At 38.1% G+C, this 57,980-nt stretch overlaps 1 protein-coding gene across 2 annotated transcripts; it reads right to left on the bottom strand.

The window, feature by feature from the left end:
* Positions 1 to 5,993: 5,993 nt before the first annotated feature.
* Positions 5,994 to 56,277, bottom strand: LOC113512314 (proline and serine-rich protein 2). 2 transcript variants are annotated; one of them, XM_052899128.1, is made up of 6 exons: positions 55,687 to 56,267; positions 55,349 to 55,403; positions 24,817 to 24,867; positions 13,422 to 13,528; positions 6,402 to 6,635; positions 5,995 to 6,230 (listed from the first exon to the last, which is right to left on the bottom strand). In XM_052899128.1, the coding sequence occupies exons 1-6, from the start codon at positions 55,750 to 55,752 to the stop codon at positions 6,012 to 6,014; spliced, it is 732 nt and encodes a 243-aa protein (XP_052755088.1). In that variant the 5' UTR covers positions 55,753 to 56,267; the 3' UTR covers positions 5,995 to 6,011. The 2 variants fall into 2 exon arrangements, with proteins under 2 accessions (XP_052755089.1, XP_052755088.1); XM_052899129.1 differs by lacking the exon at positions 24,817 to 24,867 and having other exon boundaries at positions 5,994 to 6,230; positions 55,687 to 56,277.
* Between the last annotated feature and the right edge of the window lie 1,703 nt (positions 56,278 to 57,980).

Genomic DNA, 57,980 nt, shown 5'->3' with positions numbered 1-57,980 from the left:
GGCTGGGTACTTAGGTAAATAATCATATGGCCATAACAATAACATATCTATTTACTAAGAAAAGATAAAAGCTCGCAGGTACTCAGCAACAATCGGGGACATACGGTACCGATTGTCAAGTGAATGTTCTTTAATTGTAGCCGCGACGTACCTACACTAGGCAGCGCTGCGGCGGCGTGAGAAACCGCCGGCCGCAGCATGTGCACCGCTAATTATGCGCTAACATGCTCCACCAAACGGTGTACGAGTAATGCTAATTGCATTATATTATATTATTTTTGCCCGCGTGCAAGAGATTTTAATAATTACATTTTAGTCATTTGTGTTGTGTTGTGTTGTGTTGCAATGCGTGAACCGGTGGAATTGTTTTTTAAGGGGTGATAATTTAGTTATTTATTTATAAAAGACACACCAACAATATGCTCACACTAATTAAGTAGACAATACACAATGTTATTAGTAAGTAAAAGAGAACAACTACTATTACAAAATGCTTAAATCTAAGTTTGAACAAAAAATCTTACTCCTCACTACCAAGCTTTAAGGCCATATGAACATATCAATTAAAGGTGTATACAGCTCTCACAGATAAGCGTCAATGTAATAATAGAATGGAGACCCCGCCCGCGCTATCGATATACACCGACGAGGCACCAGTGGAAGATGATAGGTGAGAATGGATGCAGGTCAGTTGGCCCACCATGATGAATTCGACAGGAATTAAACATGACGGTTTCCAGGGAGAACCGCGTGGAAGTCGCCCTGAAAGGGTGTATTGCTAGCAATGGGACTATTAGACCTTATTACTAACAATCCCTTTCTCCCCTAAGGGGGGGGGGGGATTGTTGGTAATGCGCACTACCAGTCCCATTGCTAGCAATATATCCGGTCAGGTTGATCTCCTCCTCCTCTTCATTGCTAGGAATAGGGTAGTTAAAACCCAATACTAAAAATGCCTTCCCCCCCCCCTCCGACAATTTTAATTACGTTTGTGAAAGGTTTAACAGTTTTTTCGTGTATATGTTACCCGATATCGTCGATAATTTTATACGCTCTATCAAATATAAGTGGTAACCGTCGCCTATAGACATGAGCAATACCATGGACATAACAGAGTATACTGTTTCGCCCATGATACCCCCCATGCGTTGCCATTCCTGAGGACTCAGGTGTTATTCCTCCGTACCCAGTAAATTCACGCCATATCCCACCCTTCAAACCGAAACACAGTCATGCAATCACAATTGCTTCACGATAGAAACACGAATGGGACAGAATTATTGTCTGGTAAAAAAAAAATAGTGGCCCGTCCCGGAATCGCACGGGTGGACATTTTTACAACTTTTTCAAAAGTGGTCATTGTGATGTAACGATAATAGTTGGGCATATAGTATCGCGAAGTTTATTGTAGTTATTGATATTTCCTTCAATATTGTAGAGCATACTTTTGTTCTATCACCAATAGTTTCCGCAGCGCACGCGACTAAAGATATTTTATAGCATTTTTTTTACACCTTGAGTTACGTTACTAAAGTTTTAGTAAGGATCCCTAATCTTTTCTAGATTAGATATTTCTTTTCTAAATATAGCCTATGTTACTCAGGGTGTATGTAGCTTTCTAACGGTGAAAGAATTTTTGAAATCGACAAAGTATTTTTCGAGTTTATTCATTACAAACATACATACACATAAAAAATACAAATCTTTCCTCTTTATAATATTAGTGTAGAAGTGTAGATAAATAATGGCCACATTTAAAAACTGGTTCCGATATCGAATACCTATGACACGCACTTATAGGTATGTACATTTTTAAGGTTCCGTACCTACAAAAGAACAACGGAATCCTTATAGGATCACTTTGTTATCCGTTCGTTCGTCTGTCGAGATCCTTTTTCTTAAGAACGCGTGGAGATATCAAGTTGGAATTAATATCATATATTCAAGTCTCTACAGTCTCTTAAAGCAAGGAGAAAGGGATTGTTAGTAATAGGATCTAATTTCCTTATTACTAGCAATACACTCTATCAGGTCGACCTCCACCTGGTTCCCCTTGGAAACTATCGTAGTTAATTCTAGTGAAATTCGTCACGATGGGCTAACGGACCTGCTTTCATCCTCACTGCTGCCCCGCCATTAGACTGGCGATAGCGCAGGCGGGGTTACCTTTTCATTATCATCCATTAAAAAAAATACGACCGTTTATGTTCCATATATATATTTTGACATTCGCAAAGTGAATCAAAACCTATAGGGTACTTCTCGTTGACCTAGAATCATGAAATTTGGCAACAAGCAATATCATGCAGCACAAGTAAAGGAAAAAATCCTAAAACTGTAAATTTGAAGTTATTTCTCAAAAAATAACTTGATGATTTTGTACGGAACCCTTGTTGTGTGAGTCCGACTCGCACTTGACCGGTTTTTTATGGATAAAGCTGGTATGGCACTCCTGCCTGTGCTAATGACATGTAGTGACACGCTAATACCAAGATCACGTAGTCCGGTTTCAGTGAAGTTTCCGCCGCGACATCTCAAGCTGTAGAAAGAGCTCTCCGCAGAGATTTTCTCTGCAGACTACAATTTGGGATTCTTTTAAAAGGACGTATTAAAGTTTCTTCAGGAGCGTCTGTCTTTCAAGCGTCTATAGGCTACAATAACCGTTTACTGTGAGACGGGATATATGCTCGTTTGGAACATTTGTAGTATAAAAAATAACGGAGCATCAGTAGAGAATGAAACAATAAGAACTATGGTGGCGAATTCCCCAGAACCGTGATATTTTCCATGAGTCCCAGAGAGAACTGCGTAAACGCAGTTCCATGGTGCACACGTACTATATGGAATAGAGCAGGGGTTCCCAAACTTATTTTGTCTACTGCCCACTTTGAGAATAAATTATTTTTTAGAGCCCTCATTTTGTGAGCTATATTAAAGTCAAGTCAAGTCAAATATTGTGAGCTATATTAGCGGAGATTAAACATTAATTCTAAACGATCCACTACACAACGTCCCCATTTTTTTTTGGGTCTCTTACCGCCCCCATTTAGGCCTGCAGTGCCCACAAGGGGGTGTTATCGTCCACTTTGGGAAAGGCTGGAATATAGGATATAGGTTATTTTTTATCCCGCAGCAATGCGGACGAAATTGCGGATTAAAGCTAGTATACTTGTATCAAGGAATCCTTCGCGTAGTCTGCAAACGAACGTGGTAATTCCTGGGTAATTCTCCTACTGGTACCCAGTATATACCGACAGCGCAGGCGGGGTTAATATTCCATTATCACTCATTAAAAAAAAAAAAACCATTGGCAGATGATGTGGAAACCGTTACTAAAGGCTGTCGTTTCTTCTATTAGTATTATTTTATAGTAGTATAATAATCTACAAAATAATTATACCAGAGGGAGACTTTGATAAAAGTCGTTTGCTTGAACACCTCTGTCCCATTTGTGTCTCAACCGTGAAGCAATTGTGGTTGCATGGCTGTGTTTCGGTTTGAAGGGTGGAATGTGGCAGTGATTTTACAGGGTACAGAGGAATAGCACCAGAGTCCTCAGGAATGGAAACGCATGAGGTCATCATGGACGGAACCGTAAACTCTATTATGGCCATGGTACTGTTCATGTTTATAGGCGACGGTTACCACTTTCCATCATGTGGCCCGTCACCTTGTTTGCCATTCTGAATTGTATAAAAAAAAAAGCTCATACTGCGTCTTCAATATTATTAAAACGTATATTTGCATCTTTAGAGCTACGCGCTACCTGACATCGAGGATACAAACAGAAAGGTACGTGTACTTGAATTCCGAGCTCCCAAAGGTGGCATACGTGAGCTCATTATAATTTCAATATTGCGACCACTCTTACACGGCTTATTATATTTTTTACATCAATATCTCGTGTTTGACACCAATATATGAAAACAGGCATCCACATAGAGTAAAGAGTAAATAAGAAAAATATATACGTAATAAAGTTCGTACGAAAATAACTCGTGTAACTGATAGCCCATATTTTGAGATGAAATATCATATACCGTCACTTGTTTACGTGAAATACTATACATGCTTGTATTTTTCTAGGAAGGTCGAATTGTGTTGAGTCTTTCTCACTGGGCTGTCATTGGGACTGTTCGTTTGTTCACAACACTTTATTGTACACTAAAGTTTTAAATATAAAAATTTTGTAATTCTTAAAAAAAGAATGAGAACAATGCCGGACTTATCCCACAAAAGGGATTTCTTCCAGACAACCTTTGAATGTCTGATAGAGACTGTCATATAAAAGTTTATAATTTTGATTGCATTACTTAGTTTTTTCATATTTAAAACCAAGGACAATATTCAAGCATTGCTTGTTTATTCTTATGACTTTATTTAAAGACTGAATTAACGACCGCAAATCAGTTCTATGCAGTACTTTTGATTACTGCTAAATATACAACATTATTACAATTAGATAGGTATTATATATATTTATTCTCCGTTCAACACTTTCTCGTAAAGATAAGGTGAATCTATGAGTGACGTTGGAACGATGGCCACTATCTGATGTTATCGCGACTCATTTTGTGGCTCGTGGAGTCGTGATAAAGTTTTTATTGTGGACGCAGCGTCGATATTATTTTATTTCTCACAACACAAACTATCAATTACTGTAATAAAACAACTTGCGAGAATAAATAGTGGAACATTAAAAAGGGTTCTGCGAGTTTTATTCGTCTAATAAATGGACGATCGCGGATATTCTGGATAGTATGTATCGGAAATAAGTTCGTCTTTTTAGATACAGTTTTTGAATATTTAAATTTTCTTTACATTATTTCCTTTCCAGATTTTTGGAGACTTAGAAAGTATTCTTAGTCTCCAGAAATCTGGAAAGGAGAACGCGAAGAGAGAAGAGAAATACTAAACTAATTTCGGTAATTCTTTTAGCGGATCATAATCTTTAACAATCTCACACTTCTGGTGTCATTGCCAAGACATAAATATATTCTGACCTTGTCCTTATGCAATTGCAAAGTAATTTTTTTTATACTATTGAAGGGTCTCGCGATTTATCACAATCACACCTAATGGGAAGTGACAACGAGATCAAAGATGGAGCTCGCCAGCCAATTATCAGTCTGTAACTGATATTGAAATATAGATAGATAGATAGATAATTTATTTGCATTACTTACAGCACACAAATTACAACATATACATAAAAATTGCTCGCTGCTCAAAGATTTTGACATTTGGGGACACAACCCAGAACACTCATATAATAAACTATAAATATATATAAAATAAAATATAAACTATTCAGAAAAGTTTGTTTCTTAAGTTAGCCTGGCCAGTAATCGAACCTGGGGCCTGATTTATACAAAACCACAACTGCGCCACGAAGATCATCAAAACAACTGTAATAGCCAAATACGAATTAGTATTCGTTCACAGAAAGGTCCAGCAATTAGCCGCAATTTAAGAACAGATTGGTAATGATTCGATTGTTACTGCGGACGAATTGAAATCGAACGAGGACGCCTCGAGATTCGCTTGATTAATCGCAAGATTGGACTTAAATTAAATGGTCTGGAGCTGTGAAGTCGAACTCGTTAAACCATTTATTATAATTTTGCTTTTATGTACGACATCCTGTTCTTGGAAGACGGATTTGGTGTGTAACAAATGAATGCATAGCTCAGCGGGTGAGGTCAATTAGTGATTACTAAACTGAAACACACAATCCGGGTGTTTGGACGAATAATGCTCTACAGTGACTGAGCCGTACCTACTTTTGAATTTTTCTGTTATGAGTAGAACATACGAGTAATGGTCCTAGACGTGCTTTTGCAATAGTAAATATGTATATATACTTGGTAGATAATTGGTGATTTTAATACCTCGTGTGCGTTATGCGGAGCAGTTCTGAGACAAAAGCATTTCAGTGGACTGCTCTTCGTTTGTGTAAACTGTAATACTGATGTAATAATTTAAAGGCATGCATTACAACAAGATGTAGATCATACCTGCTGCATCTTATCAAAATCAAGAGCAGGCCGATGCCGGCGCGGTGGTGGGAGGGGCATCCGGCGACGTCGCGGCGAAGCCGGTGCTCGCTCGCGCTCGCGCTCGGCGCGCTCGCCGCGGCTACTCGAGCACGCGCACACCGTGCCGCCCGCCCGCCGCGGCTTCAGTGCCTCCAGGGGAGGTGACGTCCGGAACCGCACCGGAGTCTCTACCTGTAACGTCGATGAGGAGCTCGTTTAAATATGGAAAGAAGCCGGAAAAGACGGATCGGAAGGACAAGCTTCTTAACGTAATTCGAAAGGTAAACGAAGCAAAAACATCGGATTAGAGCACACTCAGTACGGATGGCGATGTGTATGCGGGATGTGGATTAGATGGCATACCTTGGTGTCGTCGTCGTCGGAGGAGGGCGCCCTGGCGGCGAGGTCGTCCGCGTCGGCGTCGAGGTAGGGCTGCGCGGGCCACTTGCGCTTCTCGGGCGCGGCGGGCGGCGGCGACGACGCGCCGCGCCGCCGCGACTCGCTCGCGCCCGCGCCCGCGCCCGCGCCCGCCGCCGCGCCCGCGCCCGCTTCCGCGCCCGCGCCCGCGCCCGCGCCGCTCGGCGCGCCGTTGATCACCTGCACCAGCCGCACGCTCAGCTCGCGCTCAGCTACACTCGCGCATTATGAACGTTCTACTTGGACGCTACTGATGCGCGTGGCACTCGTGACGTAACAAAGTCTTTTAGTTTGTTACTCAGTTTCTGTCACTGCGTACGTGATAGAGGACTTCCAGTACGCAGACGAAACTTGACGATAGTGATGATTAAATGCAGAGATGCAATAGAACAGCTGATCTAATAAGTGGTGTATTCATTTGTAAAATAATAGATATAGTATGGTATACATATAATAAATCTTTTAAACTCTGTAGGACTAGATGAGACAGAAGTCTACACTAACTATACAAAGTTTCCCCACAGTTATATTATTCTTAAGAAAGGATACATTATTCCTAAGAAAGGACAAACAGAACATTGTGGTTTCCCTATGGTAACAGGCAAGTAATGTTATTTACACACGATGACTACGTGGGAGAAAACGCGACGGTGCGCGAGTTACAGTCCTCCTGCGGGAAATTATTGTTTGGAGTAGTAGTACCCACTATGTCACCGTCATAATATGGACGCGAGACACACGGGTCGCCGATGGGAGACAAATTTGCCATCTCACCGCACCACAAAGAGTTCATCCAACTACATAAAATGTATTGTTCACTAAATTATAAGCACCGAGCACGTATCATGCAACGCCAGTCTCAACTATCAAAATATTACGAGCGGATAGGCTATTTGCGGTATTAAATAAGCCTAATAATAGAGCGGTGACAAATATAATACTCAGCTCGTAGGAAGCTACATATTACCCGCTAGGGAATTACGCCACGAAAATTACGCTTCCACTTATGGTATTAGTTCGAAAGTGGTTACTATTACCCGTTTGTCTCTTTAATCATTTGCATAATGCGTAGTTGGAAATTATAATATTGTATTCTGAGACTTGGATTTTTAGTACCTTTCATGAGTTTCACAAATTTTTCCTATGTCCAAAAAGACTGGTAAAGTTTTATGGTAAAACTATATAAGTGCTTTTTGACCACTGTGACTAATCGAGCATAAGAAACGGGAAATGTTAATAGTAGTTATTAATTTGTAGTTAATATTCCCTCGTGTATTAGTTTCTTACACGCACTTACCATCATATTTTTAATTTTAAACGAAAACAAAGCAACATAGAAGCTTGAGACGGTCGACATCTATCTAGCTAGAGACTATCTCTGCAACCATAATAGTCGTTTTTCTCAGCTGAAAAGTATTATTCGTTTCCTTTTTGCAATTAAAAAAGAGCGGAGACAAAAGAATTTCTAATTTGAAGCCAAGCGCAAGATAAACAAATGTTATGTAGGCGGCAGAGGGAAAAATGAATAAAACACGAATGTTTTGTTCTCTAAAAAGTAGAAATAGGTAGCGTGAAGCGAAGACGCACGTCTCGAGTCTCGCGAGGAGCCGCCGAGCACAAGCGGAGCCGTCGAGAAAATATCGCCCTCTTTGCTCGGTGCTTCACTGAAAACGATCTTATTTTATGAACTATACAGGGTAAAACTGAAGTCGTTAGCGACACGTAAATCTAACAATCTACCTATATTTCATATTCAGGAGAATTTTCGAAAAACATTAAAAAACGACAAAAATATTAAGCCTCCCCTACAAACTAAACAGTTGGATGAGCAATGATAGTGTGGAAGTCTCAATTTTTTTTTCATATATACCTGTTCCTTTGGGAAAATCATTCAGTAATTGTTGAAACATTACTTTAAAAGGAATTTCGACATCACCTGAATAGGCCACACCAATAAATCCATGATCAATTAATAAAATATGATGAATATCATGTACGTAGTTATAGTTTCTCTTTTGTTTTAAAGTACTGCAACCAATCATCTCTGTTTGCCCCATAGTTAGCTAGTAGAGAACGTCTTTAAGTGTTATGTCCGCCTTGCATATCTTTATTATGTACTTGAAGTTAAATATAAGATGGGCTGGTAAAAGTTTCATTTAGACTAAACGGTCAAAGTTTTAACAAAAATGTAAAAATAATAAAAAAGTTATGGTACTCGAACTACCTTGTATTATTATTATTATAAGAAATCAGACATCGTATAATATAAACCGCAACTTTGCTAACTCGAACCAATTTAAAAAAGTTTTCCTCCTAAATCTGCTCGACCGAGAATTGAATTCAAAACCTTTCACGGTAGGCGCATCTACTAATGTGCGAGGAAATTTGGCAATACCAGCATTACTGACAGTGGGTAATGTCTTCGCTGTTGTTGAGTTAATTTTAAGTTTGATTATGAAATATTTTTCATGTCAAATTTTTTATGGTCAACACACGATTCCCATGCTATCCATCTATCTATTTCGACTTGTACACCATAGGAAGGTCAGACAAGAGGTCGCGAAACAGAAATATTTATTTGAACTCCAACCAAATCAGGAACTAAAGATAACCACAATAGATTCGTCTAAATAAATACAAAAATGGAAACTTGCAGCCGAGAACTTGCCAGCGCTTGTCGACGGGGTGTCTATTATTTTGCATTCAAGTAAAGTGCGGTAAGTAAGATAACGTATGCAGGCGTAGTTGCTCGGATTGTGGGCTGGCCTCTTGTGGAACAATGGGAAGACAGCCGGTGAGACGCGGCCGGCCGCTCGCGCCACTCGCCACCACCGCCGACGCCTCCGCCCTCGTCAGCCCTCCTGCCTGCCTCCACTTATACTATACTAGGGTTGTCAATGTTACTATCTCAAAATTTCGAAAATATTGAAAAGCTACCGGGACATATTGTTTCCGAAATGAAATAAAACTCTTCCTACCAGTACCAGTTGGTTGTATAATTCTCATGATCATCCTATAGAGTTCAATAAATGTGACAACTCAAAAATAGGATATTTCCTAAATGTAGTGAAAATTGAACTGTTGGTAACCCTAACTTATACTAGCAGTACCTCTTCAAGTGTTAAAGCAGTGTATTAAATGCAGTATCGTAAACCGGCAATATGCTAGGCAATTCTGTATGGAATATTTGCCACTGATAGCTAATCATATTGCTTATAGAACAAGATGCAACACTTTATGATACCTAAATAAAAAAGGATCAACCTAGTTATTAATAGTACAAGAACGGTGCAGGTTTAACTTCCAGTTTCAAATATTAAGATTGTGTTCTGCATACTGTTAAGAACTTTTAGTTTCGGCAAACTGAACGGTTCTCACAGGATCAATTAACAATACCAAAACTGAAACGAAGCAAGTGACATGTGCAAGCTCATACATTAGTATAGCTATTAGAATCCATAATCAGGATACTGAAAAGTTGATTCGAGGAACATAGTAAAAATCTTTTAAATGAAACAAAGCAAAATCCAATTCAAAATATATTTTCACGCTTTCTACTAGGTTCTTAATTTGAAATATTGCCCCGCAAAAAGGGGAAAATTAAAAAATATGTTCACGATTAGAATCCCTAATGGGATAGTCAGAGGTAATTGTCAACAGTTGTCGTTACGGTGATCGTTACACTTGACCATGCCCACAATTCCCCAAGGCTATTAGAATTCATCGTGACAAGAGGCGAGCCATAATTCGCATCAAAACGACGTTAATAATGATAAAATTGATATAGGATCAACAAGAGAATGAAACTCAGCGATTAATAAAAAAGAAAAACCAAAATCAATTCAGCACTATAAGGTAACAAATAAAAAAAAATACTGTCAAATTGAAAACCTTTTTGGTAGCAGACTGCACCAACCGCGCGTAATATGGCCACCGTCAGTCGAGCTCGCGTATTATTTTTTATTCGCCTACTAATTCGAGCTTACCCACCGGGCACCGGGTCGCAGGGCGTTCAACTTCTCTCGTAACTTTTTAATCTGTTCGCTGACATGCACATGTTACATATGCACACCCATGCCCCCATAGATAGGTGCATAAGTGAATTAAGTCCAATACCCTACATGTTTATTACTATAACAGGCAGTTTCCAAAAATGCTTCCTTAACTTTTTTCTTTATAAGCGTTCAAAATTGAGGATACCGTCAATCAGCCAGTATTTTTTTTTTGTAATGGGTTCGCCAGTTCCTTCTAGACAAGCGACAAGCGAATTCATTGATGGAATCGACATTCTTAGCGAATTTATAAGACAGAATGTCCGGTGTCTCATTCCATCTTGTTGACTCGCTAGCGATAGCCTGAACAGATACTATTATTTCATTTCTTAATCGATGGAATTTAGTTTATTGTCGGTATCGTATTAATTCTGCCACGAGGAAATTAGCGGTTTTTGCGGAGCAAAAAGTGAAATTATCTACATACATATGTATGCCCAGCGTCTACAGATCTTATTTCTAAAAATAAATCTAAAATAAATCCTGTGTGAGAAATTGAAAAAAAATATATCAGATAAGGACTTTAGTTTTCCAAAGTCTTGCAACGTTTTATTTATCTGTCTATTGAAGATTTAAATCGGATGCAATTATTTTTTATAATTGACCCCAGATTTTACTTAGGATTTTTATTTGCAATAAGAATCTAAACGTTTGCTTGTTACCTTATAGTGCTTTCACGGCTTAAGCAATCACTATGAAATGTAGAAACGCGTACTATAATATAAAGGATGGAGAAGGATATAAATTCAAATAAAATAAAATAGGTTACTTTTATCCCGGTCAGTAAACGTTTCCCGATCACGCAGACGCAGTCGCGGGTAAAAGCTAGTAATTGATGATTAATTCACGTAATCAGTAGGCACGCAACAAATCAGACGTCACTGAAATAATGAATACCTCTTAGCTTACAGTCTTAGGCGATCGATTATTCCGGTCAGGTATACAAAAGCTGGTAGGCAACAAAACACTGAATATGTCAAGTGTAATGGGTATAGTGATGGTCGCCGATGGGAGGGGGGACAAAGGGGACAGGGGGACGCGACCGGCGACGACAGTAATTTAGTTGCGGCGTGTCGTTGCGAATTTAATGCACCGTGTGATGAACAGGACAGGACACCGCGACGCTTCACCGCCGCGCTCACAGGCTCACAGGCACCGTATTCACTTGCAATGTGAGATTGTAACACGATACAGCCTAGGGTTACCATCCCCAAATTTTGAAACACTATTTAAAGGTAGAGCAGATCATAATACAGTGCTCGTATTCAATGAAAACATTATCTTCAATTAAATTTAATTGCATACAAGATTCATTGAAGGATCGTAGTAGCAAAACATAGGACAGAACATCCCAAATATTGCACGGAAATTAGTTTAAATTCGCATTAACAATCATTGGTTTTTATTTGATCGGTGGAAAGAAAGATATGTTGTATGCTCTTGGTCCTATGCTGAGTAGATGGACTCTAGGACTCTTAGAACACTATATGAAAACAAATGGTAACACATTGTACTTCTTACTTTGTCACGAAACGGAGAATTTATTTCAGTAGGGCATTTCAAGTAGGCAACTCACCGTATAGCCTAAACTAATATTCTAGTCACGATTCTAACTTTCCTATCTATTTTCTTATTTTTTAATGTATGGCCCTGAACGTTATGCAAGCTGTTATACTAATTCATATCTCGAGCTATTAGTGAGTAAATTGTTAATTAATATTTAAGAATTAGAAGTCAAAGACGAAGAACACTCGGTAACTCATTTGAAATTCATATTATTGTTCAGTAACAGTTAGGGTATTCTCAAGGATTGTCGTTTGCTGGTACGTTGGCTATGATCTTCAATCGAGAGTTTGCTTAGAGTTAATCTCATTTTAAAGAATTTAATATAAATCAAGATAACTAAGGACACTAAAATACAAAAAGTTCTTGTGCAATTAATAGATTCTAAATCACATGTGTTTTATCATTGTCGTCTTTCCTACGTCGCAAACTCTTGAAGAACGCATCAAGGCCATAAAATAAATTTTGTTTTAACATTCATTTTATGGAATTAAAGAAACGTTTACATTCCAAGTAAGGCCAAATGATAAGACCATTTATAGTAACAGTACGCCCTTTGACTGCAAGCCGTTTATGTCTTTTAAATCTATCACCACAACTACTGCTTAAAAGCGACAGAGAATTAAGAGGTTTCAGAAAGATTTTTAGTTTAAGGATTATTTATCGTAAATTCTTTGCTGGATATCTAAACTTCTAATACCAGAAATCTGCATAGAAACAGCTGTTCTACATGCAATTAAATTTGCACGGGTATCATAAGACACAACACTTACAAACATTGCTGCATAATGCCACACGCGGTTAACAATGGCAAATTTACACTTATGTCAATTGAATTACATGTGAAGATGTATATGATGGATATGTGTACAAGTGAACATACCACTAATTTCAACTTAATTTTAATACAGATAAAACTGACAAAGTGTAAACTGACCGCAATGTTAGAATTTTGCTTCTAATGATGTCCGAAAAGGACGGCAAGTGCGAGCATTAATGAGTGTTAAACAATTCACTACACAAATGTGTCGTGTATTGCGTATCTTGAGCCACACAACGCCTACACCGACGTCACCCAGTCTGACGGTCAACTGACACGTGTGATCTGAAGTGCGAGAGATATTTTCTGCTAGAAAGGTAGTCTGCCAATAACCCTAAGAATGCGTTAGACTGGACACGTCATTAAACTTCGATGCGATGGGGATTGCTAAAATTGTTTATTTTAAGAAAAAGTAACTCTCGTCTTATTAAATTTAGTTACTTCCTTATTCTGGTTAAGGTAGTTGATCTGTACGCAACGTGGTGCAGGGTTGTGTGGACAGCGTGCCTTGTGGTAAGTGATGATGATTACCTCTAGCTCCTCCTCGGAGGAGTGGTGGTCGTACAAGTGGTCAGGCTCGGGCTCGGGTAGTAGTCGTGGCGGCGTAGGTGCGCACGCGCACGCCTCGCCACCCATACCTGGCACAAACAAACAAGTTTATTATTAATGATTGATTAGTTTAGCTAGAAGAACTCATTAATGTATTTAGGATTTCAATTTTCAAATTTATAATGGATAATTTTAACTGCATCATATGCCTGTACATGTTTAAGTGTTTATTACATTTATCATGTTTATTACAACACGAAACCTTACAGATTACTAAGTAATTATTATATTTGCAATGTTATCATCATCATTCGGAGATCATGCGGCTATCTGAAAACTTATGTCAATTCAATACAATTCTGTACTAAAGTTGAACTTCTGTTGATAGAGATTAAGCTAGTCTACAACCATATAGCAATTTTATTGTTAATTTAATTCCATTAAAATACATGTAGCATATGTTGTAACTAGTGTTTACAAAATATTTATTAAACGAGAAACGATTTTTAAAAATGCAGAACGACAATTTATGAATGTTTTTATGTACTTTACCAGGGGGAAAGGGGTTATAAGTAATGCGGACTACCAGTCCCATTGCTGAAAATATACCCTATTAGGTTGACCTCTCCCTGGTACCCCTGGAAACCATCGTACTGAATTCCAGGTGTCTTCATCACGATGGGCTACTGACCTACCCTTTCATTCTCACTTATCATCCCTCATTGATACCCAGCTAGCGTTTACTATTTGCACAGGCAAGGTTACCATTCTATTATCATCCATTAAAAAAATATGTAACTTACAGAAGATTGCATTTTTAAACAAATACAAAGCGGCAACTTCTATGTAATATCAAAAAGAAGTTAGTGTTTATATCGGTGCAGACAAAATTCTGGAAACTAGAGCGGAAGAGGTTCGCCGGGTGTCGAGTGTCGCGCACTGCGGACGCTGCTCTTGAACTTTGTGCCGGCGGCGGCGAGCCCGCGCGGCGCCCGCCGCCGCCTCCTCCACCACAATTAATACCACCAACACGCAACACGACACCGCGCACGTGTGGGTGGCGACGTGGTCAACAGACGTAGCAGTGCAAGTTACTGAGAATTGGGAATCACTCAACGAAATATTTGCTCCGAGAACTATAGTTGATTTTGAGTGATTGGAAATAATTAATGACTAAAATTCTTGATATTGATCTGCATAATGAAGTAAATCCTTTCACCAAAATGAACATCATTACGCCAACTTTAATTTACATAGCATAAGAACCATGATGATAATTGAGCTAGATATAAACTAAAGTAATAGATATAGAATAGAACAAGAGCTGAAACGTGTAGAGAAGTGCAACGCAAAAACAATATACAAAAATGTTTAAAATTTCAACGAGTAACAAGTAAACGTTCGGTTTGATTTGAAATGTCTCTAGCATAGTTATAGTATATCAAAATTGGAGATGGGGATGAACAGAAATTTGCTGGTTTAGTCTAAATCTATATGGTAATTTAGAAATATTAAATTTTGATTTAGACAGTAGAGCAAGTGCAAAATAAAGTGTCGATGTAAAAATTTAGGAAAAGATATGCCACGGTGGTTTGACTATATGGATAGAATGTTGGATGAAAGGATGTCGAAAGAGATATATTATTAGAAAGTGAAAGGATGCAGGTATTAGAACAGGCCTAGACTGATGATGAGACAAGTCAAGACTTCAGAATTTTACGAGGAATTTGGCACACAGCTCGCTTTGCCAAATCTGTAAGTGCGCCTGGCATGAAAATATAAAAAAATATTATTTCTTCATTTTTATCTAAGTATGTAGATGTAATGTGACCTGCCAATTCATTTACCTCTGTATAGCACGAACAACTATTGCAATTAAGTAAAATATGTTAAATAGACTTCACAGAAACATCGCATTTGTATGTTGGTCGCCTTATTGAGCACCGGGACGCGTCAGGGTGGTAACCGTTTAAAAATAACCGTAAAAATCGTTAGTACGACTTATTTCCATCGGCGGCGAGGACTGTGGACACGTGGAAATAGACCGGCGCCTACCGCCGCCGCCTCCCGCGGTACGTACCCTGCCTTGCCACCGGATGTCTCTCACAGTGAGATATTTCATTTAAACATCTGAACATTAAATTTAAATAATGACAATAGTAAGTTTTTTTTTCAAAAAAAAGCTACTTTATTCATTAATATGCCATAACGACGCCATGTTTCATTGATACCTTACACTGAAAATATTTTAGTTTAGATCGTAAAATTATATACAAATTGATTTGGTTTCGCAACTAGCAGTTCTTGCTTAAAAAAATAAAACGGCAACTTCATTGTCACACGGTCCCTAGTGATTGCAAAAAGACATGTGAATATCGGATCAGAATTAGCGAAGTAACCACATAATATAGTTACAAAAATGTTCAGATGAATGGATTCTTTACAACTTAAAATTGTTAAAGAATCTATGTTATTCTACTACAATCGACGACTCCGAACACGGTGTATAGAATCAATGAAAGAAATGGCAAAATTAAGTCCATAAACAAACTAAAAAGTATACAGCTATTAGCTATTCATGTATGTTTACATTTCACAGATTTTATAAATAGGTTCGTTACAAGAAAAGTTTTACGTACAGTATCGTACAATTACAAATCTTGCAAATAGCGAAACATTATCTAATTCCAAAGAGCTCTAATTTATCTTCATCATCATCGTTTAACCAAAAACATTAGAACGTATCGATTGAAAACAGGCATTTAATGTAGCGCACGTTGTAAGTGGACTATATAAATCCCTCATCAATGATTACAATACAAGTAGCTACCCATCAAATCACTTACTCTCGCACCGGATGGTGTACGGTGCGTTGCGACGACGTGGGCGTTTTTTACGTTGTGTTACGTCGAGAGCAAACAACACAACGTGCAGTGTAATAGCGTTCGCTTGTGAATAATTGAAGGGCCGCGGCCGGTTTGGATCGCTTGACGCACAACTCTCCCGGTGATCTTATCTTATTCCTGGGCACGGTGCTAGCGCAGTATTGATGCCGGCGAATGGTGAACAGCGTCGTTAACACTAGGCAATAAGGTCGAAAGTGACTCCAACACCGGTTTCCCAATAGCATCCCTTATAATGGCGAGCCAGATCAAGATTCAATGCGCTGTTGACGCGAGCAAGTCACGGAACGTCGAATTGCTATTCAGTGTCCATAAAGTATGTTTTTTATTAGTTCATAAGTTTCTTAAGTTTAGGTACCAATATTAATATGCTTATAACATTTATATTATACAAATCATACGAACTGTGTCTTTTCTTTGTGATTTTATCCTAATTCTCCACTAACGGATTGCTATTCTTTTGAACTAAGATGGCGTGCCTCATTCATTAGAAAAAAAAAACAAACGTGCGACACATTACCGATTGATGATATAAGTATGCAACAGACAGATGTCGCCCAAAACTATTGTCCTATTCATTTCTGTATTTCGTTTTTAAATTCAAAAGACAGACACCATAAAGTATAAAAAAATGTTACCATATTTAAATTGTTTAACACTGAAGCAGTTTTCTCATGTTAAAAATGGTTGCCTTATGGCATGCAGATTTATGTTCTCGGCGAGCACGTCCCAACATAGGAGTGTATGACGTGACCTGTGTCATCGAGCACGACTCAACTCTGCGCGTGGGCACTCCTCAGCCACATGAAGTACCTATAATACCATATACAACGTGTACACACAAACCCGGACTGCTGTTGCAATAATCTTAGACGACACGGCTATCAGCGATACGCGACTCGTGCTCGTGCATACCTATGTCTTTTTATGTTACTTTACAACATTTAGATTTAGATAACGTCCGCCGGGCTCTGGGCTCCGGCTCCGAGCCATGGACGCGTCATGTAATTCAATTGATCCCAAAATGATTACACGTACGCTGGACGCACAATCGGTACACGCACCTAGTATGGAGTCAACAACGGCAAATAGATTAATCTCTTTGAACGATCAGTGTTCAATCACGAACGCAACGTGTTCTGCGCCCGAAGCAAAGTTTATTAACAACAAGAGAATATTGGGTTTGTATTCGACGATGTTATTTTTAATGTCTAATACCAATAAAATAACAATGCAACAGTTAAGAACGGATCTATTAAAATGTATTTATTAGCATGGGACGTAAAAATGCATACATATCAGCTATATGTCTTAAGAAATAATTTTGATTTTTTACATTATAGAAAACTTAAACTTCCCTGTATATTAAACATTTTTCTCATATATTTTGAAATAGTAGAATAGCAACTGCTTTTAACAGTTGACCGCAACTGAAGGATACCTCAGGCGTAAAACACGAAGCGTACTTTATGGCGATGCATAGAAAGGCCCAAGTCTGAAAGCAGAAGATGTTTAGTTGCAATTTGGAAGAAAGCATCAGACTCCATTTGGTCTGTGATATGGAAGTATAAAATTGCGCCCAGTTTCTTCAAATAAAAGGTGCACAATGATGCTATCTCCGCCTTAACTTTGGTCATCATAGCGGGAATACTTCCATGGCCCAGATTTGTGCGTAAAGGGTAAACCGGTTTGATTGACTGACACCAACGCATAGTACGATCCACTCCGCAGATTGAAGACTTATCGCACCAAAGATGTAGGCGAACTATATTATACACAATTTAAATGTCGATCCGGATAGCTGACAGATAAGTTATCTCGTCATATTAAGCTGTAGCTGAGGCTTGACGTTGTGGGCTTTTTAAAATTTTATTATTTTCTCTAGAAGGTCAGAGTAGAATAGGTCGGGTACTCAATAGAAACAAAGTTGTATTTAAATGTGTACATAGATTGAAATTAAAGAAAAAAATACGTTCAATCGAATATATATATTATATATTTTCCTTTTAAACAAATAATAAAGTAAATTTAAAAGACAGTGTACTACCAATTTCTTTCACAGAACAAGATTTGCTGGAAGAAACCTCTTATAAAGGTCATATTAGTACTATATTTTTATAATTAAATAAAATTTTATCACTATGTTTGGCTACAATAAACAATACGTTGTCAGTACTAAGGTTACTAACATAATTTTATTGATGGTTGTAAGTACATTGCTAGAACGCTAGGTGTTCATACAATCTTATTGTGGATTCAAACAATCTACTTATCTGTTGGGCACGCAATACAATTCATATTACTTAATCACAATATAATAACTTTTGGACATTTGCCAGGTAAATATACCATTATTATTCCAAGCACATATTTGTATAATAATATAAAGCTTGGAATATACAAGCATGAGTGAGATGGCATAGATATAATATACATAAATGAGTTAAAACCTAGCACCTAGTGTAAAACATCAACTATTAGTAATCTAATTGGCCAGGGAACTAAAATGTATTAAATTATCGTAAGAACATTTCAAGTATTCTCATTACAATTAACAAACGATGGCTGACTGGAGCTTCGCAAATGGCGTTCTCGTGGCCTGCGGGTTTCGTTCATACTTGACAACTACGTATTATAATCTTATTTGCATAAGTTAGGTATACACTATACATCGCAGTTATGTCATGGCATCGTATATGATTAGATATGCTAATAAAATTGTGGACATATACATAATGTTGTGATCCGCTCCGTAGTAAGCGAACAGCGTGGGCGGACGGCTTATATTGACGATGTACGCTACGCATGACTATTTTGCAATAATTACTCTTGGAGATACGTATAATATATTATTATTACTCGTATCAAACTATGAAATTAAGAACATCAGGTAATTATATTTCCTGACTGTAAACTAAATGACATAGGAACAGTTCTTTGAGATAAGACATTTAGGAAGAAAATACAATATTGTTTGGACTGATAGAGCCAGACCTAATATATTTGTTAGTGCTTTGACAACACAATTGAACAATTCCTATTATGTTTTAACTGAATTTGATTACGAGTGAGTTTAAACTGTCAATCACCACGCAATCATTATCTCGCCTTAAAATGTGAAAGAAATTGAAATTTTTCAGAACAAGACTTTAAGTAGAATATATTTTATTTACACACAGTGACACAAATAGAGGTTCAACACCTAAAAGGGCATCAAAATGATAAGGATTTCATTTGAACATTCTGAGTTACGCAACATAAAAATGTGAATTTCTGTATTTACATGAGCACTCGTGAACATAAAACAGTCGCGTCATGCCAAAATGGTGATGGATTTACGAGGGCACACTTAGAAAAATGGGGTTACATTGAAATGCCGATACGAAAATATTTCTCTCCTGTTGAGACGTGCTGTCCAAAGGAATACGTGTAAGTAGATTGAAGATATCTAAACGGCAAGTGAACAACATTAAGGAAATATTGCAATACAACAAAAATATGTATAAGACAATATTAAAAAAGAAAATCTAATAAAAAGGACATTACCCAATAATGAAGGCATATATAATACCTTCATGTATTTGTAAAACATAATTTAACATTTTAAATGTGAAATGTTTTCATTTAATTTTCCTCAATTAAGTCTAGAAATTATTCCATCTATTCTTTCGTTCTCTCTATAATCTTTATTTTTACTAATGATATATACAATAATACATTATTTCCTGCTTCTTTTGAACTTTTTAATCTACCTTCAAAACTGAGAGGTTCATTCAATTCGTCAGAATGTTTCGTCTGAAATCATTACAAAAACTTTGCTACTGTTTTCAAAATATTAAGCCAGTACTGGTGCCGGTGGCTTCTCTGTACAAACGTTACATATATGGTAGCAGCTCATTTAGAAAACTGCTTTTAGGTGGAACCTTTTAGAGCCGAGTGCCCACCGACAACTTAATTATTGGAAACCTGTTCTCGAGATGGTTGTATGTTGATCTAACAGACGCGGGAAAGGCGTCAAAACCAGTGTTTGCTCTTCCAATTCAAGTGGCCGCATGAAATCGTTTCTCGTTACTCATACTGCACAGGATTTCTCGTAGCCGGCACACTGCGGCCCACTGGCTCGATTGATTATTACAATGATCGAGGTACGTTTTTCTGGTTCCTGTATGTATGTATGTATATGCGGCGGTTAATGTGTACCGGCAGACTTGTGGGCGCATGTATAATTGCGGTATAACGTTGAATGCTCACCTTGGCCGTAGCTCGAGCAAGGCCAAGGCCGTCAAAGCGAGCCACAGCGAGCGCCCTCCCCGCCGCCGCCCGCGCCCTACCGCCGAGACCATCGCGCGCAGCACTCCCATCAAACTCCCCCCCCCCCCCCCCCCCCACTGCACTGCACGCGCACGTTTTTTTGCACAGTGATGTAATCTGCAATTCGGCGCGCGCGCAACATGGCCGCCGACTCGTCACGTTCAAATAAACATGACTTCAACATAAAGACTGTTAGAAACTTTTCAAATTGTTCAACCACCAGTTGTTGTTGAAGTCCAATAGGCAACATTACAACGACGTCATTTTCATCGATTTCTCACCGCCTGGCCGGTTCGTGTAATTGTATATTTATGCTTAATTACAGTTGTTTGTTGGTATTCGTATTTGCATACAAATCGTCGTCCGATAAACGATTGATTAGAAAATCAGTATGGTTTTACAAAATGTATGAAATGTACAACCGAATCAGCGGCTACCGTTGCCAAAATGCCGATTTAAAATAAAACGAATTGCATCTGCCTTAATGAAAACATCTAGAGATTTGGCAATAGCGTGTTCTTTATAAATTCAAGGCCGAATTTTTCGTCGTTACCGGTTAAAGTGGAAGGAGCAAATGTAACGTAAATCAATGTAGAAACTAAATTGTAATTTTAATTTTTCCCATATGGATTTCCCGTATTTTCTTTTTATTATTGTTAAATGGTCATCGCGTCACGCGTGCTTGGCCTGTGTCGTATTGGATCACAGTAGAGATTTTCGTTTCAACTTCATAATTTCTGTCTACCGTGTTGCTTACTAGTCACAATCCAAAATGCAAAGTGAATGCTTTACAAGTAATGAATGGGAGTCGACTCTTTGCTTCTTTTTTATAAGTTTATTAGTTTTACTATAGGGAGACTTTGTACAAAAGTCGATTGCTTGGGTATCTCTGTCCCATTCGTGTTTCAACCGTGAAGCAGTTGTGTTTGCATGGCTGTGTTTAGGTTTGAAGGGTGAGATATGGCATGAATTTACTGGGTACAGAGGAATAACATCTGAGTCCACAAGAATGGCAACGCATGGGGGGTATCATGGGCGAAACAGTATACTTTGTTATGTCCACGGTACTGCTCATGTCTACAGGCGACGGTTACCACTTTCTATCAGGTGGGCCGTCAGCTTGTTTGCCAGTTGTATAACAAAAAAAAAGTAAATTTTAGATGTTCAATAATTTCAGTAGAAAATAGGCGTTTTAGAGAGTGATTTACGAAGACATCACTTTCACACCATCACAAGATGGTGTGGAGATGTAATGCACGAAGTCGTAGTGGGCACCACTACGAACTTAAGAAATGTTTTTATTTAATAACAATTTCATATTTTGCCAAAATACCATAGATTTTAATACATATAATTACCATAGGTTTTAATTTAATAACAATGTCATATTTTGCCAAAATACCATATAACGACGATTTAACTCGAACTATTATTTATACTCTGACAATACGCAGATATATTTTAAATTATGTCCATGCAAGTTCTAAATTAACTTAATCCTGCAATTTAGGTTTTGTCCAATTAGCTCCAAACAAAATTTCTTATACACATTCGACTTGGGTATTACAAATAACTAGATATAATGCATCCACTTGGGGGGAAAGGGATTGTTAGTAATGGAGACTAAGAATCCCGCTGCTAGCAATATACCCAACCAGGTCGACCTCTTCGTGACTCTCCCTGGAAACTATCATGGTTAACTCCTTGTGAATTTGTCATGATGGGCTAACTGGCCTGTTTTTATCCTCATCGATCACCCTTCACTGGTGCCCCGCCAGTGTATCCCGTTAGCGCAGGCGGGGTTACCGTACCATTTTCATCCAATAAAAAAAGATGCATCCATTTATATTTACAGTGAATCGATCTTAATAATGTTCCAAATAGAAAAAAACACATCTTAATACGAAACAAATGTGTCTATCAATCAAATACTGTGGTATCAAAGGAGCGAAAGAGAAGGTCTTGACTTATGATGGACAGCATAAAATGAGATAAGCACATCCATTGCATCCATTCTATATTTATCTATAACCAGCCCTCTTGCAGCGCCGAGCCGCCGCCGCACCGCGCAGCCGCGCGTCCTCCGCCGTTCGCAGCGCTCCCTTCCGCACTATTTCTGTATGAATGACCCTATCATTGTTTGTATACATCGTCAGGCGACAACAGTCATCTTCCCGAAGTCATTGCCAATTATCTCAATCCTAATAAGTTGGAGCTATTTTTCTTAAATATTACAGTTACACTTGCATTATTCATGCCGGGTAGCAAAACGAACGGAATGGAATACTTATAAGTATATATTGTAAAGTTTAGTTTAATATATGTATTATTTTATTAAGCAGATATTAAAGTATACTTATATCTATCTATCCATTTAAGAGCTGCGCTCTTGTCGGTGGAGCTCTTGCCACTCACTACGATTTACAGCGAGTCTCTTCACCTCTTGATACGACACGACACCAACTCCTTCCAACTTATATATAGGTACACAAATATTTAAATAACGAAAGAAAGTTATTTCATCATAGGATAAATAAAATACTATATTAAAAATTAACATAATTCGAGTATATTGTTGGAATGAACAATTTTATCCGCTGTTCTCGTAAGCATAGGTCTTAAAGGTAAACCAATTAAAATATTTTTGGTCGATTAAATTTACAGGACATCGATAATGGAAATAACCAAACAGACGATACAAGCTTCATTGGCATTAATTATGAAGACTAGTTGAACTAATTGATTACTTACCAGGGGGAGACTTTGTACAAAAGTCGATTTCTTGTGTACCTCTGTCCCACTCGTGTTTCTACCGTGAAGCAGTTGTGTTTGCATGGCTGTGTTTCGGTTTGAAGGGTGGGATATGACGTGAATTTACAGGGTACAGAGGAATAACACCTGAGTCCTCAGAAATGGCAACGGAAGGGGGGGTACCATGGGCGAAACAGTATACTCTGTTATGTCCATGATACTGCTCATATTTATAGGCGCCGGTTATCACTTTCCTTCAGGTGGGTCGTTAGCTTGTTTGCCATTCTAAGTTGTATAAAAAAAAATACACTTAGACACGACAAAGTTGCGTCACCGTCCGTTCATATAAGTACTACTGGGACGCTAAGATCAAGGATCACCACATTGAAAATCAAAGCAACCAACCAGGAAGTGGCCTGCGAGGTGATTGCACACAACTTTAATTCGAACGATAGCGCGTGGGTGGTGTATGTACATAAACAGCAAACAGTATGTACTAAGAAACACCATTCGTTTTCCAGTACCTTCAAAATTACTAATTCAATCAAGTCAGTCGGCGATTGTGTGATAATATGTTAAAATTGCTTGGGATTTGTTTACTTTTCAATTAAACTAAATTGACATGACCTTTAACATCCGCGCGCGGGCACGCATCGGTGCGGCTTGCGTGGCGTACGCAGTGCGCACACAGCAGTCTGCGTGGCGATGCACACAACTACGTCGAGTAGTGATCATCTACTCTCTAGTAGTACTAGTGGCAACCTTGCCAACGATCCCCGTGAACGTTGCCAAAACCAATACGTCCGCAAGAATGTCGTGTACAATTATTTTTACAACCATTATTTGGACTTGCGAGCAAATTATCCCATCGGTTATCTTGTTCTCGCATCCCGTAATAACAAACGAGCATTTACGTCTATCGCTTATTTGTCGTATAATTCGACTGTTGTTTTAATATGTAATTCAAATGTAGTCACTAAACACAGTGTTAATATTGAAAATTGCGTTTTTTATACAACTTAGAATAGCAAACAAACTGACGTCCCACCTGATGGAAAGCGGTAACCGGCGCCTATACACATTAGCAGTACCGTGGACATAACAGAGTATACTGTTTCGCTCATGATACCCCCATGCGTTGCCATTCCTGAGGACTCAGGTGTTATTCCTATGTACCCTGTAAATTCACGCCATATCCCACCCTTCAAACCGAAACACAGTTATGCAAACACAACTGCTTCACGGTAGAAACACGAATGGGAAATTTGTTTGTGGAAACATGTTTCAAATGAATGGGACAGACGTACCAAAACCCAAGAGGTCGGCAAATTACTTTTGTACAAAGTCTCCCTCTGGTAAAATGTGTCAATTAAACCAACAATGTGATGGGACAATGCGTCCAGAGTACTTACTGATATCCGTGACGTCGTTCCACTTCATGATGACGTCTGTGCAGTAATCAACTGCAACGGACAGACAGAGGCACACGTCAGTAAATCAATATTTATAACCATTAACGAACTATTATCTTTATATCTTTCAGTTGGTCGATCTGAGTTTACATTGTTACCCAAGTCGTATCAATAATTTGAATGAATAAATGAATGAAAATTTATTTCAATAAACCATAACACTTACATCATCATCATCATCTTCCTACCCTTATCCCAATCATTTGGGGTCGGCGTAATATGGTTTTATCCATATTACAAAAAGATTTGGTTTTTAATTTTACGACCGGCGACCTGCCTGACGTCAACCCTCTTTGGGAAAAAACCATTACATTTACATATACTTAGATTATAAGTAATGACAACATAAAAATAAATAAATAAATAAAATATAGAAAAAAAGTTTCCATTTATATATAAAGAGTAGTAGAAATCAGACAGTGTTATGGTAAAGAAGAAGGATGCTAATTCAGCTTAAGGTTCATGCAAAAGCAGAAACGCTGATTTTCAATTAGCACCTCATCACCTAGCCCGCGCCATCAAGATTATGAATAAGTAACACCATACAAAAACACAAACAAATTTCAAATTAAATAACATACTTAGAACCGACAAGTGGACGGGGGAAAAGGGATTGTTAGCAATGGAGTTTGACAGCCCCGTTACTAGCAATATCCCCTATTAGGTCGACCTCCACGTGCTTCCCCCTGGAAACCATCGTGAACAATTCATGTTGAATTCGTCACGATGGACTAACTGACCTGTTTCATCCTCACCTATCATCCTTCACTGGTGCCCCGCCGGTGTATACCGATAGCGCGGGTGGGGTCACTATTTCATTATCACCCATACACAAAAAAAAAACCGACAAGTGGAAATATCGTTAGTTCTATTTTAGAATTTGACGAATGGATTCCAATACTGAAAACTGTAACTTTCGTGATTATATTTAATGAATAGCTACACTCGAATGTCACTAATGGGCCCCATGTGATTTATCAATAACCTTCGAACGTTCAGCCATCCATTAAATATTGATCCTCTTTAGTTTTAAAGGGTTTTTATATACAAAAGTGATGGCGATGTAAACAAATATGTTACACAAAAACAATTACTCGAAGTTAATGTGTGTGTGTGTGTGTGGGGGGGGGGGGGAGAAGGGATTGTTAGTTATGGGGACTAGTAGCCCTATTGATAGCAATATACCCTGTCAGGTCGACCTCCTCGTGGTTCCCCCTGGAAACGATCGTGAATGATTTATTGTTAGATTCGTCACAATGGGCTAACTGATCTGCTTCATCCTCACCTATCATCCCTCACTGGTGCCCTGCCGGTGTATACCGATAGCGCAGACGGGGTTACCATTCCATTATCATCCATTAAAAAAAAATGTGCGTATAGGATAAAATGCTACAATATTACTCTCCTTATATCTCTTGCACTTGCAGACACGTTTTGTAAAGAAATTGAGATTTTTTCTGGATAGGTAATGTATCTCTGACACCACCGTAAGTAACGTAAAGCATCTTTTTTTTTTCTTCTCGTGTGGGATATCTTCGGAAAGACCGTCCCATCTGCCGAAGGGAGGGCAGCTGGGGTGTGTGGGATTCGTACGCACTAAAAACCACACGACGTACCTCGAGGTGCTTTTGTTGGATCCCAGGTTCCCGTTTGTACGACTACCGAGTAAACGTAAAGCATCTAAGAAATAATACTCAGTGTAGAAGGACCACTAGAAATACAATATAAATTGAAAATACTCGATTATTTCCGTTAGTTTACCATCTCGAGCACGCAGCGTCTCTGTAAATGCTGCGTCAAGCCAAGTAAATATTAACATATAATGTGATTTTTTTATCATTGTGGGAATGGGAAATTTTACAATGGCTGCTCCTTTAAATTGAATGAAAGAATTGAAAAAAAAAAAGTGTTACTACATAGGTATACACATATATACATGGAATAGATTAATAAAGCATGATACAATGGTTTAATATGGTTTCAACCGTTATAAAAATAGATGTTTCTCTTTACAATTTGGTTCAACTGTTGGCCGACTACCGCCGCCCATGATCACCCACAACACCAGAGGCATTGCAGGCGTGCTGCCGGCCTTTTAAAAAGGAATATGCTCTTTTCTTATCCAGATGGTTTAGGATGGAACTTTAGTTTGTGGCAGGTTGTGCGGTGCTGAAAATCAGCAGCGGGTATCAATCCGAACAATTTCTCAGAGCAGTTTTCATGATAAATTCGGTAGAAGATGCACATGGATGCAACATCTCTACGCAGTTTCAATGTATGTTTTATGATTTATCTCTAATCCGTATCGTTACAGGACATAGGGTTATTTAATGCAGGATTTCCAAACTTTTAAGATAACGGAACGCCCAACAAATACCTTTTATTGGGGGGAAAGGAATTGTTAGTAATGGAGACTGAGAATCCTATTGCTAGCAATATACCCAACCAGGTCGGCCTCCTCGCGGTTCCCCCTGGAAACTATCATGGTTAATTCCTGATGAATTCATCGTGATGGGCTAACTGGCCTGTTTTCATTCTCATCTATCACCCTTCACTGGTGCTCCGCCAGCCTATCCCGTTAGCGCAGGCGGGGTTACCATACCATTTTCACCCATAAAAAAAAACCTTTTATATTATGGAACTCCATATTTATTTATTTATTTACACTTTATTACACCATTTACAAAAATAGTAAATAAAATTTAATTGTAATGAGGAATTATACAAAAGACGGCCTTATCGCTAAGCAATCTCTCCAGACAACCTTTGGGTGGAAGACATTGAGAAAAGTAAGAAAAAAAAAGGGTAGATGGCGCACTAATATAAATAAAAAAATATACATCCATATAATTTTTTTTTATACAACTTAGAATGGCAAACAAGCTGACGGCCCACCTGATGGAAAGTGGTAACCGTCGCCTATAGACATGAGCAGTACCATGGACATAACCGAGTATACTGTTTCGCCCATGATACCCCCCATGCGCTGCCATTCCTGAGGAAAAAGCGTTAATTAGAAATATTTTAAAAGTATAACACTTTATTAGTTTCCTTTAAGTTTTTTAGTAAAAAATGAAATTGTTTCACTGTATAAACAATTTCACAGGAATCTGGTAACTTTTTTACGGAACCCCTAGGTTTCGCGGAATTCACTTTAGAAACCGCTGGTTAAAAAGAATAGAATTCTTAATTGCATGTGATGTTTAACTATGATTAATAGATATTTATTAAGAACAGCGTTCTGCGCATACAATATTGGGATTTACGTTATTTCAACTAAAATGCAAAATGGATGTTTAAATGTTTAGCGTTATAAATATTGATGTGGAGCCGAACCTGCCTACGTTTTAATATCATTAGTACTACACACACACGTGCACACATGCGCCTGCGCAATATTTTGTATATAGTACCAATGTGGATATACTAATGAATAATATATATACAATTATGCAAATAAATATTTTTTTTTGTCAATTTCAAAGGTTTCCAACTATTGCAACTCCGCTATCGACTTGTCCATAATAGTGTGGCGTAGTGAGTTTAGGCTAGGTATTCGATTCTCAGTATGGCAAATTAAGAAATGAAATCTAAATTTTAGTATTTTAGTGTTTTCTGATTAAGAGGCAAGGAATTGGTGAGATAGTGTGGCATTAATTCATTTACAAAAACGAAAATAAAACAAAACATTTGTTGAGAATCTGAAACTATTTGTTTAGTTATTATTTATAATGGTCATTTTGACGGTTAACGGCCAAAATCTTGTAACTGACATTTAAAAAATAACAAAAGTTTCTTAAGCAAACATTATAATTAACTGTAAGAAAAATAAAGCGCTGAAGAAAAGAAGCGCTGGAACCCTTAGGTTCCAGATAGTTTTTAAAGTATTCTCGTTAAGAATACATGAAAGTCAATCTGGTTTTTCTGAGATTTAAAATATTTATAAAAATAGGTGCAGTTAGCAGAATTTTGGCTATTGTTGTATAAAAAAAAATTGTGTTGGAGTAGTTTCGGTAACATTTGATTTAGAATCGATTCAAATTTATAATTTTTCTGTGACTATTGTAAAATTTGGTCATGTTATTTAGATGATACATGTACGTGGTTACCTTCGATGTGCGACATCGAATTGTCACCGCAAAGAACACGGGCAAACTGAGCTAGCAAGCAACACCCATATGGGAACTGTAATGAGCGCGACCGCCCTAGTTTCAGCTGAACGAATTATTGTAGTAGTCGGCCGACGACCTCTCACACCGACTCGCCGGATCGCTAATTCACTAACGATTTATTAAGAATGTTCATAGTTTTTATACCATCGTCTGTACGTGATGAGGCTTTTCAAAGATAATTAAACAATTCTCAATATTATGTCTAAATAGAAATCTGCGACGTTTTCTGTCGCTCCTACTAAATTCTTCTACAGGTAGCAGACACGAGAACATACTCCTCTTTCTCCTAATGGTAGAACTACGAGTGCAGAGTATTGATAGGAAAGTAAAATATTAACTGCAGACCATTGTACACATAAATCTACCATTAAATGTTTTGGTTTTTTTAAGCAGCTTAGAATGGCAAACAAGCTGACGGCCCACCTGATGGAAAGTGGTAACCGTCGTCTATAGACATGAGCAGTACCATGGACATAACAGAGTATATTGTTTCGCCCATGATAGCTCCCATGCGTTGCCGTTGGTACAAGGTAATTCATATATTGCTTTTACTAGTAAAAATTCCCATAATACCAGTTATGGTGATATTATGTTAATAACAATGTTATTGGAAAAGTAACCTTTCAGTTCGCTATGAAAGCACTCTTTCAATAATCTTCTAGAACTATTGAAAATTGTTATTTTTTTTTCGGTAAAATGACAGATAACTGAGCGATTGCAATAGTTGTGCGTGTGAACGCTCATAGCCGCCAATGTTTCCGCCGAGGCACATTTGTAGCAGCACAAACTTAACATTCGTTGCCACCGCAAAAGGTCCATATCTCGCCAGAGGTTATTGACACGCGAGCTATTGTGACCGAGCGCGAGCGAGACCACCACTGTTTACTTTTCTTTCAATTTGCAAACTCCACGACTAGTTCGTGAGACCTATTAGGCGATCACGACTGGCTTTTATCAATCCTTGTATCGAGACAATCTTTCATTAGAATTGCTCGTTACATGGATGTTGGGGAATTGTGCGCATAAAGCACGGCCAAGGTTGGAAGCTGCTGGTGTGTGGATGTCTATGTATAGCGTTCTAATTCGATTGCTTATTAATAATAGGGGTGAACACGTGCAGAAAGGTTTGTTTAAAAATTTATGTTTGTATTTTGATACTGTATTTAAAATATAATGGGAATGTTTAAAATTAACAATTATTAGTGTAAAAAAATATTTCTTTAAATAACATAAAGGAAATAGGCAAATTAGAAAGAATGATTACAACTATTTTATAAATGTCAGTTACGAGGTGTTGGTGGTAAATCGTCGTACAACTGATCATATTGCAGCATGAAAATTGTTTTAAGCGATTTCCAAAAGGAAGCGCTAATCAATTATTTTTTGTGGATATGCTGAGCCCTCACATACATAGGCTTCACTCTCTTGCTAGTTCCATATTCATTCTATAGCTATTGAGGATGCCTTTTTTCTTGCAAAACTTAATGTCATTCTAAATTCAACCATTTGTCATTAGTTTTTGCAGAGCAAAACCTATTAGTCCATTTATTTATTTACCATCCGTATTGCATGGTCCAAAAGGCGGATTTAATGCTAAACAGTATTCTGTCGTAATCAAATTTAGAGGATTAGTTATTCTATTATGTATTGATAATAATAAAAGTAAAAGAAGAAGAAGTTTGAAGTGCATCGAGAGCGTGGCCGCACGGCGCGGCGCCGGCGTGCGGCGCAAGTGGCTAGTGTGACGAGTGGCAAGGCGCGCGGCGGTGCGGTGCGGTAACCTCCTCTCCTCGACCTGGTTTCGGTTCAGAGGTGAACGCCCGCGAGATACCTATTGCTTGCACCTCGCAGTTCAGCTCGCGGCCGAGTCTAGCCTATAGTTGGCCTATCGCAGCGGTGCCACGCCACGTCGCACCGAAATCATGTTTTTTTAATGGGTGATAATGGTATGGTAACCCCGTCTGCGCTATCGGTATACACTGGCGGGGCACCAGTGATAGATGACTGATGAGGATGAAAACAGGTCAGTTAACTCATCCTGATGAATTCAATGATGTTTCCAGGAGGAACCGCGTGGAGGTCTAGGGTATATTGCTAGTAATGGTGCTATTTGGCCCCATTACTAACAATCCCTTCCCCCCCTCCGTCGCCCGATGTTTCCACGTCGCAATATCGGGGGGAAAGGGATAGTTAGTGATGAGATTTAACAGGCCCATTACTGGTAATATACCCTAACTGGTCGACCTTGGAAACCGTTGTGGTAAATTTTTGAGGAATTCATCAAGATGAGTCCACTGATCTGCTTTTTCCTCACCTGCCATCATCTCTTACTGGTGCTCCGCCAGCATAAACCGATAGCGCAGGTGGACTCCCATTCTATTTTCATTTATTAAAAAAAAAATCGCAAACTCATGATAATCTTTATAGAAAAACCCGAGTCATGATGTTCGTTCACGCTAATTTCCGAAGCGTCTTGACCGATTTTAATGGAATTCCACTTATCGTTTGCTCCAACTTCAGAGATATGATAATTGTTCTACCAATGAGAAAAATAGATCCCTTATAGGGCAAAATCATTTATGCCCCGTCAGTTGTTCTATTCAGAAATTTAGGACATTCTCGAGGAGTACGTTAATTACTCATAATTTTATGGCGTAATTTGCTCAGTAATTTGCTACCTAATTAGATACTTCAGTTTTCTATTTCTTTCAGATCCCTGTTCTTGGTGGATATAGCTGCTTCTCGAATATCAGATTTGTTCATACTCGATGTGTGAGTCTATGTTTAGAACAAAACACAAAGACACAAACAACTCTTCATCTACCGATGTATCATCAAGATTTAAGGTATCATGGTCGTCATAAATCGAAGTGTCTCCTATGAACTTTATATCCCTGATGAGGAATGACAGGAAAACATCATTATCATTGGTTGTTTTATGATAAATAGTTACTATAATCTGTGTGCCTTAAACGTGTGTCTACCAGAGGGAGACTTTGTACGAAAGTCGTTTGCTTGGCCACCTCTGTCCCATTCGTGTTTCTTCCGTGAAGCAGTTGTGTTTGCATGGCTGTGTTTCGGTTTGAAGGGTGGGATATGACAGTGAATTTAAAAGGTACAGAGGAATAACACCTGAGTCCTCAGGAATGGCAACCCATGGGCGAAACAGTATACTCTGTTATGTCCATGGTACTGCTCATGTCTATAGGCGACGGTTACCACTTTTGATCAGGTGGGCCGTCAGCTTGATTGCCATTCTAAGTTGCATAATAATAATATGTCAAATCATTATATTGTATATAGTCATGTTGACTTGTGAAATGTGAATGTTGAATGGTTTTTTTTTATTAATAGGTGTAATGAAATGGTAAACCCGTCTGCACTATAGAAATATACTGGTGCGGTACCAGTACGAGCTGAGAGGTGAGGATGAAGGCAGATAATTTTTTTTATACAACTTAGAATGGCAAACAAGCTGACGGCCCACCTGATGGAAAGTGGTAACTGTCGCCTATAGACATGAACAGTACCATGCACATAACAGAGTATACTGTTTCGCCCATGATACCCCCCATGCGTTACCATTCCTGAGGACTCAGATGTTATTCCTCTGTACACAGTAAATTCACGTCATATCCCACCCTTCAAACCGAAACACAGCTATGCAAACACAACTGCTTCACGGTTGAAACACGAATGGGACAAAGGTACCTAAGCAATCGACTTATCATTATTCTTTAGGAATTAACCAAGTTTCCACTTTGGTTTCCAAAAGGACTGCTTGGAGATCGATCTGGTAAGGTATATTGCTAGCAATAGAGTTAATAGATCTTTAATCAACTTCAAGATAATATTTTAATAAGGTAAGACAATATTTTATATTTGAATACCATTTTTGTAACATAAAAAACCTATTGTTTGGCTTGATCAATAATAATAGAATCTTATATTATAATAATACGATAAAAATCACTTTTTTTTTCACGAGCAGAGAATCTATAAAAGAAAAAAAAAACCTATATACTTTTATATATATAATACCCATAACGCCAGTTGTACAAAAGAAATGGTATTAAATATTAAAACAACACGACACAGCAATTTACAATCATTACAATGATGTCATCCATCACTGCCTGACCGTTATCAGAGCTATATTTTTAAATAAAGCCTGTAATCTCGAGTGGCACAGTTTTTAAGGCAAATAAATTCTGATGTTGCGCGTTATCGTTCAAATGAGAGTTCTACTGGCGATAAGGTGGCAGCGGTGGTAGGTTGCCGACCTCCGAGGTGCTCGCGAGGCTACCGCCGTCCACTATATGCTCGTTAAACAGCTGATGCGCATTACGTAACCGAAACAAACGAACGCCGGCGGATCCGTCCCGTGCCGCCCAATAGAGCTCAGAAACGGAACAGAAATTACGACGGGGACGGCAGCTGTCTGCCGTTAGCTTGTCCACTGTCCACTCAACCGTGCTGTACACGTGCACTTGACTCGTATAGCCTAGAGAACTAGTTTGTAATTCAAAAATATTGAGATATGATCGCGCGCGGTGGGTTGGGGACTTGGAAATCTTGTGGCTGTAACAGTAGAGTTGCTATGGCATTGGCATTATTTCGATAGAAATATTAAACGACATTGTTAATAATAATTTGCCCAATGGTTGACTGGTAGAGGACACCGTCCGGTGTTAAGTCCGCCAAATGTACATAGAATTTTAGTGTGCATTAAAATTTAAATATTTTTTTTAAGATTTAGATGATATTGTAAACTCAAATTATCGACAGCTGATGAATAGGATCGTAGCTGGATGGTGGGAGCTGAGGGACACCCAATAAGTATTTACTGGATTTCTAAATTTATCTATTCAAATATATTATACGTTATATCTACCTATTTGTTTGTTACAATTATTAATGTATCACCTAAAAAAAATGTCTAATGAGAATGAACAATTTTATTTATACAACTTAGCATTTTAGAATGGCAAACAAGCTGACGGCCCACCTGATGGAAAATGGTAACTGTCGCGTATAGACATGAGCAGTACCATGGACATAACAGAGTATACTGTTTCGCCCATGATACCACCCAATTAATTTAAGAATTCTGAATATTATGAAAGTTAATGTTAAATATAATAAATGTAAAATTTTACCAGAGGGAGATTTTGTACAAAAGTCGATTGCTTGGGTACCTCTGTCCCATTCGTTTTTCAACCGTGAAGCAGTTGTGTTTCGGTTTGAAGGGTGGAATATGGCGTGAATTTATAGGGTACGGAGGAATAACACCTGAGTCCTCAGGAATCTGTTATGTCCATGGTACTATTCATATCTATAGGCGACGGTTACCACTTTCCATCAGGTGGGCCGTCAGCTTGTTTGCCATTCTAAGTTTTATAAAAAAAAAATGTAAAGGAGCAGCCTGACCAGCGGTAGACGGATAATGGCTGAAATTATGATGATGATGATAAAGGTAAAGTCAGGGGGACTGATGTAGTAAATAAATATATATAATGAAATATCACGCAGAACTCCGGACGATATGAGATGGGGATAGAAAGGCGACAATGATAATCTATATATATAATAAAATTGTAGAGGTCGGATGTCTGTACATAGAGAAAATCACTAAAAACCGAGTCAGGGGGATGTTAAAAGTAAAATATAACACATCCAGATTTTTTCAAATTGTTTTGTTTCTCTGTGTGTATGGGCCGTTGGATTTAAATGAAATTTTGCATGGTGGTACCTTACATCCCCAGTCAACATTTTAGATACTTTTAATCACGGAAAATTAAAGAATTCCCGTGGGATAGTTAAAAAACTGTAGTAACTAATACAGCTTAATATATAATACAACCTACCTACACTTGTTAATTTTTAGTCCAGTATTTCCAGATATAATAAATAAGTAGATACATACATAGATATATACTAAACAGGAATAACAAACATCACGCAGACAAAGTCACGGGTATCAGCTAATAATTTTTTTTTTCCTTTAAACGACATTCAACAGGCACCAGTACCAGGCAGTACTAGCTAGTTTTATTAGTACATATCGTGTATCAGCACATACGATTACTTGTGAAATGGCAACCCTAGCAGCCATCCGGTTTAGGGTTGCTCATTACTACGAGTGGTACACCCTCCGGCATAACACGGCATCTCGTATAAAAAAAAAAACGATATCCGAGCAAAAACAGGCTCGCGGGACCGGTCCGAGGCGGCGAGTCGCGGCCGTGACATAACATACACTAATAACGAACCGGGGGTAACATATTTGCGGAAATCATCTATACTACCTGATCAATTTTTAATGCAGATAAAAAATAAAAAAAAAATAATTACTTCTCTAACAAAATCCATCTTGCCAATGTATAGGTACTAGGTATAATAGTTTTAGCATCTCTAATTTCAGAACAAACGGAAGGAACTATCGAAGTATTAAACCGACGGTTAAGCTTCAATGTCTCGCGACTACATACGAACAAAATTTTGAAATAGTCGCAGAAATATAATTCCTTAATAGAATACTCGAATGCGGTGCTAATAATTACTGATATACATACATACTAAAATTACATATTATATATATAATTTTAGTATGTATGTAACGAATAAATATATATATAAATAACAAATACTCTTACACATATATAAAATATACTATATTATACACGAAATTGTGAATAATATAATGTACGAATAAAGCGAATAGAAGTTCATTGAACTCTAGTACTTATTTAATGATGAATAACAAATAAGATTTAACAAAAATCTAATCTAAAAAAAAATTGATAGCTGCTTTAAGAACCATCTTACGCACTATTGTAACGTAACTGCAGACAGAGGAAGTTAGATAAGTGAACGTTACGTAGATAGAGAGTAGAGACACTTTTATTGTAATGGATTAGTAAATTATAGCAAGACAGACATGTTACATAATATATATAGAAAATTACAAAACAAAAACATACAAAAAAAAACACATAACTGATAGAGATATCGTATCTCAAGATGGTGGCGACAATACCCTAATCATCACATGAGTTGTTTACGAATAACAACCTTGGTTAAATATCTGATACAATGTAAACCCAAAATCCAACATTGAAAGATAAAACTGTTTATCAGGCTACGGACAAAACTAAACCGGACAATGTTTAGGAAACTACCCTAAATATCATAAAAACTGGTCCTTATTCTTTAGTAAAAAATACAAGTTGGGGGGAAAGGGATTGTTAGTAATGGAGACTGAGAATCCCATTGCTAGCAATATACCCAACCAGGTCGACCTCCATGCGGTTCCCCCTGGAAACTATCATGGTTAATTCCTGATGAATTCATCATGATGGGCTAACTGGCCTGTTTTCATTCTCATCTATCACCCTTCACTGGTGCTCCGCCAGCGTATCCCGTTAGCGCAGGCGGAGTTATCATACCATTTTCACTCATAAAACAAAAAAAAATACAAGTCAAACGAGATTTTGCCCATTCGCCGTATAAGAAAACTCAGATAGGCAGAAATAAAACATACAAAATACAGCTAAAGTGGTTATAGTAGTAACATACTAGTATCTAGGTGATTTCACACACACTTTAAGAGTATTAACGCTGACGTAAATATTAATAATAATATAAATTTATTTCTTTATACAAAGGTAGTTGGTTACAATACAGGGTTTGGTATCTCCTGTTAAGCAAAGATTGCTTGTGTTAGGAGAAACCGCTCTTTCATAGCAATAATTAAATTTCACAATCATTACAATTTACTTTTTTTTTAATCAGCATTAAAAATTTTACTTTGTTTTACTTTTATTCGATAATACTAAAAAATTTACATATCATAAAAATGAAAAAGTGTCTATTTATATTAATAAATGTGCTCATGTATATGTGCTTGTTCTTGTGTGTATGTGTGCGTGCGTGCGTGCGTGCGTGCGTGCTTGAGTGCGTGTGTGCGTGTGTGCGTGCGTGCGTGTGTGCGTGCGTGTGTGCGTGCGTGTGTGTGTGTGTGTGCGCGTGAAATGATGGAAAATATTGAAAAGTATATTTAAATAAGAATATTTTGGGTGGACCTTCTTATAAATTTAAAACTGTCACTCGGTAACACTTATTGAACAAAGACACGGTAAACGATAAATTAGATGATCAACGTATTTGATGTTAGTTAATCAAGTATAGGTGTTAAAATAACCAAGGACGAGGTATTGCTATGGTTACTAGCTAATTCCAAGCTTATATTGTAATGGGGAAGTGTTTTAAAGAAATAAATATATTTTCATTTTCATTTTCAAATATCATGTTATTTTAGACATAGTACATACGTAATAAATACACATAATGTTAACTGAGATTTTTTTTTAATGGATGATAATGAAATGATGATCCCGCCTGAGCTATCGGTATACACTGGCGGGGCACCAGTGAGAGAAGATTGGTGAAGATGAAAAGGCAGGTCAGTTAGCCCATCGTGACGAATTTAACGATAAATAAGTCACGATGGTCTCCAGGGGGAACCGCGTGGAGGTCGACCTGGTAGGGTATATTGATAGCAAGTGGAACTAACCTCACCATTACTAACAATCCCTTCCCCCTTGTTAAATGAGATTTGAAAAGATAAATTCTGTTGAATTTCTTGTAGTGTTAAAAAGGTAAAATTATTTTGTACATAAGTAGATTAGAGAAAAAAAAAAATAACTGCTGAGTTCCTTCAGATATCATTCCGAAACTAACAGCGAAACACTTAAAAGATCTTGTAATCAAGATTATTCCTATTCTAATATAGTTCTACTCGTGAAAAAATTGTAAACAAGACTGGTAGAATACGATTCGTAAGTATAATGGATTCCCTAAGGTGTCTGCACACCGTGCAGTGCTGCACCAATTTATGCAGCTTCAACAACTAAACAAAATGTACAAATATTTTTTAACACTCAGGAGGCACAATGGTGCAAAACATCAACTCGCCTCCATTGGGTCACTGCATTGTTTGTCGGAATTAGTTAGCGGTGCTATTGTCTCAGCCTTTACTGAAATCATTCACTATATAAATATACATAGTAAATATATAGAGGAATATTTAAACCACTGATCTCATTAAAATTTTGGAATACTCTTTCAATTTTATAGTAAACGTTACAGCTAAATACAGCAAGAGTGAACCTGATAAAACAATACTGTCACGAGGAGAAACTATTAATAATTTGATAACAAAAGGTCATCAACAAGACGGCCTTGTAGATACTGCAAAATTTATTTCAGTTGCTAAAGCCATTGCGCTTGATGGTCGTTTCGATTGAAGAGTGCTCATAGAAAATATTAGGCCTAGAACACTTCTAACAAGCATCAATAGTATTCATAATTTCCAAAGCTCTGATATATGCAGTGAGAGCAATTAAAACAAGAAAAGCCGTTCTGAGTATACACTTCAGGAGACTCGGCTCAGCACCATAATGGTGGAGCGACAATTATTTTCACCGGAAATGAAAAAAGTGGTAGTTGTAATCGCGTCTCTCTCGTTTGCGACGAGAACGAGCCGCCGACGGATGGTGGCGAGCGCGGCGACTGCTGTACGCCGGCCGACGAGTGGTTTTTGCGCGCCGCGCCATGTTGGGCGCTGCGCGCGCGCAGGGGGCCCATTCACACTGCAATTGCCAATTGATTGTGCAAAATGTAATTCACTGCCGACAGGGTTGATATACGTGAACAGGAAGCGATATACACGATACACGACACGGAGCGCGGCTCGCCCGTTCGCCGTATAAATAATTCATACGTCGGACAGCATTCTTACAGAGATTACTTGACTTAAGTATCTATCATTCAGAGTACAGAAAAGTTTAAAAAGATCGTCAAGTGTGATAGGTCAATACAAATGAGTGAAGCGAGCGCGACACTGCAGAGTAATCGGAGCACGCCCGACCGACGCTCACCAATTAATTCGTCTACTTTAGGAGACGTAATTTATTCATTACATTCATATTAAAACACAGGCTACTACATCTCTAGTTGGCACCAGACCTATAATTTGGTATTTTGGCACGGATTTGATAATATATCTATTAATAATGTTACTTACATGTAAAACAACAAAAAGTTAAACAAATGGACGTAAAGTAATAACGATCATAGATAAAGGTGGAAGTGGGTTTATTAGTGATTACAGGAACACAATTAATGGTCGAGAGATGGGCAGCAGTGTTCTTAAAACATCAGTAAAAGTCTAACTGTGGTTGCGCACCCGGCTGCCAAGCGTGATAACTACTGGCAAAAGCCCCCTTATAGAGGAGGCCTTTCTTCAGCAATGAAGACTTAACGACTGATACGAGAATGACAGAAAATGTACAGAAGATATTGACAACTTTGAATTTTGAAATTTTGAATTTGGAACCATTGATTGCCCAAATAATAATTACAATACTTATAGTTGGATTAGTTGCAGTTTTTGAGGCTGCAAAAGTATATTTACATAACGCCATTTAATAAGCCACTCGCTCGGCTTTACTTGACGTTTAGGTATATTAAAAGTAAAACATATGTAACATAGGTACTTAAAGTATGTATCATTCACAGCGTTGTGAATGTTTACAATCATTTCATCGAACAAATTCTGTCCGAATGTAGATACAGCAGTTTTAAGCCGCTGTGAATTTCCATTGATAACACTTGTGTAAAAAATGTTGTACGCATGACTGCATGGCGTGCTCTTACCAACATACATGACATCACACACATTCATCAACAAAATAATGAAAACGAGGCACAAAGGTGTAATAATGCCGTAGGGCATGGCCCCTCATAAACAGTTCTCATCTTGTCTTTTCAAGAATTTACATATTTTCATGACCCTGAGTGTGAAGAAAATGTGTATTCAATTATAATTAACGTTTCTAATTATAATACATTAAAACGTTAACCTTAATTAATATACTGTGAATATAAAAAAATATAAATTTGCCAAAGGATTCCGCCAGCGATACTTCGGTCAAGGACAAGAACGAGTTACAACTGGAATATCTAATCTCGTAGCAAAATTTTGCAATAGATTCTATCTGGCATCGTTATTTGCCGGTAAAATTATTTCGACATTATCTAATGACAGGATGTCTTTCAGCTACCTCGGTATTGTACCTATTAAGTAGGCTATTTTGTGTTGGTAATATTTAGGTAATACATAGGTAACTAACTTTTTTTTTATACAACTTAGAATGGCAAACAATCTGACGGTCCACCTGATGGAAAGTGGTAACCGTCGCCTATAAACATGAGCAGTATCATGGACATAACAGAGTATACTGTTTCGCCCATGATACCCCCCATGCGTTGCCATTCCTGAGGACTCAGGTGTTATTCCTCTGTACCCAGTAAATTCACGCCATATCTCACCCTTCAAACCGAAACACAGCCGTGCAAACACAGCTGCTCCACGGTTGAAACACGAATGGGACAGAGGTACCCAAGCAATCGACTTTTGTACAAAGTCTCCCTTCACTACTATTTATTTTGTATAAAAATTGTCACACGTGTTGAATATTTATTTATTAACTCATTTATTACAACGATGACATTACAATGAAGTATGATCACAATTATATTATATACGAAATACGAAGAATTCCTCCAAAGACATTAGGGAAGAGTGGAGGACCATTATTTTTCATTCAATGCATATGAATAAACAATCCGTAAAGGAAATTATCATTACATTTTCATTCTCATTTCTAAATTTAAGTAGGAACGGAAGGTTGACAGGAAAAGGACGAAGGCTGTGAAAAAAATAATTTATGATTAATAATGTAAGCAAAGGCAGAATCCGAAGTTTAATCGTCAGTTACCAGAGAGAGACTTTGTACAAAAGTCGATTGCTTGGGTACCTCTGTCCCATTCGTGTTTCTACCGGGAAGCAGCTGTGTTTGCATGGCTGTGATTCGGTTTAAAGGGTGGGATATGGCGTGAATTTACAAGGTACAGAGGAATAAAATCTGAGTCCTCAGGAATGGCAACGCATGGGAGGTATCATGGGCGAAACAGTATACTCTGTTATGTCCATGGTACTGCTCATGTCTATAGGGGACGGTTACCACTTTCGATCAGGTGGGCCGTCAGCTTGTTTGCCATTCTAAGTTGTATAAAAAAAAAATAAGCATAAGAATGCACACATTGCCTTAAAGTTATCGGTAATTCAAGGCTATACAACAAGATACGACGAATTTGATACTCCGTGTTATAAATTGATGCAAGTTTTTTTTTTTTTATAATTTTCGCTGGCATTATCAAGTGCTACCAAGTACTACAAGCTACTTACTAGATATTCCTTATTATTGAGCAAGCTGACTTTTGACGGAACTATCGAAATCACATCGAATACACGTTAAATGAGCATAACCATTTTATAATTAATTCGACATGATTCTAGATCTATTGCATCAAAACTCAACTTTCTGGGTACTAAAGGTACTTGCACGAAAAAGTTAGCAGGCTTCCGTAAATGATAACTTCGTGTAATACTTCACTCAATATTGCAAATGAACGAATGTATGATCATTACAATATAAGATAGAAAATTCCAGAAACAGGACTTCTTCGTAACTATACACAGATTGTTTCTTTATCGATACAGAGGGCAAGGAAAGGAATGTAAGTGAATTTTATCAGCACTAAGTCGAATGGAAAAATCTCTAAATAATTCCACAATAATCTATCTATACCAACTAGTAGACTGATATCAATTTGTCATTACCAGTTAGATCTAGTTTTGTAGTCAGAATTCCGATTATCTCTGTCATTACATGATACACGTGAAATAGTGATTTACACGTTTAAGGTAAACTACAAGAACCATTTCGAACATGTCCGGTCACGCGGACGGAGTCGCGGTTAAAAACTAGCAATATATAAAATGCTAAACATGCCTGTACTGTATACAAATGTTCTAGTAAGTGTTCAGTAAATACAAACATGCACATAAGCTGGGAGGTTATCACGTCACATTATGAACGCTCTCATGACACCTACTTGATATAACTCAGTGTACGTGTTAAATCTAAGCAAAACATATTACGCGAATGGAAATATAAAAAACAACGATATCTAACGGATTATGGAATGAATGATGAATATCGTAGTCTTATTACAGCTGATAATTACCCTGTGTGTAACTCGAACTACTATTATTATTCTATGTATTTTAAAACTTTTTTTTTATACAACTTAGAATGGCAAACAAGCTGACGGCCCATCTGATGGAAAATGGTAACCGTCGCCTATAGACATGAGCAGTACTATAGACATAACAGAGTATACTGTTTCGCCCATGATACCCCCCATGCGTTGCCATTCCTGAGGACTCAGGTGTTATTCCTCTGTACCCTGTAATTTCACGCCATATTCCACCCTTCAAACCGAAACACAGCCATGCAAACACAACTGCTTCACATTTGAAACAAACGGGATAGAGGTACCCGAGCAAACGACTTTTGTACAAAGTCTCATGCTGACCGGCTTATTCATAAAAAAAGGTAATGTCTGTTTGATGTGTTTTTACAACTACTGTATCATTTTGGATAAAAATAGGTAGGAATGTAGCCTAAAACTCAAAGAGAGACGATCACATCATCATCATATCAGCCTTTAACTGTCCACTGCTGAACATAAACCTCTCCCTTGGGTGGGATTAACCAGTAGTTGCCACGCTTGGCAGGCGGATCGGCAACCACAGTTAGGCTTTGGAGATGTTTTAAAAGGGACCCTGCTGCCCATCCCTCGCTTTCCCTTAGTCGGCTCTTACGACACCCACTGGAAAGGAGTGACCTATTCTATACTGGGACCACACAGCAAGAACATCGCATATTTTAGGTGAATTTTTAAATATGTTATTGTAGCATTGATTGCCCATTGATGGCATGAACTCAAAATTCATTTCACTTAAAGTTCTGTGAAACCTCGCCACCAGATTTAACAGTTAGCCAAGGACTTGTCCTTGATCAGTTTTGATACAGTGAGAGCAAGCTCTCACTCAATAAAAACTGTATCAAAATCGATCAATCGATCGATCAAACCCAACCATCCGTTATGTGGAGCTATTAAAAAACCGTATAGCCCACGGCCCGTAATCATGGCCGACCCTCACGTCTCTGAGACTAAGTTTTTTATAGTGTGATAAGTAAATATAAGTATTTAGACCTATTTTTTACAGATTTGTTATAATTATAGATTAGTTTTGTCTACGACTTCATTCGGGTTGAATGGAGTCGTGGACAAAACTAGTAAAAAACTACTAAAAACTGGTTTACGTTCTATTCCGTCAGCAATACTATATCATTATCATCATATCAGACTGTAACTGTTCGCTGCTGAACATAAACTTCCCCCTTAAGGAGTTTTGTCAGTTGGAGCAGATTGGCAACTGCAGTTAGGCTTTGGAGATATCGCCTCCGTAGTCGCCTCTTATGACACCCACGGGAAAGAAGGGGATGGCCTATTTTATGCTGTGACCACGAATACTAAGTGTAAGCTAAATTTTATAACGATTGGATGAACAGTTATAGTGCTAAGAACAACAAGCAAATTTCTTTTGAAGTTTATATTTTCGAACATGTTATAAAGATCCGCAATCAAAGTGGATCAAATCAGTGAATCAGTTTGAAGGTAGAGTTAAATTCCTACTATTTTTAATAGTGGTTCCAAGTACTCGACTATATTTGCAAACTTTTTTTTATTATTAATTTTTGGTTCTAACACCATAATTGTAAGGCGTTTAAAATGTATGAGATTTTATAATGTTTCATTTCTGTGTTTGTGTGTGTGTTTGTAACTGTTTGTAAATGGGAGGAAAGGGATTGTTAGTATTGCGGACAGTCCCATTGCTAGCAATACCACGTGGTATTGCTAGCAATACTATATCGTGCTGAATTCCAGGTGTATTCATCACGGTGGTGGGATGATAGTTAAAATGAGAAGGCAAGTCAGTTAGACTTGCCTTCTCATTTTAACTATCATCCCTCACTGGAACCTCGCCAGCGAATACCGTTAACGCAGGCGGGGTTATCATTCCATTATCACCAATTAAAAAAAAAACTGGTAATTTCTCGACAATCTTTCAAAACTAAGGTGGAATTATGCCACGAAAGATTACCTGATAATACGCAGAATGCTATCGTCGGTGATGGCCCAGTCAAATACTACAACAGGTTTTTTGTACGGTTGAATAGTTTGACAACTAATGGACTAATGGAACGAAACATGCCTGGCACCGGTTGCGAGCGAACCACCGGCTCGCATCGATAGACGTCGCTGGGGTCTCTAACATTGTATGGCTCGATAATTGAATTTTATTCATAAAAAACAATAATCTAATGAGCTCTTTATGAAAGACATCACTAGATTATTGTTTTTTTTTTCTACCCTTTACTTGGATACTTTTGTCCTTTTATCTACATTAGTCCCTTACCTTAATCAACTTTAGGACGTCAATGGGGTTTATTCTAATAATAAATTATAGGGAGGAAAGGGATTGTTAGTAATGGACACTGAAAATCTCATTGCTAGCAATATACCCAACCAGGTCGACCTCCACGCGGCTCCCCCTGGAAACTATCGTGGTTAATTCCTGATGAATTCATCATGATGGGCTAACTGGCCTGTTTTCGTTCTCATCTATCACCCTTCACTGGTGCTCCGCCAGCGTATCCCGTTAGCGCAGGCGGGGTTACCATTACAATTTCACCCATAAAAAAAAAAAAAATATATATATATATATATATATATATATATATATATATATATATATATATATATATTGTTGTTTTAAGAGAATTAGAAACTTGTTTAATTTTCCGTATTTATTTATATTGTTATGAAATGTCTTCACTAATTATTAAGCAATTTTAATAATTTAGTAAATAATACATTTTACACCCATTTGTTTATTGTGGTTGTGCCAAATTGTATGTTCTATAAGAGATGGGAATTAATGCGAATGTTTAGGTAATCTTGTATTTTTTAATGTTAAACTAAGAATATGTTGTGGGAAAGGGATTGTTAGCAATGGAGTTTGACAGCCCCATTGCTAGCAATATGCCTTATTAGGTCGACCTCCACGTGGTTCCCCCTGGAAACCATCGTGAACAATTCTTGTTGAATTCGTCACGATAGGCTAACTGACCTACTTCATCCTCACCTATCATCTTTCACTGTGTATACCGATAGCGCGGGTGGGGTTACCATTCATTATCATCCATTAAGAAAAAAACTAAGAATATGCGATTAGCAATCCAACCAACATTAATTTTGTCAATGATTTAACACAATGTTTTTTTTTGCGATGTGAACTCTACCGATTATTCGTTATAATAGAATCTCATTTGAGCTCTGTTAATTAAAACGTGTTTACCATCGCCCTTGTTTGATTTACTTGCCAAATGAACAGAGATCGTGCTATTTGTAATCTATTATAGAACGTACTCCGTGTTATTAAGAAGGGATTGATGAGGAAGTAGTAATTTTAAACTTTATTAATTGATAACAGCGAGTTATTTTCGGTCAAACGAAATGTAATCATGCCATGTGTCATACGATTATGACGACGTAATAAGATATAAATATTTAAATATTTGTTTACTAGTCTTTACATGCGACTTCGTCTTCGTGATCGAGGTACGTTATATGACTTTTTTTTATTTTTTTATTTATAACAACTTAGAATGGCAAACAAGCTGTCGGCCCACCTGATCGAAAGAGGTAAACGTCGCCTATAGATATGAGCAGTATCATGTACATGTACTGTTTCGCTCATGATACCCCCCGTGCGTTGCCATTCCTAAGGACTCAGGTGTTATTCCTCTGTACCCTGTAAATTCACGCCATATCCCACCTTTTAAACCGAAACACAGCCATGCAAACACAGCTGCTTCACGGTTGAAATATGATTGGGACAGAGATGCCCAAAACATACGACTTTTGTACAAAGTCTCCCTCTGGTAATGGATGGACTGGGATGAGAGGTAGCCTGTATCCTTCTCCACCCTTTTTATACAACATTATCGCGCTTCTTAGAATGACATACAGTTGTAAATAAACCCATGAACTATACAGATTACTCTTCGACGACATATCATGTATGTACGAACTTTAGTAAGAGCATTTATACATAAATATCGTCGTGTTTGCTTGTGTGTGTGTGTGTGTGTGTACTACGAGTTCCTCCCCTGTTATGATCAGTAGTTCCAAACTTATTGCCTTATCTGTGCCGTGCGACACCGTCAACAACAGATAAGGATAGTGTTGCCAGGTCCGATTTATTTTAAATCGGTACATGAGGTCAAAAAATCGGGTTTTTGGGAATTTTTTTTTTAAAACCCGGCCCCGGATATTAATTTCCAGGCTTTTAACATTATGTTTTTACAACTTATGTACTATTGCAATCTACATATAAACTATCTATTCTATTTCCAATCTAGTCTACGGGGATTTAGGGTTGCAGATCGGGACAGTAAACAAAAAACAAGGCGTTTTTAACTCTGGGTTCAATTTATTACGTTTTAAACTACCTACTAGTGCAAGTATATTAATTACCTAAATGAAATATGTATTTAATCTTACATAACAAGTAGTCAGTCTTGCTGCACTAGTAGGAATTATAAAATAAAATCGTACTTTAAGTGTAAATATACATAATACGTAGTAATAATAATATACGTAGTGTAAATATATATATTTTTTTAATGAAAAAACCATTTCATTTTTTGATTAATCGAGACATTTAGCGTCCCGATCAGGTACAAATCGAGACGCGTCCCCAGACCCCTGAAAATCGGGACGTCCCGCGCAAATCGGGACACCTGGCAACACTAGATGGGGACCTTATTCTGGCGACATAGTTATTATATCGCGCCAATTTATTTTTATTACATATTCCTCAACTTTACAACGTACTTATTTACAAGCTACAAAAAAATTGTTTACGGATCGATAGGTAAATATATGATAATATTTATCGGCCTAAATTGGGCTGCATACAACGTTGTGTAACTTACATGTATTTAAATATATTTTTAAACATCTTTAGTATCAATATTGACGTTTCGCTCGCCACAATAAAGTGATTAATATAAAATAACACTTTTAAATATGGCTATTTTAAAAGTAGTTGCCTGTTTTCTTTTTAAATGAATGATAATGAAATGGTAACCTCGCGTGCGCTAGCAGTATCAACTAGTGTACCAGTGAGGGATGATATGTGAAAATGAAGAGGATAAAGGTTTTACAATACAAAAATTTGCTTTGTTTAAATTGATCCTTCGACCGGATTATTCTCCAGTGCCATATTAAAGTTCATTCATAATTAAGTAGGTATACTTCATGTACATAATATATGTATTATAAAAGTATAAACAAGTACGTAATATCAGCGACATGGATCGTGTAATCTTAGATGTACTTAAACATATAGTTTTATCACATTAAGTAGCTATGAACTTATTAAGACTAAATCCGTATTTGAAAGATAACGGTCATAACATAGGGAAAATGAATTGTTAGCATTGGGGATGTAACAGCTCTGTTGCTATCAGGTCGACTTCCACACGGTTTTCCCTGGAAAGCATCTTTGTTAATTCCTGTGAAATTTATCACGATGGGCTGAAAGCAGGTTAGTTAGACCTGCTTTCAGCCTCACCTAATATCCCTCAGTGATGGCCCACCCGCGTATAGCAATAGTACAGGATTATTTCCCATTAAAAACAGTTTTTTCCACGCACAACCACTCTTTGGAATCAACTTCCAGCAGCAGTATTTCCGAACCGATATGATAACATAACCTTCAAGAAAAGAGTATATTCCTTTTTAAAAGGCCGGCGGCACAACTGCAATGCCGTTGGTACTGTGGGTGATCATGGGCGGTGGTAGTCACTTACCACCAGGTGAGCCACATGCTCCTTTGCCCCCTGTGTTTTAAAAAAAAAGTCACCAACTAAAAATACTAAGAAGTATTTTTGTGTGTTTAAGTTATCATCTATTTTGAGCCGATTTTGATAATTATTTTTACAACCGATGAGCGTTGGTCCCATATTAACATCATAAAGAGTAATGCCGCAGTTTATCTTTGCGGAGCGAAATAAACTTGACATACGATCCCGTATTTTAAATTCAATATTTTTAATCATGTCATATTGCCAATTTATACCGTTGTTTGTACTTAATGTAGTATTATTAAAATTACATATTATGATAAGCAGTGTCAGTGATAAAATATAGTCTATTTCAACGAGTAACTGGCACACCAATAAGACAGTCTACTGATGTCCAGTAGCCCAAATAAAAGATGGATTCACTGATCGAATGCCACGACCCGTTACTAATTTCCATCAGAGTGTTTGTGCAATAATTACTATTAAACTTGGGTTATGTTTTCATGAAATTCTATTGAAACAAAGTTCAGATAACACCGCACGGCATGCCACCAGCCACGTAGACTGCGTGACGGCAACAGCACCAACCAGCTACAGATAAACACGACGCTATCATTGCCTACTGCCCGCTCTACATACCTACCACTTAATTATGTAGCTGCAGCTATTATGAAGCAAAGATTTTTAAGGGCTGAAAATGGTATAGTAAGCTCGCTTGTGCTGGGGTACCAATTAGTATGATATCCATGATGTTCACGTCTATTGGCGACGGTTACCATATTATGAGTGGTGAGCCATCAGTTTCTTTGTCCAATACTTTAAAATTGTATAAACAAATGTATTCGAAATGTCTTGCACCTATTGAAAAGATTGGTCCACCACTTTCTTTCCTGTGTGTGTCGCAAAAAACGGTTAAGTGAATTTAATGGACGGAAAATGAGCTGCAACGTCGCTTTTAAAACATCACCAAAAGCCTAACTGCGGTTGCGAACCCGCCTGCCAAGCGTGGCAACTACTGGCATAACCCTCTTTATAGGGGGATGCCTATGTTCAGCAGTGGACAGTTAACGGCTCATATGATGACATTTCGAATGATTCTTTTAGACTTAATTCAGAGCCAAATTTTGGCCCTGAAAAAAAGATAAAATTAATCAGTTGCAATATTTATTATAAATGCACATTATGTTCTTTGATCATTGGTCAAAAACTTTTGGTCAAAAATAAATTATAAATGATCTGAAAGACATGTTCGTCCCACTTTTGAAAGCAAATATGCTCTAACGTTCCGTGAACTAAACTCCTTGAGTTGTCTTTGAATATCTAATCTGGAACATTTGTGAGCGTATATTTCTTTTATAAACGCCTCTTTCTATATTCAGGGTGGACTATGTATAACACACTTACATACATAATCGTTTAAATATTCTATTATAAATGCAGACAGCATGAGCATGTGTGATCGCCGACATATGTATTACCGCGGCCCATGAGAATGTAATTATGAAATACGTTTTGATGACAACGCAGATGCGTTGTCTGCAGTTGCAGCGTGCTGGGGCAAAGATCAGCGTCATCAGTTTTGTTGCTGACGATTCAAAGTTGCAGAAGTATATTGTAATTGAGGCTTTAAATCATCCTGATTGAAGGACTATATCACAGCAGGCATTCAAAGTCGCATAAAAAATTGAGAACGCAGCTTCGCGGTATGAACTCTCAAACCTAACCTCGGCCAAAGCAGTAAATTACTCGACTCTCTAATGCTGTCATACTCTGTTTCTATTGTTTCTTGTATTTTATTTCTAATGACATTTTTAATACAGTATCGTGTCAGGTACACATGTAAATACATTACCATAATGTAAGTATTATTATCTCTGTTGATTTCAGATAGCAAAGCACGATGATGTAATGTGTTATCTATGTGTACCGTGGTTTCCGTTTTGTTTTTGTGCCATCACGTATACGTACTTAGGTAGACGCATAAGGTGTATTATTTAGAGTGTAAGAGGGTGATGAAGCTACTAAGAAGCGTCGTTCCAGACAACGTTTTTTTTTTTCTAATCCTGTCCATAATGCATGTCATTCTGCAGAAGGGACAGACTGTGCTATACAGAACTCGTTAAGTTTTGGTCTATTAATATTTTGGTTGCCGTTGACGGAAGACGCCTTGGGACTTATCATGAGCGTTGAAACCTGGCATTTTTACAGATTACATTGAAGCCTGCAAATTGCTATTCGAAGCACGTATAATAATAGATAAAAAAATCTATTGAAAGATAAATTCTAATAATATTATAAATGCGAAAGTTCATAACGATGGACGGATATACTCTGACGTAAAAAATTGTGAACGGATTCGAATTAAATTTAGTACATGGGTAAATAGATAGATAGATACTCTTTATTGTTTCCTCCAAAAGGTTACAATAGTAAACTTATTATAAATATAAATAATTACAAGAAATAATAACAATGAGAAAACAATGGGCGACCTTATCGCTAAAAGGAATCTCTTCCAGGCAACCTTTGGATGGAGAGGAGTAATTATAAACAGTTTGATCGGAGGCACGATGAAATTCTATTATTTCTCAATATAGAGGTATAATACATGTAATAATGTAAAATATGTATCCCTACTCATTATATACACTTATATACTTTATATTCTGCCGGCTATTTTATGTACTTACTGGTATACGTGGATGAAACCGCTGTATACGGCTAGTTGGAAATAGTTTTAGAACCTTACAACAAATCGCATTGATTCACATGCAGTTATCGTAAAGACTGTAAAATGTATTTTTTTTTTTCGTATCTCTTTTCGTACTCTTTTATCTTTTGTTACTGTGTATGTATGTTGTTATTTGTGTGCTGTAATGTAAATAAATTATATATCTATCTACGTCAAAGGCTTTATAATATAAATGCAAGCAGTTTTCTGTTCTGCTTTTGTTTCGTCAGATTTAAAAAAAAATTGTAATGGACTTGCAGATCTAAGATGAAGTATACAGTCCTTCATCTTATGTTTTGTGTCTCAAGTCTATTCTAGTTTTTCTGGTACAATTTGCCACTTATCTTTTGGAATTAGTAAGCATATGTCATTGCGGATTAAAAGGAAACTACAAAGCCCGAAGTGGTCAATATGGATATCTCTGCTTATCCTTTTTTTTTATACAACTCAGAATGACAAACAAGCTGACGGCCCACCTGATGGAAAGTGGTAACCGTCGCCTATAGACATGAGCAGTACCATAAACATAACAGAGTATACTGTTTCGCCCATGATACCCCCCATGCGTTGCCATTCCTGAGGATTCAGGTGTTATTCCTCTGTACCCCGTAAATTCACGCCATATCCTACCCTTTAAACCGAAACACAGCCATGCAAACACAACTGCTTCACGGTAGAAACACGAATAGGACAGAGGTGCCCAAGCAATCGACTTTTGTACAAAGTCTCTCTCTGCTTATCCTATTTGTTCGACATAGATAAAAGATAATACCGGTTTGAAAGATGACATTGTGATCGTTTCATCATAATTTACAAAATTTTGAATGAACCGAAAAATAATATTAATGGTATAAAACTTTTGTAAATTTGCGAATTATATGTGTTCATTAGCCGTGTGGTCCCGGCATAGAATAGGCCACCACTTCCTATCCCGTGGGTGTCGTAAGAGCCGACTAAGGGAGGGCGAGGGATGGGCAGCAGCGTCCCTCTTAAAACATCTCTAAAGTCTGACTGCGGTTGCCAATCCGCCTACCAAGCGTCGCAAATACTGGCAATACTCCCCCCCCCCCCCCCCCAAGGGGGAGGCTTATGTTCAGCAGTGGACAGTTAAGGGCTGACACGATGATGATATGTGTTAATTGGATTAATTTTGTAAGTGCAATTCTGTTTCGTGTGAGGGTGGCGCCCTCTAGTGTCAAGTTTCTAGGCCGCCTTTGTTATGTACGAAGGTATCGGATATAGCATACTGGTCAACGGCTTTACACGCCTGCCGAAATAAGTGACAATCATTTGCAACCGACTTCAAATAGAAGGAGATTTTCTATGACGTATTTTTTTGTTACCTCATTATTCTGTCAGATGTAAACAGAAAACCAGAGGGAGACTTTGTACAAAGGTCGTTTGCTTGGGTACCTCTGTCCCATTCGCGTTTCAACCGTGAAGCAGTTGTGTTTGCATGGCTGTGTTTCGGTTTGAAGGGTGGGATATGGCGTGAATTTACTGGGTACAGAGGAACAACGCCTGAGTCCTCAGGAATGGCAATGCATGGGGAGTATCACGGGCGAAACAGTACACTCTGTTATGTCCACGGTACTGCTCATGTCTATAGGCGACGGTTACCACTTTCCATCAGGTGGGCCGTCAGCTTGTTTGCCATTCTAAGTTGTATAAAAAAAAAATTGTTTACAAGAACTTTTAGATCGTCATTTTTTAAACTGCAGGGTTTAGAAAGTTGTTATCTATTGAGAAGAGCCCGCAAGAAACTCAACAGTCGATTAATACAAATATTACATACATACAAACATATCGTTTTTAATGAGCATGTAGTCAATGTATGTATTTGTATTAACGATGTGCCTAAATAAATATATAAAATCTTGAACGTTAACAGTCTGCAGGCTGGTTGGGAAAGGGATTGTTAGTAATGAAGACTGAGAATCCCATTGCTAGCAATATACCCAACCAGGTCGACCTCCTCGCGGTTCCCCCTGGAAACTATCATGATTTATTCCTGATGAATTCATCATGATGGGCTAACTGGCCTGTTTTCATTCTCATCTATCACCCTTCACTGGTGCTCCGCCAGCGTATCCCGTTAGCGCAGGCGGAGTTACCATTCCATTTTCATCCAATAAAAAAAAAAAAACCAAGTCAAGTGACGCTTGAATAACAATAATTGTATAGCCACACAGCCACAAGTGGTCGTATAAATTAAATGTCAGCTGGGTGCAGCGATATCGATCGACGAAATTTCGTTTATTTCAAGCAGAAACAGATACGAAGTCAGCATAATACCTACCTAGACTGGGAAAGAGGGACTGTTACTGTTAGTAGTGGGGACAAACGGCTCCATTATTAGCAATATAGCCTGTTTTTTTTTCTTAATGGATGATAAAGGTACGGTGTCCCCGCCTGCGCTATCGGTATACACTGGCGAAGCACCAGTGAGATATGAAAACAGGTCAGTTAGCTCAACCTAACGAATTCAACTAGAATTAATCACAATGATTACCAGGCGGAACCACGTAGAGGTCGACCTGATAGGGGATATTGCTAGCAATGGGGCTATTTGACCCCATTACTAACAATACAACTTCCCCCAATATACCTTGTTAGGCCAAACCACACGCGAGGGGGAAAGGGATTGTTAATAATGGAGACTGAGAATCCCATTGCTAGCAATATACTCAACCAGGTCGACCTCCTCGCGGTTCCCCTGGAAACTATCATGGTTAATTCCTGATGAATTCATCATGATGGGCTAACTGGCCTGTTTTCATTCTCATCTATCACCCTTCACTGGTGCTCCGCCAGCGTATCCCGTTAGTGCAGGCGGGGCGAAAGAAAACAAAGTTTAAAAAAAAAAAATAAACGGGATACGCTGGCGAAGCAAAAGTGAAGGGTGAAAGATGAGAATGAAAACAGACCAGTTAGCCCATCATGATAAATTCATCAAGAATTAACCATGATAGTTTCCAGGGGGAACCGCGAGGAGGTCGACCTGGTTGGATATATTACTAGCAATGGGATTCTCAGTCTCCATTACTAACAATCCCTTTCCCTCCAATTATATGTATTTAGATATCAATGACTTGTAAAGAAACGCCTTAAATACCAGCCAGGATATTTGTAAGTGCCTACACACAATGAGTGAGTATGACAGAAGCAGATGGATCCTTATCCCCGCTATCTACAGGCCAGCCTGTCCTGTATGTCCCCTTATCAAGGTATTCAGTATTGTTGGACATCGATAAAAAGTTCAAGGTCACACATCAAGGTCAAATGAACACACACTTATCGCTCCAGCCTCAGGAATAAACAATCGTTCCGGTTTATAAGCAAAGCGCGACGGACGCATTATAATTGGTATCACACATAAGTGGGTACCAACTGCCTTTTGGGGCTCCGATTTTTTTTATGGCTAAAAATGTCCCCGCCTGCATTATCGGTAAACGCTATCGAGCTAGCAATGAAGTTGTTAGATCCCATTAATAAAAATCTTCCCCCCCCCCCCCCCCCAACTATCTATAATTTTTTTGATGGGTGAAAATGGAATGGTATCCCCGCCTGCGACATTGGTATACACCGGCGGGGCACCAGTGAGGGATGATAGATGAGTATGAAAGCAGGTCAGTTAGCCCATCGTGACGAATTCAACGATAAATTAGTCACGATGGTTTCCAGGGGGAACCGCATGGAGGTCGACCTGATAAGGTATATTGATAGCAATGGAGATTAACCTCCCAATTGCTAACAATCCCTTTCCCCCACTATCTCTAATTAAACAATACCGTGAGACTACTATACTGTACTATGTATGTACCTACATGAGTATAGATAAACATAAATACTTACCTACGTGACTAAAACCGGTGGAATATGCTAATGACACTAAAAATCTATTTATTTATGCCCATAATTTGTCATAATTAACATTATAGGTACTCGTTAATAGCACTGTTTGAGATTTAAATATCACGACGGTTCTACTTAACCTACCTAAGTATATCACTACTATTATGTACCTATGATAGTAAGCAATTAAGCATTAATCACAATAAGGTCATTTAACAATCGTAATAGAATTGTTTAGTATATGAAGCGAGTCAGTAATAATGTTACTAAACACTAGATTGACTGCAAATGGCCAAACTGGTGTCTGAATAAGTATCGACGCTGATGTTGCTCTCGTGTGACCTTGAATTGGGCACCTATATAGCTAAACACACGAGGCACTCGGCCACTACGTCGATAGGATGGGGGAAATGTTATGGGTATTTATCATCTATACGAACTACCTACCTATCTACTAAATATCATAAGTATGTAGTTTTGATTTACTTAATTTCCGTACGATCTATAAAAAAGAAGTAATCGGAAACATTTGAGACGCATTCAAACGTATTCTCAAAAATTACTATGTTAGACACAATAACTTATGTAGGCACGTATTCTTTCATCGTTTCACCTCATTAATTAATGACAAATAGATATGTAAGGAACGGTATTAATCAAACAAGAATAGGGAAAAACGAGAGTAGCGCAGCACGAGCCGAGATGCCGGCCGGCGCGGCCGCTCGGGCGACACCGGCCGGCAGCCGGCAGCCGGCAGCCGGCAGCCGGCAGCCGGCAGCCGGCCCCCGCGCGGCACTCACCGGGCTCGCGGTCCGCCTCGTCGTCAGACTCAGTGCCGGAGTCCCGCTCCTCCACCTGCAACAACCAACCAAGAGCCGATCAATCGTCCGCCGGCCATCGCATCAACAATCCTAGTATTTTTGTCGGTCGCGAAACACCGCTCCAGTTGCTGCGCCTCGTCGTACTGAGGCCAATAAAGAGGCTCGTAGGGCACGAGGTTCAGGGTGAAGAGGAACGACCAGCGGTGGCGAGCCCGGCGATCGTTCCGCTCCTTTGTTCTCGCGCGAGGCGGCCATTTTCTGGTAGCGGTGTGACCTTCGTTTCGCGAAGCCGATTCGGGGCTCGCGGCGACACCCACCTTCTCGGAAACGTTCTCCTCATTCAACGAATGCGTCCGCAGCTTGTGAGTCAGGAACTTGAGCATTATTGAGCCTCGGCTCGGTCCGGTCCTCCGCCGCGGCACTCGCTACGTTAGCGCTGCGCCCTCCGTTCGCACGACTCTTTACGATTTCTAGCGCGATACTAAACTCACCCGGCCGCGATACAGTCGCGCTCGCGTTTATGGGAATCGTTCCAATAACATTTTAACCCTCAACGACATATCCGCATATCACTTCCGCAATGCCGCACTCGACCGCCTCAGTCGATCACCGGACTACTACTAGTTTAGATAGAGTAGCCTTGCGTACGACGTCACGACGACGAGTCAGCTGAAGTGGCCGCGGCTTGCCGGCCTCAGAAGGGCGTATATGCCATCGTTTCAAATACTGCACTTTCGTCAAAAGAATTATGCGTAACACAATGGGAAAGTCGTAAAGGTTCTGTCAGTTCATCTAATTAATCCGAAACCGCCTGAAATATTGCGAAAAATGAATTTGAAAAGCACATAAAATGGACTAGTCCGGCAACCCATTGATGACAAAGAACCGGAACACGTAAAGATTGGACGCGATTGGACAAAACATTACAGAATAGGATCGAAATTTAATGCAATATCTTGTGTCTCCCTCTAACAAACAGAGCAGTGCTCGCGTCGGCGCAGTGGAGTCGCGAGCGCACCGCGAGTGCAACAAAGATAGCAATATCGACACAGGTTCATGTTACGTAAGAGCAGCGGGTTGATAATAAATCGCTGATAAAAAGTTGCGCATAGAAAGAATTATGGATATTCTCTACAATTTCACGAATTTTTATTATCCAAATTATGACAATTTCTTTCGGAACATTTTTTGAATATTTACGGTTATAGGGAACCCATGCAGAATACCAAGATTTCCATATTCAGTATATTTTGTTATTTTTGTCTGACTCTCACGAAGAAAAAGCTAGAAATTAGAACATCTTAAATTTCAATAGGAACCCCTATTTTTCTAAAATTTCTAAAATGATTGAAAATCACTGAACTTTCTGAATCCCCTGTAACATTTTGGTAACGGAACAGCAGTAATATAATGGGTACCCATTACTGCCATTGAACCAATGAGCTTTAATCTTCTAGACTCGTAATACTTATCATAGAATAGAATTTTGCCGGGTCATTCGTCATACTCGTGAACGAAACCTGGTTGTAGACTGACTGTTCAGGAATACTACTATTGACTATAAAATGCTAAATACATATTTGTGATAATCATTGTATTTAATTTTGTAAATTACATATTTTAAAAAATCCTTTTCAGGTCCTTTTTAACAGATCTAACATTCCGAACCTAGCAATAAAATCCTCAAAATATAACAAATTAAAAATACTTGTGATTAAATTAATATAAAATCCATATCAATTCTAACATTATAACAATTGAGAATCAGATGACTGCAGACCACAAATCTTTCAGTAATTAAAAAAATGCAGTGGCTAAAAATTTTCTTTTATATTTTTAGAATGGACATATCCATATTATCTCGTCGTGTACGTGCTTTACATCGGTTGCCATAATGAATAGCGCGACGCCATGTCTGTTACCTGCGTGACTGTGGCGCGCCTCTCGCTGTTGGCAGCTGTACGCGCCAAATTCAAAATTGGAACATGGAACAGGATATGAGGCGAAGGAAAAGTACAAGAGTAACATTGGTTAGCACAATTGTATTTATACAAATGTATTTATATTGAACAGAATATGTACACAGGTGTACATTGTAAAAATTGTATGAAGTCATTGTTCATTTTCATTATGACAGTACCGTGTTCAGATACGGCTTCAGTCTTGCGTCATGACAAATAATATATTCTCATTTTGTGACAACAATGTATTTTTTGTTGCATTTATTTTAACTAAAACATTCATGATTATTCATAAATAAAAATGCAATGCAATTATAAAACAGCACTACATTTTCTGTGATAACTACAAACAATGGTGTCGGTGGTAAGCGGTGGTGGTTAAGCAATCGTATAGTTATCAACTAGGACCATAATGGGATATAAAATAAATACACAGATTCAGAACAAATGCAATCGTATTATGTAGAAACGAAAAGTTACAATAACTTTACAATTAAATACTAAATACATTTTAGAATATTGTAGGGACGAATTTTCCATTTTATTTGTAAAAATAAATTAGTCAAAAAGATATGTATTAGTGTGCGTGTACATTAAAGAGCATTCTCGAACAATTTTGTATGTAGTTTTAGTCAGTAGTAAATCAGATA

The sequence above is a fragment of the Galleria mellonella genome, unplaced genomic scaffold, assembly GCF_026898425.1.
Source record: "Galleria mellonella isolate WM207_F2 unplaced genomic scaffold, CSIRO_AGI_GalMel_v1 utg56, whole genome shotgun sequence".
In the NCBI taxonomy this organism is placed as follows: Eukaryota; Metazoa; Arthropoda; class Insecta; order Lepidoptera; family Pyralidae; genus Galleria; species Galleria mellonella.
The sequence above is the reverse complement of the archived record's forward strand: the minus strand, read 5'-3'. Positions and strand labels throughout refer to the sequence as shown.

Excerpts from the sequence above, each read along its gene's own strand:
- LOC113512314 (XM_052899128.1), bottom strand. The coding sequence starts at position 55,752 with ATGCTCAAGTTCCTGACTCACAAGCTGCGGACGCATTCGTTGAATGAG. Across the intron at positions 55,404-55,686 it reads AGGAGAACGTTTCCGAGAAG|GTGGAGGAGCGGGACTCCGG; the intron begins GTGGGTGTCGCC and ends TGGTTGTTGCAG. Across the intron at positions 24,868-55,348 it reads CGAGGCGGACCGCGAGCCCG|TTGATTACTGCACAGACGTC; the intron begins GTGAGTGCCGCG and ends TGTCCGTTGCAG.